Here is a 72089-nt window from a genome sequence, read left to right as displayed (position 1 = left end):
GTTGTTTTATCACTTCATTCCGTATTCTGTCGGCTCTTGATATTCTCATCGATCTTCTGATGGCATCCATTTCCGTGGCTTCGACCTTTTTCTTATATTTTTCGGTTATTCTCCATGTCTCAGCTCCATAAAGTAGGCTAGTTTTAACCATTGTCTCATAGATGTTCCATTTTCTTTTCTTTGATATTTCTTTACTCCATAGAATTCCGTTCAAACATGCTATAGCTCTTCGTGCTTGTACAATTCGATGTTCTATTTCTCGTTCGTCTTTTCCACTACGGTCGAAGATGACGCCCAGGTATTTATATTCGTTGCATGGATTTATTTTTTGATTGTCATCGATATCGAGTTGTTCTGCTTCAGCTCCAATTGAGAGGTATTTTGTCTTTTCTAAATTGATATTTAATCCCCATTTCTGGTATTCTTCAATTAGTTTTCTAAGCATGTATTCCATGTCATCTTTGTCATTTGAGATCACCACCTGATCATCTGCAAACTGTAAAGTATATATGTAATCCTGATCGTTCAATTGTATACCCATTCCTTTGACTTTCCTTTTCCATTGTTTCAGAGCTGCAGAGATATAAATCTTAAATAGAGTCGGAGAGATACAACATCCTTGTCTGAGACCCTTAGTAACTGCAAATTTTTCAGCTAAGAGGTTTCCGAATTTCATTTGGGAGTTTGAACCATAATATAGATCTTTGAGAGCACTAACCAATGTTTGATGTATGTTTGATGTGCCCAGGACTTCCCATAGTTTATTTAGCGGGACTGTGTCATATGCCTTCTCAAGATCTACAAAAGTCATATGTAACTCTCTATTTGTCACAATTTTCTTTTCTATAATTTGTTTAAGACAGAAGATGTTATCTGTACATGAACGACCTGCTCTAAATCCTCCTTGTTCTTCGTCTTCAGACGATTGATAATCTTCCTCTATCAGGTCCCGTAGTATTCGACCGTATAGTCGACTCATTGAACTTGTGACCGATATCCCTCTATAGTTTTTACAATTTCTCCTGTCACCTTTTTTATATATTGGGGTCATATATGCGGTTTTCCATTCATCTGGTGTTGGATGTCCATTAATATATTCGTTAAATATCACCGTGATCATTCTGTGTAATTTCTCTGAGCCATTCTTTATTAATTCCGTAGTTACTCCCTCTGGTCCACTTGCTTTCCCATTCTTCATCCCTGCTATAGCTTTTTGAACTATGTTGATGTCTATGGTAATATGCTCTCCCAGAATTTCGATTCTTGATGAATTCATATCTTCTTTAAATTCGTCTCTGTTCTCATTTAATAGATGTTTGTAATAATGTGTCCAATCCTCGGGATTTATGGGATTTAGAATCACTTTCTCGTTAGTCGGCTTCTTAACAGAGTTTATAAACTTCCACGCCTCCACGCCTTCCTTGATTTTAGGGCTTATATAAAATCGAGGGGAAGATTGATCTCTAAAGTCCAGAAAGACAGTCAATCTAAAGGATGAAAACCTTAAGACAAATTTCCTGGCCCTCCAGGTTGGGGGTTGGATCATTGAGCTAGCTCCTTAATATCTAGAAAAAAACTACTGCTAAAAATCCCAAACCAAGCCTCGGAAATATAGATGGAAAATAATAAATATACTTAATTAAATAATTGATATCATAATTTAACAGATTAAAATAGGAAAAGTGAATAGCAGTGACAAAGGAACAGGAAGTGAAGTAGATACAGATGAAGAAATGAAACTCAAGAGAAGAAACCAGGAAGAATATTTTGAAAGTAGTAAAATGACAAAGTGAACACCTTAAAGTGACACAGAAAGAATGGAATTCGCGATTGAAACTGAATGTAGAGGGCAGGTCGATTGCAGTATCATGGCGGATATAAATGGTATAAACAACTAATGTTTACCATTGCTTTGCATGTTTAGTTTGGTTTAAGACGAGTTATTTTTATCATTTAAAAATGGAAATTAGCCTAATGATATCTTTGAGTATTGTGGTGAAGCAAAGAGACCATTGGTTGAAGGGGAAGCAGTTTTTAAGTGATGAATTCTTAAATTTTAACTTAAATGTTTGGAACTTTCTTGTGTATTGATGAATCCAGAATCCTATTTTGTGTATACCTGGGAACCCAGAGTATAATGTTTTGTGTAATGTTTGTCTTACTGCCTAATATATGCATTATTTGATATTATGCCTTATGTTTTTAATATGTTAATTTTTATTTTATACTATTTTTTGACATGTAAGTATTTTATTGTATATTAACATAAATAAATAACTTGTTGAGTTTATTGTAAGATAGTTCATTTGATTACATGAAATCAACCTTAACTTGGAGAGTCACCTGTCAAAAAAGATCATAGCACATAATTTGTCTTTAACAGATTCCATAATAAATCATGAGGAAAAAACCTCATGAAACTATCCCAACATGGTAAGTATTTGTATTTCTGTTATTCAAGAAAATAAATTATGTATTCTCAGTATGTTATTGACTTAATGATTGTGGTATTTTCTTTTTATCGATATCCTCTTTTTCTTCAAGTTTTCCAGTTTAGGAAAGAGAAATAGAGAAATATCTTTTGTCAATCTTGAATTGCATTGAGGAACAGAACAATATCGATTTGATTTAAAATACTTTAACATAGTCACAGTATATTGCTTTATAAAGAATATTCTTTTTCAATATACTGTGACATAGTCATAATGCTGAAATTTACTAAAAAAATTTAAAAATCCTATTCAAATCAACAGCTGTCTGGTTTGTTTATACCACTTTTAGTAGTTTAAATTTATTCCGCCAGAGGTTAGATACTTTGTTTTCAATCATGAATTCAAAAAGGATGTCATGATTAAAATGATGGAACAATTAATAGACAAAAATGAAGAAATGATGAATAAAATAAAACAAGGAAAGAACAAATGGAAAGTAATAAACAACTATGTTAAAGTAAAGGAGATTAAGGAACACGACAGAAAATTAAAAAACAATGTGATATAATGACAAAACAAAATGTAACAACTGGAGAAAACAAGTTAAAAGAAACGTTTAATTATATCTTGTTTAAAAATATATATAAACGATGATAAGAAACTAAAAGAAAGCATGGAAGCATTCATAGATTCCATTCTACTCCATATAAACAGAAACCTTCACAGATAAAATTGAGATATTTAATACGAAAAGTAAGTTGAAGCACCATAAAGATCGCATTTACATAAATAATGATCTGTCATTAAAAGAAAAGAAAATACAGAAAGAAATAGTTAAAATAGCAAACGAAGAAAAAAGCAAAGGGAAACAGACAAAAATAGGCTACAAGAAATTGATCTTGAATAGGAATGAATTTGGGATTAAGAAAAACAACAACTTAAAGAAAATACCATAGTAAAATTGCCAAGAAACTAGTAGAAGAAAACAACTGAGGAGATATGATATTAAAACGGCAAGGAAAAAGAATACAACTATGGAAACTGGAAAATAAGCACAAATAAGGTGAGAGGTACATAAGTAGATAGATAGGGTTCCTTCTGGAGCGGAAGTGACGTCACACGTCGATTGTCAAGCGTACGTATCCTCATGGGTCAAGGTCACGCCCCCCTCGTGACGTAGGAACGTGCCTAGGGTCTCGAGGCCACGCCCCTCGACCAATGGTGACGTAGGAACGTACCTCGTGTCTCTAGACCACGCCCCTCGGCCAATGGTGGCGTAGGAACGTCCCCCCATGTCTTGCTGACCAATGGTGGACGTCCTCGTGACGTCGGAACGTGTCGTCGACCAATGGCAGGATAGCAGCGTCAGTGGTGGGAATAGCAACACCCCCAGCGACCAATGACAGCTCAGAATTAGAATAAACATCATAGAAATGGCGGTATAGCGATGAGGGACCAATGGTGACATAGTAACGCCCTCCTCGTGACGTCGGAACGTGTCGTCGACCAATGACAGCATAGCAGCGTCAGTGGTGGGAATATCAGGCCAATGGTGGCATAGTAACGCCCTCCTCGTGACGTCGGAATGTGTCGTCGACCAATGACAGCATTGCAGCGTCAGTGGTGGGAATAGCAGGCCAATGGTGGCATAGTAACGCCCTCCTCGTGACGTCGGAACGTGTCGTCGACCAATGACAGCATAGCAGCGTCAGTGGTGGGAATAGCAGGCCAATGGTGGCATAGGAACGTCCCCCAATGTCTTGCTGACCAATGGTGGACGTCCTCGTGACGTCGGAACGTGTCGTTGACCAACGGCAGCATAGCAGCGTCAGTGGTGGGAATAGCAACACCCCCAGCGACCAATGACAGCTTAGAATTTGAATAAACAACATAGAAATGGCGGTATAGCGATGACTATGTTACTATGTCACCATTGGTCCCTCATCGCTATACCGCCATTTCTATGATGTTTATTCTAATTCTGAGCTGTCATTGGTCGCTGGGGGTGTTGCTATTCCCACCACTGACGCTGCTATGCTGCCATTGGTCGACGACACGTTCCGACGTCACGAGGACGTCCACCATTGGTCAGCAAGACATGGGGGGACGTTCCTACGCCACCATTGGCCGAGGGGCGTGGTCTAGAGACACGAGGTACGTTCCTACGTCACCATTGGTCGAGGGGCGTGGCCTCGAGACCCTAGGCACGTTCCTACGTCACGAGGGGGGCGTGACCTTGACCCATGAGGATACGTACGCTTGACAATCGACGTGTGACGTCACTTCCGCTCCAGAAGGAACCCTATCTATCTACTTACATATGAGCAGGAAGCTTTAAGAAACTTAGACCAAACTATGGAAAAGTATACAATAGATATCCTTGCTCACAGTAGGCCATGAGATCTGAGTTAAGTTTGGTGTGATTAGGTTAGATTGTGTCAGGTGATGTAAAGTTAGGCTAGGCAAACAAGGGATTAGGTTAGATGGTTAGGTAATGTTTTTATAGCATCGTTGTTGCAACAATTTAATATAAAAAATGTTGCAATTTCAGATACAAACTCATATTAATATTATAGTGATCCCACTGCAGGATCATTAATCAAACTTACATTTTTACATACATTCAAAATTATTAAAATATATTGGTAATAGGTTACCAGTCGCAATAAAATACGCTGCTCATGACTTATATGTATGCTTTATATGAAATTAAAGCTAGTTTTTTTTCTTCATATGATATAAGGTTGCCTGAGAAAAAATGATCGCAAATTAGGGTCGCCAGCTGTTAAAAATGCGAGATAACAAAGATAAAGTAGAGTTAGCGCGCAACAACACTGGTTTGATAAGTGATAATATATATATATATATATATATATATATATATATATATATATATATATATATATATATATATATATATATATATATATATATATATATATATATATATATATATATAGGTATATATATCTACTGATGCATAATTTAAAACTCACACAACTGGCACTTCAAACCAGTAGCGTTGCACGCTAGCTGTCTTTTGGATTGCTCTTTCTCTCACTAGTAGGTATATTGGTTGCACCTCTATCACTTGTAAGGCAACTGTCAAAGCTGTCTTATATTCACAGACGATTTCACACAGAATAAAAACTCCTGGTGTTTTTTTGTTGTGACCCATTTTTCAGAAGCATACATCACTATTGGCCTTATTCGAGATATATGTTTTCCTCTTAACAACCCGTTGAGAGCATATACAGCGCGGTTGCCAGACATAATTCTTTTCTGTATTTCTTCCTCACAGTTAGGTTCTCTTGTGAAGACATTTCCTAATGTACTCAAATCTTTTAACTTCTTCGAATTTATATACATTCCTTTGGTTGCTATCCTCTCTTTCAGTTTCATGACTGTTTCCATGCTAAACATTTTAGATGATATTGGACCTCAAAGCTTTCTGTTATACTATTGTTTATCTTTACTTTATTCGGTGTCCTTTGAAGAGTTAATGGTGTTGTTGTAATATGTTAATAGCAAAAAAGTCGGAAATTTAAAAAGTAGATAGACAGATAGATTTATTCATGTAAATTTCTACATTGTTACAATGGTCAAACATAAAAAATACAATACAATACATGAGACAGATACTCATCAATAGAATACAAACTGTGGTAGATTAAGAATTCTTTAATACTATGTTTAAAGCCTTAGAAGATAACAGTTTATATCATATGGGTATAGAATAGAATAAAATAGAGATATGCTTTATTGTCACAGAAAATTGTACAATTTTATGAACAGATCTTACAAAAAGTAAGAAAATGAAAATAATTAAAATTTACTGAAATTACAAAAATCGCCAATATCACAAAATAAAAGATAATAAAGTAAACAATTAATTGCATAATTTAAATAAATTGTATAATAAAACACTACGAACTAATAAGTTGAAGTTGCTGCGTATACCCAAATGTATATATAAAAATAGTTATACTGTACACATGTTACGTTATGTTATGTTACTTGTGCACAAAGGTACTGTAATCTCTTAGTTATTCGTTAAGAAACTCTTCTACTGAATATGGTCTTTCATAAGATAGGCTTTTGTCATTTTACGGAACTTGGGCAAAGATGTTGCAGATTTAAGTTGTAAAGGGAGATGGTTGTATAGTTTTTTACCGAATATATAGATTTCTTTATTAACTCAGTAGACGGGATCAATAAATAAACATCAAAGTTTGAATTTCTGGTGGAATAGTCATATGATTAGGTCTTGTCGAAAAACATGTACGTGTTTACGAATTACGAAAACAGTTTCTAATATATATATATATATATATATATATATATATATATATATATATATATATATATATTATATATATATATTATATATATATATATATATATATATATTATATATATATATATATATATATATATATATATATATATATATATATATATATATATATGTATATATATATAGTGTAGTATAGGTGCTTTTTAGCACATAACAGACATTCAAAAATAGCGATGGATCAAAAACTTATAGTTTTACAAAAAACTACTATACTGTATACTATACAGTATAATAAACTTAACAGTAAATAAGCACCACTGGTACTTTTTAAGACAGTATAATGCTTTAACTGAATAAAAAACGCGGTAAATTGATATAATGTCAAAAAAACTCGTTTACTATAATTTCAAATATTGGGTTCGAGTGTTCTTGACTACGTCACACGCCTGGGTCAGCTGTCAAATGTCATGTTTATTATCATACCTTGTGTTCATTGTAAAACGCTAATGCGTAGCCAGTGTCATTATTTGTGTTTAGTCGATAACTCGCTGCGCTGTACAGTACATTACGTTTTTATTCACTGATTAGTGTTGCAGTGTTTAATACTGTAGTTACTGTATTCATCTTGTATCTTACTTAGAATTGTTTCTCACTAGTACTGATTTTTTATTGCACTGATACAGAAGATACTTTTGAATGCGTTTATTAAGCGGCAAAAACTGAACGATGGTCACCGCTGAACGGAAACATACCTTTTGTACATTGAAAGAAAAATTGGAAGTTTTAAAGAGATTGGACAACGGATAAAGTGCAGCAAACATGGCTTTGGAATTGAGAGTAGGTACAGCCACTATAAGTGATTGGAAGAAAAACAGCAAAAATTGAAAAGCTTTCAAGCACTACAAGTGAGAAAACATTAGGAAAACGACGCAATTCTGCTGTTCCAGCTCACGATTTCGTTGACGAAGCAGTTATCCTGTGATTTACTCAGGAGAGGCAAAAGGGAGTTTCATTTACGACAAGTAGTGGTTGATTAAGTCGCTGGAAAATAAGCATGGTGTCCGTCAACTTACAATTACAGGTGAAAAGTTATCCTCAGACGTCGCCGCCGCTAGCACATTTCAAATTGCTTCCTACCAAAAATCTTGCCTTAGAAGAAGAAGCTTGTGCACCTGGCTTAAAATGTCAGTGGTCATTGGCAAATCTAAAAAACCACGAGCTTTGGAAGACGTTAACGTAAACGCTGTGCCTGTTTATTATAAGACCCAAAGGAAAGCATGGATGAATAGTGCACTTTTTAAGGAATGGTTTGAAAAACAATTTTTCTATCCGTTTCAAAATTCAATAAGGAAGTGGGGCTTTCCAACAAAGTCCTACTTTTCTTAGATAATGCTACATCACACCCTGAAGTAAAGGAACTTGTATGTGATGAAATTAAAGCTGTCCTCCTATCACCAAATGTGACCCCATTGTTGCAACCCAAATATATAATTGCTTATAGGGGGTTGAAAGTGGGGACTGAGCAATTACTGGGCTGGAGATAGGGTAAGCAAACAAACCGAATGTTTGCGAACGGCCACTCTTGCTTAGGTTGGAGAGCTTAAGTCGTTGGTAAGTATCTTTATTTGAGGGACTGGAAGGAGTAACTAGAAAGGAAAAAATCATAAAAATATTTACAGAGTTATTACAAAATCAACAGTTATTATAAATAATATTAACCAAATTTATCAACAAATCTTACAGTGGGGCGACAGTTGTAACGATTTTATAACTATTTAAATCATTATTAGAAATGACAAATATCTAAATTTTTCAACGGAGCTTACATAGGGTTTACATTTGAACAAAACAGAATTCAAAATCATGGTTATGTACCAAATGACAGAAAAGGATAATACTGACTGTCATATGTCGAAATGAAATATCAAACCTTTTTGAAATGTTTATTAAATATTAAAGTTAACTTTATTTAAAAGAAATAATGAAAATTAGCTGATCCATAAAACTTATAATTTTATTTATTTATAATTTTTAGTTTGTCATGCAAGCAAATGTTTTTATTAACGAAAAAGTGTTTAGTTTACTTGGAATAATTTTAATAAAAAGTACCTTGTATCACACTGGCTGGTATTTCCTTTAAGAAAATTCTTGTGATTAGAATTGAATCAAAAAACACTGTCCCACACAAACTGCAAATGGTCTGGGACGACCCATGGAACACAAAATGGACAAATCCTGGGTAGGTAGAATACTGAAACGGGCTTCGGATTATCCTGGATGACAACAAAATGCACTCTTCAAAACTCGGCCGCTCAATTCGTGTTTAACCATGTGGACCTCTCAAAATGTTGGAAACGCCGTTTTACAAATTCCTCACATCGGACAGAGCACAACAAATCGGTGATTAACTAGCTCAACAAAGATTGCCAAATAGCATCTTGAGCTCAAATTCACCTCTCGACTCAAAAAAATTGCCGGCTTTTGAAGAACTACACGCAGAAAGCTATTTCTTCCGAATCCAAATTCCCAACTCTAACTAACTGCTACTACACTACACTTGAATTTTCGATGACCAAAACGAATAACAAATTTGAAGAAAATCTGGAATAAACAACGAAACCGACTCCTACCGTGGTTCATTGAAAAGCGACATCATTCTACCAACTCGTTATAAACAAAACATAAACAGAAAAATTCCTGTTTATTTGATCCGCAAAAACTCTAATATTCGGAATAAAGGTCAAACAAATGCAATTTGTTAATATAAACATCCTAAAAATGTTTATATTATCAATCTCAGCGACAAAAAAAGATTGAGAATATTTTTCGGTGTTTTAACATATACAAGGTAAATCGAAATGCTACACAGTTTACAAAACTGTACTATAGAAAAATTTATAAAACTATATTATAGAAAAAAATTGTTGGTGTCTGTATTAGAAATGAGAAAAGTTTCATTACTGACAACCTAAAAAAAGTGACCATAAAAGATTTCACTCATTTGGTGGCTGAGGCCTGGGACAACCGTACTGAGACTTTAATTAGAAAATTATGGAAGAAGTTTTGAAGCCAGATTTACAATTTGAAGAAGCTTCATTTTTCCAAGCTCCATTACTAGATGACCTAGAAATCCTACAATAACTTCCAGGATGTAAAAACAAAAAAAAATGTGCAATTGCATATTGGATTGAAGCTGGCAACAATGGGCACCAAGAATTTTCTAATGAAGATATTGTAGACATGGTTTAACCTCAAGGCAACCCTAATGAAGAAAAAGAAAGTGAGGAAGAAGTTTTCCTGCCAGATCGAGTGTCACACACAGATGCCACGAAAGCTCTGAATGTGGCTACATGTTGCGTGGAGCAGAACTCTGCTCCGGTCGATGTAATGTTTATGCATAAATGGTTCAACATCGTACCGCTGCATCGTATGATGCAGCGTTTTTTTAGGAAATTTTAGGAAATTGCGTTTACAACAATTTCAATTCTTTTCATTTTTGTCGAAAAGTTTAAAATGGTGGAGATATTGATCAAAAACGAATCTCCTTTAAATTCAAGATGACGGCTCAATTCAGTCGCGATTTTAAATTTACGCTACTATTGACCCTACTGAATGACCTAAAGGTTAGAAAATAAAATTTTCTAACTGTTTAACAAAATATAGCTGTTTATCCTACATTTTGGGGAGACGGAAGGATAAAGGATGGGTAGGGAGTCGATGATATTTTCTGATTGTACTCTGAGTTCGGGTCTAATGTTACTGGTCCTGGTCACTGATCATTTGGTGACTGTAAATTGTGCCGCAGACTTGGAAGGTGGAAGTGACGGCCTAAGCGGCTTCAGATTTTCGACACAGTTGCCGAAAACACAGTAATAGGAAATGATTGCTGCGCCTTTCAGCTTCCGGCGGCCACCCGCTGCAACGACGCTATTTGGACTGTTCTTGGTTTCATCGGTCTTACTCCCCTCACATTAGTAGGTACCAAGAGCAATTACTTAGTCTTTCCATCACGTCGAGGTTATTCCACAGCCCAGGAAAGATAATTAATAAACTTAACTGATATGTTACGACTGCAACACCCTTGTATTTATAGATGACTTAAAATGCTTTAACATCAGGGAGTTAAGTATTACTATGTTATAATTCTCTTAGTTTTAATAGTCATATGATCAGCGTAGGACAAAAACCGATGAAAAAGTTGGGTTTCGTAAAGGGAATAACTCGTAACTTTACAAATATAATCTGGATTAAAGTCTAAACTAGATTAGGAGGTTTAAAAAAGTTAAAAATATTTTTCCCTTATATCGCTTTTAAGCTTTATATTTATAGAGATTACATTGTTTGGCTCCGTCCTTTCTCTTGAGAGCTGAAGAAAACAAGGAGACTTTACACTATTTTTAGAACTAATTGAAAAATATGATTCCTTGAAAAAGAATTTCTTCCGTTATATATGATTATTTACACAACACTGTTATTGTTGTTAAACAACACTGTTAACAATAACAGTGTTGTTTAAATAATCATATTTTGTGATCTTAATTGTGTATTTCTGCTCTATTGTAAAAAACGTATTTTTTCTTTTTATAGAATTGGACTTGCCTGTAAATAAGTAAATAATATTTAGATTTAGTATATTTCAGCTATATTTTTTGGCGAAAAAATATATGTTAGTTTTTATTTTAGGCTTTCGCCAAGAGGAGAATACATTGGAAAGTATGAAAACAATACCTGTACATACATATAATAAAGAACACCATTTGAGTCAATCAGTTGAAGAAAATACATTAAAATGTGAAATTTGTGTTAAGCAACTTGCCAATAGACGTACATTAAATCAACACATGAAAATTCACACCGGAGAAAAGCCATACAAGTGTGAAATTTGCTTAAAGCAGTTTTCTCAAATACATAATATGAAACAACATATGATATTGCACAGTGGAGAAAAACCATACAAGTGTGAAATTTGTTTAAAGCAGTTTTCTCAAATAAGTAATATGAAACAACATATGATATCGCACAGTGGAGAAAAACCATACAAGTGTGAAATTTGTTCTAAACAGTTCACACTAAAAGGTAATTTAAAAACACATTTGAGACTGCACACTGGAGAAATGCCTTACAAGTGTGAAATTTGTTTTAGGCAATTTGCCCATAAACGTTTATTAAATCAACACATGAACATTCACACTGGAGAAAAGCCATACAAGTGTGAAATTTGTTTAAAGCAGTTTTCTTACCAAACTACTGTGAAACAACATATGAGATTGCACACTGGAGAAAAACCATACAAGTGTGTAATTTGTTTAAAGCAGTTTTCTCAACTAAGTACTACGAAACAACATATGAGATTGCACTCTGGAGAAAAGCCATACAAGTGCGAAATTTGTTTAAAGCAGTTTTCTCAATTAAGTACTATGAAACAACATATGAGATTGCACACTGGAGAAAATCTATACAATAAAGCAGTTTCCTTATCTAATTAGTATGAAACAACATATGAGATTACACACTGGAGAAAAACCATACAAGTGTGAAATTTGTTCTAAACAGTTCACATTAAAAGGTGATTTAAAAACACATTTGAGACTGCACACTGGAGAAATGCCTTACAAGTGTGAAATTTGTTTTAGGCAATTTGCCCATAAACGTTTATTAAATGAACACATGAACATTCACACTGGAGAAAAGCCATACAAGTGTGTAATTTGTTTAAAGCAGTTTTCTCAACTAAGTACTACGAAACAACATATGAGATTGCACTCTGGAGAAAAGCCATACAAGTGTGAAATTTGTTTAAAGCAGTTTTCTCAATTAAGTACTATGAAACAACATATGAGATTGCACACTGGAGAAAATCTATACAATAAAGCAGTTTCCTTATCTAATTAGTATGAAACAACATATGAGATTACACACTGGAGAAAAACCATACAAGTGTGAAATTTGTTCTAAACAGTTCACATTAAAAGGTGATTTAAAAACACATTTGAGACTGCACACTGGAGAAATGCCTTACAAGTGTGAAATTTGTTTTAGGCAATTTGCCCATAAACGTTTATTAAATCAACACATGAACATTCACACTGGAGAAAAGCCATACAAGTGTGTAATTTGTTTAAAGCAGTTTTCTCAACTAAGTACTACGAAACAACATATGAGATTGCACTCTGGAGAAAAGCCATACAAGTGTGAAATTTGTTTAAAGCAGTTTTCCCAATTAAGTACTATGAAACAACATATGAGATTGCACACTGGAGAAAATCTATACAATAAAGCAGTTTCCTTATCTAATTAGTATGAAACAACATATGAGATTGCACACTGGAGAAAAACCATACAAGTGTGTAATTTGTTTAAAGCAGTTTTCTCAACTAAGTACTACGAAACAACATATGAGATTGCACTCTGGAGAAAAGCCATACAAGTGTGAAATTTGTTTAAAGCAGTTTTCTCAATTAAGTACTATGAAACAACATATGAGATTGCACACTGGAGAAAATCTATACAATAAAGCATTTTCCTTATCTAATTAGTATGAAACAACATATGAGATTACACACTGGAGAAAAACCATACAAGTGTAAAATTTGTTTTAAACAGTTCGCAATAAAAGGTCATTTAAAAACACATTTGAGACTGCACACTGGAGAAATGCCTTACAAGTGTAAAATTCGTTTTAAGCAATTTACTCATTAATGTTCTTTAGATGTACATACACGTATTCACACTGGCGATAAACCTTACAATTGTGAAATTTGTTTTAAGCAGTTTGCAGTAAGAGGTAATTAAAAAAAACATTTTAGACTGCACACTGCAGAAAAACCATACAAGTGTGAAATTTGTTTTAAGCAGTTTCCCAATATGAAAAAAACATATGAGTTTGCACCAAAGGAAGATGAGAAAAAAAGGCAAAAATGGCGGCTGGGACATGGACCATAGCAAATCCCAAGAAAACCAAATCAGCAACACCCGAGGATAAAAAAAGACTTCGGAAGAATACCATCACCCCTCTCGTAAGAGAGTGGTTAAGAAACCAAAGGGCTCTAACGAACAGACTAGGTCATAAAGCACCTGACAAAAGTGTTCAGAATGGTTCCACAGACACCATCCTGACACTCAACTAGATCGGGTTCAAGCAAATTTGATCATTCACAAGGTGGAGCAAGCACTTGAAGAGGCTCCTATTGGAGGTCAAAATGAACTTCTGTAGTTCCGAAAAACATCGTTTAGCGAAGGGACCCTCTGGGTGAATTGTGTTAACGAGTATACAAAAAAATGGACGACCGAAGTGGTAAAGAATATTGGGGCCTGTGGGAGGGAGCAAACTTAAATATAATTGATCCAAATAATATTATCCAGATTATATTTTAGTAAATGTCATAAATTTATACATAAAATTTATTTTATTTTTAATTAATGTCATCAGTTTAGTTTCAATTAAATATAAATCAATTTAAGACTATTTCTAATAATTTCACCAATATTTATTCATTGTGAAAATTATGTTTTACTAGTAGTTGTTATTTTAAAACAAGATTAAATAGTACCCATACAGCTTAAAAATTTTCACATGGACTATTCATTAAAATGTACTGTTAAATATTTTAAAAATAATTCAAGAATGCTTTTTGTTGTTATTAAAAGATTCCGGATGAGATGGAAGTTTGTCAGTTTCGGCGAAATGGAAAATTTCAAAATTTAGTAAAAAATTTCATTGAATACATTTTTGAATTGGACAATTGTTCAATGGAATAATTTCGAAAATAGTCTAAAAAGTTTAATGAAAATTCCTTAGAAAATGAAATTTTTGATTGAATATATTTTGAAATTTTTTTAAAATGTTTCGTTAATTTTTGGGTAGGAATACAATATAGTAAAAAGTTACGTGACGGTTTTTGTAGTGTTGGAACAAACCTTTTTTAAGTTAAAGTTATAAAATTTTATTTACTGTAATAAAAAAATAAATACTTTTAGTTTTAAAATTAAAACTTTAACAATTTAATATATAAAAAAAAGATTTTAAAAAAGACAGTTTGCAAATCAATTGCGTCGAAATTTGATTAAGCATATAAGTTAAATAAATAGCTCCGTTCATACTCCTTTCTCACTTCTCCCTAACTATATCTTTCATAATGGTTTTAAATGCGTCTATATTCTTTGAATATACTTTGTCCACAGCATAATATATGCGTGTCTATATTCTTTGATATACTGAAACAATTTTTAATTATAGGTGATTACTTGCAACATCGCACTTAATAAAGATCTTATTGATAACTTTTCAACGAAATCATATTCTGCTTACCAATTTTGCAGAGACGCACCAAAAAAAAATTAATTATTTATATTCTAAGACCGATATAATTATTAAATTATCATGTGTCTTTTGACAGGTATCTTATAGTTGTCTAACAAATTAAAGTAAAATTTTATTCGTATTAGAGAGTACTTGATATAGAACTTCAAAAAACAGAAAACTTTGGAAAATACTTATTTTTTCATTAGGCTAAACAATGTGAAATTTTAACGTACGATCGCGTCATTACACATCATTCTCTATTTATAGAATTGCTGTGTGCTGTAACCGTTATATTTGTTTTTTTTTAACTTAATTTGAAAGTTTCCTTGTGTTTATTTGTTTATATAAATATAAAAATATATTATGAAGTTCATATAAATTAAAATGAAGTAAGCTAAACTATTATCATGTGATTGCGTGTATATAATAGTGCATTTGTTTATTTCAGTAAATATTCGAAATATGAAATGAAGATGGCACTAACTACTAAAGAGTTAATAGCTTTGTTAGAAGAAGACTCAGATTTTGAAAATGCTGACTAACTTAATGTGGTTTATTTGCCGCCGAGATGAGATTAGAAAGTTTCTGATGTAGAAAACGATGATAATATTATTTGTGAAGAATCAATAAAATCGGATATTGCAGGTACATGAAATACAAGTGATTGAGAATTCTGACGATTATATGATATATGATATTCCTCTGAACCACAGATAAAACGTCCAAAGAAAAAACCAGGCAAAAATAGTAAATGCAAATTTGTCTCAAGTTGTAACAACAGATACTTCTTCTTGCTCGGTAGTAATTCAACATCAGTCTGATTGATATTTAGACAATATAAAAGCCAACCATGGAAGCAAGTCATATTGCAGTATTTTCACTATTTTTTTGATAAAAAAGTAATTGAGAGCATTCTATATTTTACAAATATTAGTGCATCGCATTATGACCGTCACGATTTTGAAATGAATAACATAGATTAAAAAAAAAATATTAGCATATGTATATTATCTGGTTCTCTTCTTCTTCTTCTCGTGCCACTCCTAGCGGAGATTGGAAATCATCATGGCCACTGCGACTTTATTAGCAGCGTGCCTAAAAAGTTCAATCGAACTACACCCGAACCATTCACGTAGATTACGAAGCCACGATATTTTTCTTCTCCCCACACTTCTTTTGCCCTTAATTTTGCCCTGCATGATATTTCTTAAAAGTTCGTACTTTTCACCTCTCACAATGTGCCCCAAGTATTCCATCTTTCTAGTTTTTATCTCATTTAGAATTTCGCATCTTTTGTCTAAAGTTTGGAGTACTTGCGTGTTAGTGACGCGGTCCATCCATGATATTCTGAGAATGCGCCTATAGCACCACATCTCGAAAGCTTCGATGTTTTTTGTGGTCAACTGTTTTAGTGTCCAAGCCTCTACTCCATACAACAGGGTAGAAAAGACATAACACCGCAGCATTCGTATTCGTAACTTTATATTGATATCACGATTGCAAAAGAGTTTGCGCATTCTATTAAAGATCTAGCGATTTCTATTCTACATCTAATCTCTTTTGTTTGATCAGTATCGTCTGTGATCCAAGCACCTAGATATTTATAACAGGACACACGCTCAATCGTTGTATTGTCTATTACAAGATTAGCTCTGATGTTCTTTAATTTCGTGATTACCATAAATTTAGTTTTTTTCAAATTAATTTTCAAGCCGTAACTGTTACAGTATATATTGAGACTTTGAACGAGATGTTGTAGTTCTACTAGCGTTCCCGTTAGGAGAACCGTATCGTCAGCATACCTTATATTGTTGATCGTCTCACCATTTATTATCAGACCAAGATCTTCTTCCTCGAGTGCTTGTTCACAAATAGCTTCACTATACAGATTAAATAAAAGTGGCGACAAGATGCATCCCTGCCGGACTCCTCGACGGATTTGAATTTCTTCTGTTAGCCTACCCTCAACCTTCACATTTGCTGTTTGATTCCAATATAGGTTGCATATAATCGAATATCTCGGCTGTCTATATTTTTCTTTATTAGAATTTGTCTTAGTGGTTCATGTTGTACTTTGTCAAAGGCCTTTTCGAAATCAATAAAGCAGGTGTAAATTTCTTGGTTCATGTCTAAGCATCTCTGTGAGAGAACGTTCATTGCAAACAGAGCCTCCCTTGTACCCAGCCCTTTTCTGAATCCCATCTGAGTGTTACTGATGTCTACGTCTAATTTCCTATAGATCCCATTATGGATTATTTTCAGGAACAGTTTTAGAGCATGACTCATCAAGGCTATCGTACGATATTCGCTGCATTCCCTTGTATTTGCCTTTTTTGGCAGTAGTATAAAGGTCGAACGGAACCATTCCCTAGGTATTATTCCAGTTCTATATATTGTGTTAAATAGATCTAGGAGTATTTTAATAGATTCATCGTCCATAAGTTTGAGCAGTTCTACGGGAATTTCATCAGGACCGGGGGCCTTACCACTTTTCGCTTGTTTGATTGCATAATCTATTTCTTCTCTGATTATATCAGGCCCTGTATCATCTGTATATTCGTTTGAGATTTCTTGTCTATCTTTGTCATCAAAAAGTTGTGATATGTATTCTGTCCATCGATTCATTTTTTGTTGTAAATCTGTTATGAGTAAACCATCTGTATCTTTGATCTGTCCTGTCTGTGTTGTTCTTCTCCTTCCTGTCATTTCTTTAATCTTTTTGTGTACATCTGGTTCTCACTCTGCTTTAATTTGATATGCATTAGTCAAAGGATGACGATAAAGAAATGCACATTATAAGAGAAAGCATGAGTCGACATAGATTTATAATTTATAATAGCGAAGAAACCGCTACTTCAGTGTCAAACTTAGTACATGGACGTCAATCTAAATTTGCTTTACCAGATGAAACCAGATTCGACAATATTGGCCACATTACAAAAAGAGACGATAGTGCAAGAATGTAGGATGAGCAAAAGTAATACTATTTATTTATGTAAAAGGTGTAGCATGCATCTACACCCGAATGTTTCGAAAATTTTCACCTTAATATATAATTTACATTTAAGATACAATATGTTCTTTTAATACAAATTGTACCGTTTTCCTTGAAAATGAGAAAAAAAGCATTTTGTTTGTAAATTAGTCTTAATGTATGTGTTTTTAATCCAATCTAATAAATGAATTGTCAAATTTTTCTTTGTATATTGAGCGGCCGTTAATGGGTTAATACTATATAAAGAATAAACTTGCCTCAAATTTACTTAACTTACCTCACAACTATTTTAAAGTTAATAATAAAGTCTATTTAATAAATATATTCCTAAGAAATAGAACACACTACGTCTATGCACATATAAAATGTGGAACGAATAAACTAAAATATCATATTTCTCTCATTCCCATTCTTTCTAAGAACGTAAATATATATAGACCAGCAAAATGTTGATAAGTTTACTGATCTTTCAAACTATTTAATGAACTTGTCTCACTGTACACTAGTGAATCGCACCAATTTATATTGTTACAGGGGCAAATTTTATGCGAATTATCGTACTTTTTCACTTATTTACATGGGCATAACAATGAAAAAAAGTGTTCTCTAGAGTTTTTACTAAACTTTGACCGCCCTGATAATTTTCCACTCCTAAACCAATTTTATTTGGAAACGTTGCCAATAGCTTAATAATCGAGCCTGCGGAATTAAAAAAATTAAATTTTACAGTGTCCTGCTAGGTTTTTACGAATTTAATACCACTCTAGTAGTTATTCACCACTCAACGGCTCCTTATGGTGTCGCCAATAGCTCAATTCCGGGTTTACGATTGGTCAAATTGCAGCCAATGGTATTGCCCGAAATTGAAGCTCAATTCCGGCTTTACGATTGGTCGAATTGCAACCATAATTGTAGCCAATGGTATTGCCCGAAATTGAGCATTGGCTGTTGTGCAAGCTCCAATGGCAGAGCGCCATAGAGCAGTTGACTTACTTAATTTCATATAAGTATAGGTGCACAACGGCCAAAAATTCGTTCTGGTCTGGACAGGGATCCGCAGAACCAGCTTTCTTGGCATTAGAGACCTTCTGGTAGATTTAGTTCTCAGAAACCCTGGTCTTTTTATTGCACCTAACCGCTATCCTTTTATTTCAGGATTTTTCCAAGTTCTCTAGCGACTTAATATAATTTGTGTTTAAACTGTATTTATTTCAGCATTTTCGACTTAGAATATTTCCCGTGACATATTTTATTTCGAATTAAATCGTATTTTTTGACTTGAATAATTTTTGTAAAATTACTTCTTTCAGATTCTCAGATTCAGGCTCCTGAACGGAACTTAAAAATTTTTATAATATCTTTATATTTATTTCAGCGACTTAAAATAATTTCTGACAAATTATTTCTTTTTCTTTAGGACTCTGAAGTATTTCCAGATAGAAAATAACGTTGCTATTTTATTTCTCTTTAGCGACTTTGAAATAATTTCGGATGCAAAATAACTTAGATATTTTTCTCTTTTAGGGACTTTGAAATATTTCTCATATTTTATTTCTCTGTACTGACTTTGAAAACTTTTTGGTATAAAAATAACTTTAATAAAATAATTTTAACTACATAACTACATTTTTAGTTCTCATCGACTTCGATAACTTGCTTTGTGTCGATATTTCGTTACATGTGTTTGTTGATTTGTCCCGAAGTCACCCCGACGAACACTTCTGTCACATTTTGGACGAAATCGACTTAGTAGAAATTTCACCTTTTTTCGAAATTTTTGGGACTTCATTTTTACTTTTTTTCGCTTAATTAGTCTTAGGTGTGATAAATTTCTTTCTCTTACAGATTCTTGGTTATAAGACTAATTAGCTCTTTTCTTGCAGGTTCTTAGTTTTAATGACCCTTACCTGCTCCGGTCCATTGCAGCTATAGATAGTGCGACTGGACCACCTTTCCTCATTCCCGAAGGTTCAGGCCAGCGACAATGAGAAGTCAGTACTTCTGTTTAGTTAAAATTTAAGGTGAAAAAATATTCTTTTACAATTTCACTGTCCTGTTTTAGCCCTGTACTCACGACTCATACGAGCCAATTTTTAAAACAGTTAATATTTATATTTTTTGTAAAAAAGTATTTTCAATATTTAAACATTTAAAAAATATATATTAATTAGCACAGAGTAATATTTCAGAATGCTTTTCAATTAGCTTGTGGAATGTGTAGCTTGTGGAATGTTTCTCATTAACTCTGGCTTATGTCGTCAAAAATTATGATGGTGGATCAAATTCAGTAAGGCTAATGGATTAAGTCCACAGTCAAAAGAAACCAACAGCACACACACAAAGTCAGTAAAAACTTAGCGAGCAATTTCTACTTTCAGTTACAAGTAGGGTACAGTAAAATTGTAACAATAGATCTTTTATCGCCTTCAATTTCAACCTAGCAAAATTTTTCTTGACAATCCAATACCTGACTCCACTAAAGCATTTTTTAATTATATCTCGAGTGTGCTGTAATGAATTTATTTAACTGCTATGTCTTTATTTAATTTATAATGTCTTTAATAATTTATTATATTGTTCTTATCTTAATTCATTAAAAAGCACAATAATTTATATCAATTTATTTAACGAATAATACATAATTTATATAGGCGAACGTAACAATTAAAATCGCGGGCGCGGGTCTTCAGATATTAACTAACCCACTTCATAACAAAATTCCTCTATAAATATAAAGTCCTGTTATTCGAGAATGGAAACAGCTGTTTCTCGAAACACATCGAATTGACTGCTGTTCTGGCGAAAGGCCTATGATGAGTCATTTCCACGACTCGATACTTCCAAGCGGGACCAAAAAAACCAGTCTGGGGTGTAGATCCCTCGCCGAAATTTCTACAACAAAAACAGAATTAGTCATAATATATTTACAGTTATTTTAGGCCATGATATTTATCGTAACAGTGCTTAAACTCAGGGCATTTATAATCAATGAATGATATAGGTACTTTATTCTGTATTGTAAACCATATTCTGGTACAGTTTTCACCGTTATTTTTTTGGTTTACGATATTTGTTCGTTTGGAATTTATTTGTACTACTCTTACTATGTTGTTAAAAACAATAAAGTAAATAAAAAAGCGTAGCAGAATTATTATCTTCTTGTAGAGGGTAGTTAAAGGGTGAAAAATTACTAGGGTGGTAATGAAAAAGTACAAATCTAGCACAACATTGTAGTATTTCATATTTCCGAAAAGATTTTTTTGTATTCAGCTAGTATAAATGGTGAAATTCGTGTAGTTAGTTAACATTTAGTAAAAACTATAAGCTTATAAAAACTTAATAGCAGTTTCCTATTTTACTTATAAATAGATTACAGTAAAATTATAAAAAAAAATACTTTATCATAAATTTTAACCTATCAGAATTATTGATTTCACACAAGGGGTAGTTAAGGGGTGAAAAATTACTAGGGTGGTAATAAATTCGTAAAAACCTAGCAGAACGCAGTGGTATATCATTTTTTTTTTAATTCTGCTAGCTTGAATATTAAGCTAGCGGAATTGCCCCCATTAGGGGTAGGTTTGGTGGGGAAAAATTATTAGAGTGGTAATAAATTAATGAAAAAATATGCCATAGGCAAATTTTTTTTTGTAATTCTGCTAGCTTGAAACTTAAGCCAGCAGAATCGCTCCCTTAAGAGTGGTTTGATGGTGAAAATGTATTAGGGTGGTAATAAATTAGTGAAAAAATATGGCATAGGTTAAATTGTATCTCGCTCATGTGTCCCAGCTAGCTTAAGGGTAATTTACTTAAATGCAAAGGATATGTGCCATCTTAGAAATGACAGGTAAAACTATAAAAATATAATAACGATTTATTAAAATTTGTGGCCTTCCTCTTCACAAATGAGATGGTCAGAAACACGCAGGCCCGAAGTGGATACAAACTGCCTACAATAGAGAGACGTGAAAATTGTCTCATTTATCTCAATTGCCACCTGAGGAGGTATCCCAGGAAATTTTAACATCTATCTCACCTATTTCTGGAGATTTCAGTCCTCTGCAGTATTCTGAGAATCCCATATCATTTGATGGATATCACAATACTCTTCTTTCTAAAACTGATTCTGCTGTCGGCCCTGATCAGGTTTCATACTCGTATGTTAAAAAATTTACCGCACTCTGGATCATTACTCTTAATTCAATTCTTTATTGAATGTATCTGAAAGGAACAGGTTCCTATCTCGTGGAAACAAACCGTCCTATTACCTATTGTTAAACATGGAAAGGATAAAACTAACCCATTTAATTATAGGCCAATTGTTCTTTCATCGTGCGTTGGTAAAATGCTGGAAACATTCATTAAAAACAGAATTGAGTGGTTGTTAGAACAATCATATTTTAATTCAATTGCAACTTGGTTTTACAAGGATTAGAGGTTGCATGGAATGCATTTCATTACTAAATTCTAAAATACTACAAGGATTGTCATGGAATCAATTGAATTGATTATGATAATGTCAACATCTCTCTTTTATACTCTAAACTAATTAAATATAGCATTCCTATTCAACTAGCAAATGTCATTTATTCTATATTAAATGATCGTAGTATTTATGTAAAGGACAAAACTGGTCGAATTCATGGTCCAAGAAAAACTAATCAGGGGTTCCTTAGAGCTCCCCTCTAAGTCCAATGGTATTTAATCTGTATTCCCTATCTTTATATGAGATTATTCCCAACGATTGTAATCTGATACAGTATGCAGATGATTTAGTTATTTTGGTTAGTGGTGCTGATCTACTTAAGTTAATTAATTCTTTGAACTTTTTAATGGAAAGGATGGATCTCTGGTTATTAGAACACAACTTTAATCTATCTTACAATAAGTCTTCACCAATTATATTTTAAAAAGGGAATTGTAAAGTTAATCCTCTGAACGTAAGAAATAGAGGTCATGTAATTAAATGGGTGGACACAGTGAAATATTTAGGGGTAGTTATTAAAAAAACCTAAACTGGAAATCATATGTGAATTTAATAGAATTAAAAGTAAGTTGTAGCTTGAATGTCATGAGAGCTCTATGTGGAACATATTGGGGTAGTGTTCCTAAAACTCTCCAGATAGTTCATAATGGTTTGATACAGAGTCGTTTAGATTATTTATGTCAGATATCAGATTGTCCTAAGGCGCTAATCAATAGGTTAGATAAATTACAATATAAGAGTATTCGTATCATAACAGGATGTATGAGACCTACCCCTATTCATGTATTGTTAGGTGAAAGTGGTCAAATTCTTCTCAAGTACAGATGGGAATGGCTTAAATCTAAATTCCTCCTAAAAAATCTTATGCTAATTAATAATCCAATAATTTCTGCCTTGAATCAATTACATATATCAATGCAAAAAAATCATAATTACTGGAATAAAAAAGTATTCGCCTCTTAGTTTCCATCATGAATAAATTCCAGCATACCCTAAATTTATTTTCTATATTTATTTCTATAGGTATAGTGAGTTATTTCTGTGCCACAATTTTGAATTTAGAGTGTCAATTACCTTCTATCCCTATTAGGAATGTGCAATCTAATAAAGGTGATGAGCATGCATTAATTCAATTTCAAAGAATCTCACTTGACGATCCACTTTACACGATAATCTTTACAGATGGGTCAGTTGATAGTGTGGGCTCAGCAGGATTTGGTGTTTTTTGTCCTGACTTTGAATACTCATACTCTAGTAAACTCCCTACACAGACTTAAGTTTGCACTGCAGAGATTATTGCAATTAATCATGCGGTTCAATTTATCTTGGATAAGGATATCAAGAGGCCCTTAATCTTGTCTGATTCTAAGAGTGCTATCCAAAAGATAGGGAAAACATCTTACTCGTTGGAAACTGAACATACCTCTATCATGACCAAAAGGGGCATTATAGATGCCAAAGTTAAATTGCATTATTCAAACTACTTATTTCATATTAAAAAGCAAATTTGGACTCGATGGGCACAAGAATGGAATTCAAACAGAACAAAAGGGTAGTTTTATAGCAAAATATTCAATAAATGGAATAAATCACCATGGTTCAGTCAATTTCCTTATAAAGACAGAAGGGGCAAAAGCATTGTACTATGCGGCAAAGCAAAAGTATAGAGAGAGTGTCGGTGAAGTTGGCTACAAACTACAAAAGGACGGTAGGAGTAGTGTCAGGGCCGAACTTACGCTATAGGTGTATTATCTGTGACAAGTTATAGCGGAATTTTATATAAAAAAAGGACTCACATTTTAGATAAAATGGCCTCTGTAACGTATAAGTGTGTTTACGCGGGATGTTTTGAAAGAAACGATGGAACAAATATTAATATATCTTTCTTTAAATTTTCCCTGAAAGACGTAGAGCGCACAAAAATTTGGCTAAAAAACTACGGAAATATTGATATTATATTGATGGATATCAGTGACCTGAAACAGAGGGTAATTTGTCAGCATCATTTTGCAGTGGAACATATTTACCAAAGTGACCAAAGAAAGTTATTCAGGAAAAAATGCTGTTCCTCTAAAGTTTACACAGGTAGCAACTGATTTAGGTGAGTACTCAACTTTGTCAATGGGAATAATACTATTAAAATATATTTTATATAAAATCAGATAATATTGAGTGATTTATATATTTTTTATACAATTAAATCAAAAGGGATTTTTTTAAATATGAATGCGTTGTTAGTATCACTCCAGAAATAATGGAGATGCTTGTTTTGCTTTAATTAAAATTACACATACATATTTCAATGATTACCTATTTTAGGTGATACCCCACCAGTATGCTCTACAGACGTTTATTGCGGTACGAAACGTAAAAGATCTACAAGTGGCGATTGTATGGTTAGGTCAACTCCATCGCCTAAGAGATCAAGTAGTAGTCTCAGTGATATTTCCAGTTTTGAAATTAATTTGCCCACAAAACTTGAAACTGAGGAGAAAGTAAAAAAATTGGAGTAGGTATCAAGTAAATGCTTTAAAGAAGAAGTGCCGTCAGAAAAACAGTCAGCGTTGTAGAAAAACAACAAAAAACAGAAAATCGGCAACCAAATTCATGTCACAGGTACTGTTAGAAAATAAAAGCAAATACGTGCACACTTTTATTAATATACAGTTTTCACACAAAATTCGTTTACAATGGAGTCACAATGAAAAGGATTTAGCTCTGGCCATTTATTATAAGTCTCCTAGTTGTTACAAATTTTTAATTTAAACTCTTAACTTTATATTACCTTCAGTATAAACAATTCAAACTTGGTTGCGTGTCATAAAATTAAGAACTGGTTTAAACACTTCCTTAATTGACAAGTTGAAGAAAAAAGCAGAGACAATGGATGAGTGGGAGAAAATTTATGTGTTGGATGAAATTTCTTTGAAAATACAATTGGAGTACAATAAATTAGATGACATTATAGAAGGGTTTCAAGATTTAGGTGCTTTAGGAAGAACAAAAAAACTTGCCAACACAGGTCTGGTTTTCATGATGCGCGGCTTGCTACATAACTGGAAGATTCCGATTTGTTATTTTGTTACCGGTGGTCCAATACATAGCGACAACTTAAAAAACATTGTAGTTGAAGTTGTTTCAAAATTACAAAATATTGGGTATAGTATAAGCATCTAATAATAGAGCTTTATTTAAGCTGTTAGGTGCATGTAAGGATCAGCCTGCCATAGAAATAGGAAATCAGAGGATTTTCACTGTGTTTGATACACCCCACTTATTAAGAAATAATTTTCTTAACAAAAGTTGACGTTTTTTGCCGATTCTAAACAAATATCGTGGCAAGATATTGAATACACATATAACATCGATAGAACCAATGCGAGAGCACGATGCGTGGTGAAAATAACAGACGTTCATATAAACCCTAATAATTTTCAAAAAATGCGTGTAAAATTAGCAGCACAAATTTTTTCCAACTCAGTTGCCTCAGCAATATCAACACCAATATCTGTAGGGCAGTTACACACCAAAACAGCTCCTCATACTGCCGAATTTTTGAACAGCAAATATTGTAGTAATAGTAATTAAAACAAAGCCAATGACAACTTAAGGCAAATCAACTAAAAACTTAAAAGCAGGAAATTGTGAAATAGCACAAAGTGATAATTTAGATTTAACCCACGAAGTAACCAGCGTCGAAATATCTGACGAGTCCATTGAAACCCAAACAGTTCATGTAGAAAAATCTTTAGACAAGCAAAAGGGAAATAATTACAATCAAATTTTAAGCACGGCAAATTGCAACAAATCTAGCATAACAAATTTAGAAAAGTGTGCTGTTACATATGTCGCTGGTTATATTTACTATAAGATTATAAAGAATTTGAATTGTATGTGGGTAGGTATGGGTGGTTTATAAGCAATGCTAATACATTAACAAAACGATATTCAGGTACCATTTCATCCCCAAAATTATAAGCAGATATTTTAGCTTAAAACACACTGGTACTAACAAAAAAATCAACATTCACTAAACACTGTGAACAATCAAAATGGCTGGAAAGTTTGTTTAGATACAGGCATTGACTCCACCCATCTCGTGACGTCAGACTAATGGAGCGTATAGTCATTAGTTGAATGTATCGTGGTATAGTCATAAAATTGAAATCTGCTGAACATCTGTTGCAATCTGGCAACTAGTGTTTTCAAAGTTTTGACAGTATTGCCAAGTTTATTTGCTAATCTATCAAAGGCCAATTATAAATTTTTGTTTCTAATAAGTAACTGCAACTAACATCAAAAGAAACAAATATTCACTCGTTCGTGTTTTATATAAATTTAAATTTTTTTTAAAACTAGCCGATTCCATAAAATAATACAAAAATGTACTGTTTCAAAGCATATTTGAGCCATAAAACATATACATAATAAGTACATGACAATACAGCAAACGCAAATTTGACGGTTTATTTGTAGCTAACTTCACCGGCACTTTCTCTATACTTTTGCCAAAGAATATAGACGCTTAGAAGCGTCTATATTCTTTGCTTTTGTCGTCGTTGGTTTATAATCATTAACCCTTTTGGTTTTGTTTACTTTTTATGTCTGAAATTATTTTTGATAAACAAAACCTACGTTTATACAAATGGAAGTAAAACAAGAAGATAGTGATGAGACGTGTCAAGCAGATTATCATGCTGTTGATGATGGTCGTTTGGATATTTGTAAAATTGAAATTAAGGAGGAACCTGAAAGAGAAAGTACACAGGATACATTTGATTATGTAGCCTTTACGAAAATTCCCATAAAGATTGAAATAGAACCAGAGGAATATAAACTTACGTCATTAGAAAGACAAACAAATCCAAGGGGTAAGTAAACCACAAGAGTACTAGGTTTAGAGTTCTATGAACCTGAAACATATATCCATGCATTCTGCTTCAGCTAGTGATTTATTTTTATGTGTTTTCTAGTGATGGGCTAAACTGTGCTTCTGCAATCACAGGTATAACTGTGATCGTGATTTTTTACCTGTGATTGTGATTTAACAGAGTAAAGAAATAGTTATATGCATATGTTAAACTTTTCTTTTTTTATTTGGCACTGGTGGCATTTTTAAAATGTATGAGAATACAAATTATTAAATATCGATACAAATACGACGAGTTACACCAACTCAATAAACTGAAGTTCTAATTACTGCCTTCATTTTGTTCAAATATTTGTTTACATACTAATAATGCACCTATCATATTTCTCTAAAGACGATATAATGTTATCTTTGCCTTTACATTCCTCATTAGAAAAAGACTTCACAATACTACCATTGCGCCGACTACCTCTATCTCGTTTCTTGTTATCCTGTTACACATATGTCTCACATTTTAGCGATAAAGAACTACAGACATAGAATAAGTCCGAAATCACAGTCATAGTATATTTTATTGTTATTCACAGGTCGTGATTGTTATTTTCTAATCACAGCTGTTAAATCGCAGAGTTAAAACACCTCTAGTGTTCTCTATTTTTCAATTTTTTTTATCATGAATTATCATGCTCGATACAATTTTTTCATCGTAGCATTGCAAAAAAATATACTCTCTTATATAAAATTAAAGTTTTTACAAAAATTAGAGCAAAATTTTACAAACACTACAAATTACAGCCCTGCAAGTGACAACAGTAGTTTTCACTTAGTAATACACTTCAAATAATTGGGGAATTATGAGTTAGATAATTCAACAGAGTTCCAAAATAAGTGTTTAAAAGTTAGTGGATACACGTGATAGTAGCATATTAAAGAAATAATATCAGACAAGTAAGATTGAACCATTTTAACCATTTCAATTTTTTTAAATTAATAATTAATACTGTGAAATCTATTCAAACTAAAAAAAAATTTCTCTAAAAGATTCCTTTATAAAAGGTATATTAATAGAAAAACCTTATCGAGCTACATCACAGAACATTTTTGCAATCACTATTTCATCATCAGTGCTACTCTACTGGGATTGCTAGTTCTTAGACAAAGTATGTATCTGTGAGGACTTCTTGATAGCAACTGAATAAAATGACATATTAAGACAGAAGTCTGAACAAAGCAGTAGATGTAACCAGAGGTATGTGTCTAAATGTGACTGTAGCCAACATTATGTATAATTAAATGTTTTAAAATTTGATGTATTATAATAGTAGCAACCATCAATATGTTGGAATTTAGAGTGTGATTTACCCTGAAAGTTTGTTCGAAAAAATGTAAACTATGTATTATTGTGGGTGGGTTGAAGATTGATACAAAGAATATAGACGCTTATAAGCATAGACGCTTATAAGCGTCTATATTCTTTGATTGATAGAAGTTAATATTCTAGGTAGGCAACCATCTATACAGATATCTGATTCAATGGTGAAGAGCTAAAAATTTTTATAAAAGACCCTATATGTTTTATCAGCTTTTGATACTTGGAATATGGAAAGCAGATAGAGCAAACAAGAAATCATAAACAAGATTACAATTAAATTAAAATAATAAATATACTTAATTAAATAATTGATATCATAATTTAACAGATTAAAATAGGAAAAGTGAATAGCAGTGACAAAGGAACAGGAAGTGAAGTAGATACAGATGAAGAAATGAAACTCAAGAGAAGAGACCAGGAAGAATATTTTGGAAGTAGTAAAATGACAAAGTAAACACCTTCTTAAAGTGACACAGAAAAAATGGAATTGAAAAAGGATGTCATGATTAAAATGATGCAACAATTAATAGACAAAAATGAAGAAATGATGAATGACATAAAACAAGGAAAGAACAAGTGGAAAGTTAAAGTTAACAGAAAATTAAAAAACAATGTGATATAATTACAAGACAAAATGTAACAACTGGAAAAAACAAGTTCAAAGAAAAGTTTAATTATATCTTGTTTAAAAATATATATTGACGATGATAAGAAACTAAAAGAAAGTATGGAAGCGTTCATAGATTCCATTCTACTCCATATAAACAGAAACCTTCACAGATAAAATTGAGATATTAAATACGAAAAGTAAGTTGAAGCACCATGAAGATCGCATTTACATAAATAATGATCTGTCATTAAAAGAAAAGAAAATAAAGAAAGAAATAGTTAAAATAGCAAATGAAGAAAAAAGCAAAGGGAAACAGACAAAAATAGGCTACAAGAAATTGATCTTGAATAGGAATGAATATGGGATTAAGAAAAACAACAACTTAAAGAAAATACCATAGTAAAATTGCTAAGAAACTAGTAGAAGAAAACAACTAAGGAGGTATGATATTAAAACAAGGCAAGGAAAAGGAATACAACTATGGAAAACTGGAAAATAAGCACAAATAAGGTGAGAGGTACTTATGAGCAGAAAGCTTTAAGAAACTTAGACCAAACTATGGAAAAATATACAATAGATATCCTTGCTCTGCAAGAAACAGTACAGCAGGCCATGAGATCTGAGTTAAGTTTGGTGTGATTAGGTTAGATTGTGTCAGGTGATGTAAAGTTAGGCTAGCCAAACAAGGGATTAGGTTAGATGGTTAGGTAATGTTTTTATAGTATCGTTGTTGCAACAATTTAATATAAAAAATGTTGCAATTTCACATACAAACTCATATTAATATTATAGTACAAGATCCCACTGCAGGATCATTAATCAAACTTACATTTTTACATACATTCAAAATTATTAAAATATATTGGTAATAGGTTACCAGTCGCAATAAAATACGCTGCTCATGACGAATATGCAATCAAATTAAAGCTAGTTTTTTTCTTAATATGATATAAGGTTGCCTGAGAAAAAATGGTCGCAAATTAGGCTGTTTTAAATGCGAGATAACAAAGATAAAGTAATGTAGAGTTAGCGCACAACGACACAAGTGATATATATATATATATATATATATATATATATATATATATATATATATATATATATATATAAATATATATATATATATATATATATATATATATATATATATATATATATATATATATATATATATATATATATATATATATATATATAATAAAACTCACACAACTGACACTTCAAACCAGTAGCGTTGCACGCTAGCTGTCTTTTGGATTGCTCTTTCTCTCACTAGTAGGTATATTGGTTGCACCTCTGCTATCACTTGTAAGGCAACTGTCAAAGCTGTCTTATATGCACAGACGATTTCATCCTTAAAGGGCCAATTTCTCTGAGTTTTCTCCAGTTGTGTTATGCTGGTGCTGCGTATAGTATAGTAGAGTGGACCTCCATAAGAATTCTTCTTTTACCTGGCCCTGGAACATCTACGTTTGGAATGATCTTTGTTAGGAATGATGTTTGTCTAGTTTGTTTGCTGTTCTTTGATCAGCTTTTTCGCAGTATATATTACGAGTTCACCTACGCTTCAGTATTAAACCCAGATATTTGACTTTCGTGACAGGTAGGATACTTTCTACTGTCAAAGTGAAGGAGATATGCTCTCTCGCTCTTGGACCCTTGGAGATTATGGCCTCCCTTTCCTGTAAGGCTAGCATCAGCTTTCTTTCCTCTAGTCATATCCTAATTAATTCAAGGGCTGTATTTGCCCTATCATTATGAGCCCACTCTCTAAGTGCTCCACTAGCATGATCAGGTCGTCTGTGTAAGCAATTGCCTGTATTCTTCTCCTAAAATTATCTCCGGTGTGTCAATATCAATGTGAGTCCATTCCAGAGCCGTGGTTTTATGACCGCGACTCACATAAATATTCCCTCACTAAGTTCTGCAGGTTGGGGATATTTCAATTTCTTCTAATAATCTGATGATTTTACCCCAGTTTGGGTTGTTAAATATGTTCTTGATATCCAGGAAGAGTGTCATTATCCACCATCCTTACATGATTCTTTCTCCCCTACTAGCCTGTTTACGGCGTCTATGACAGATCTGCCCTTTCTGAATTGATACTGACTGTCCCACAGCAATCCTACGACAAATTTGGCCCATGTGGGGGTCAATGTAACGAATGCATTAAATAATAATATAGAAAATTCAAGGATGAGTACTAATATTCAGAAAAGTACTAAAATAAATATTAAATCTGTAACCCCAGTTAATAGTAACAATAGGAATGATAATACTGTTCACTCTATTTACTATGACACAAATAAATGAAACTTCCTTATTTAAAATCTCTCCACCTTTTAAAATTGGTTGACAATTCCCGTCTAGTAGCGCTGATGAACTATATACAAGTGAAAATAGGGAAGCATCTTAAAGACACACCCCCTATGGTAGTTTATTTATAAATTTTCAATTAAAATAGGGAAGTATCCTGAAGGGCACCCTTGTACGATATTTATTCAATAATAAACAGACAAACAAAATGTAAATTACAAAGGAAAACACCTTAAAAGACTTTAAAATAAGAGAAGAACCCCGCAAATCCAAACTGATTTTGGCACAGCCTATTCTGATTCCAAAAAGTTTAAATTATTAAAAAATCCGAAATTTAGCCTAACTAATAATTCAAAGCTTTTAGTACAAGATTCCACTGCAGGACCACTATGTTCATAACCTAGTTCATTAACCTCACATTTTTACGTACATTTAAAACTAGAATATGTATATAAGGTTGCCTGAGAGAAAATGGTCGATAATTAGGGTTTCCAGCTGTTAAAAACGCGAGGATTCGAAGATAAAGTAAACTAGAGTTAGGGCGCAACGACACTGGTTTGACAAGTGTTAATATGTATATTATTATATATCTATCGACGAATGCTCTAAAAACTCACATAACTGACACTTCAAACCAGTAGCGTTGCGCGATAGCTGTTGTTTATTTTATCTTTGATACCTCTCGTTTTGAAAAACCGGCAACCAGATGATTTTTTTCAGACAAACTTATATCATCATATTGAGAAACATGCATATATGTCATGAGCAGGGTATTTCATTTAAAAAATAAATTAACGAAATAAAATTTTTGTTAAAAATTAATTAAGTTTTTTTTTTAAATAATTTGGCCAATTTAATTATAGTAATTATAAAGAGATGATAAAATTGTGTTATTATAATATTTAATCATAAATAATATTTTGAAGTTAATTTAATTTTATTGATTTTTGGTAGTTATATTGTTAACATAGCTATCCTTTATAAAACAAGTTTTAATTATCTTTTATTACACTTAGGTACAAGTTGATCAAATTATACTTCAATTCGATATTTCAGTTTTTTAGAAAGATACAAAAAAGTGGTATCTACATAAAAATGGCCCGAGTACAGCTAAACATTTTAAAATTATTTTCAAATATACAAGGCATTGCCACTCCTTAATTTGTTAATGATTACTTTGTAATGTAGGTACACAAAATTTGTACGTATACAGTGATGAGTGTCTTACCACCCGGCAAAATAGCGGAAAGGATAGAAGACAGATTAAGTTGTGAGATAGTACGAGATAAGGCTAGTATTAGACGTGTCTGTTTGACTTCAGTCATAATTATACGGATGACCTCGAAAATATTTTATTTTAATAATTTCTGATGTTAGAATAAATGATTAAATATATTAAGATATATTATAGTAAAAAACATTAATTAGTAGCGATTTTAAATTATAAATCTTTAAGTTTATTTAATAATAAAAATAACTCAACTGAAATATTTGACTAAACTAAAGGTAGGTATGTTTTGTCCGAAAACAATTATTGTATGTAAAATTGGAGTAATAGTTAGAGACGTTGTCTATTGACAAGAAGACTGGGGTTCAATTCACACCAAGGGTAAAATTTTTGTTTTACTCAATCAATAATAATAGAAAATATGATACATATTAGGTAACAAGTTTTCGAAAAACTCATTATTTACAATTTATTCTTATTCCAATGTTATAAAATAGAAATACAAAATATTTCAAATTCAATTCCAGTTTTACAGTCTTCAGTTGTGAATGGAAAATAATCCATTGAAGACTGTTTAATGTCAAGTCCATCACTAAATTCTCAGTGTTAATATCAATTCCTCTGTACAGGTAATGATTTTCAAAACAATTGACGACATTGGAATGAATGCGCGCGATAGCTACCTGCTTTATAGCTAACCAAATCATCAAGCCTTCAAGTTATCAAATAATAACACACCGAGAAGTGTTATTTACGGTAAACAGAAACTTTTTATTGAAAAAACAATTCGTGAAAAGGATTTTCGGAAAAGGTCGAGGAAAAAGTGCAAATTGTTGTCTGGCATGTGAATGGATTATCAGACAACATGATTAGACAACAATTTGTAAATATGTTTCCAAATAGGCCGGCTCCATCACGATCAACAATTCAGTCTATTATACGTAATTTTTTTACTTATGGATCCGTGTTCGCTCCAAGAGGAGTTTGCAGACGAAGGGAGGTAAATCCAGATTTGGAACTAAGGGACACTTTGATTTGTGCAAGTATTGAGCAAAATCCTACCCAATCAACATCTCGTCTCGGAGAACAATATGGAATTCCAAGATTTAGAGTAGGTGAAATTTTTTAAAGACATCGATACCGTCCCTATAAACTTCATAAATCCAACGAACAATTCCCTGGGGATCAATATAGACATTTAGAATTTTGTCAAACTGCAATGGAAATGTCACATCAAGATGAACATTTTTTAGAGAACGTTTTGTTCACCGATGAATGTACGTTTTCATTGCATGGCCGTCACAATTCAATCAATGCTAGGTATTGGTATCGAGGAAATCCTCGTCAGATTTATGTCGCTCGTACCCAGTGTCTTCGAAAAGTAAATGTTTGGGGAGGCATAATAGGGAATCATGTCATTGGTCCATTTTTTATAGACGGTATGTTGACTGGGCGGAAATACTTGGAACTTCTGCAAAATGAAATTGTCCCAGCCCTTCGTAATTTACCAATAACTTTCGATTCCATATGGTTTCAACACTATGGTTGTCCTGCACATAATTCTCGCATCGTCAGTGAATATCGTGAATATCTCAGTGCGACTTTTCCTAATCGATTGATTAGTGGCCACGGAGATATTTTTTGGCCTGCGATCTTGCACCTTGTGATTTTTTTATTTGGGGATATATCAAGTCCAAACTGTATGAGAGATATAACGATGAGAACATCGTGCCTTGAACTCTGATCCATCAGACTTTTATAATTCTTTAGTGACAGTTTGGGTTATTGTTCTGCTGCTAATGAAGGCTTATTTGAACATATTGTAAATACGTTTATTTACAATATTTTTTTATTTTTGTAGAATTTTTACTTAAACATTCTTTAAAAGTTCTTTTAATTTTGAAGGATTTTTACTTTATTTTCGAAAGTACGACGATACTGTTTTGTCAATAAGATTTTTTGTTTTAACTTTAAACACTTCTAATACTAGTAACGACTGACATAAATGTTTAATGATTCAAAGCAAAGCGATCTTTGCATAATTTCAAATTATTAAAAAAAAAAAAAGAAAATCACATGTGGGTTTTGAACTCTAATCGTCTGCGATGTCTGTGTCGCAATGTCGAATTCTTAGCACTAATCCACGAAGGATTTATAATTATTCTGTCACAAGAGTGTATGAAACTCCTCAAATCATAGTAGAAATTATTCTTGGTTAATAATTTAAAACTTTAGATTAAATAATCACTATTAATTAAATTATTTTATTCACATTTTTGCTTTATTGTGGTCAATCAGTTTTTACTTTATGCGAAATTAAAAAATGGAAATACGTCACACATTCGACGTTACTCATAATAATTATGACCGAGGTGATTTAGTTCGAAGCTAACGTCTAAAGGTGTGAGACTATCGCTAGTGATAATGTAATGTAATATAAATTATAGGTTTCTCCGATTATTTCTCACCTCTACGAGTTTCATCTCTTTTTATTTCACAAGGTAACTGTGTTTTCTATCTCTTACGTTAAAAAGCCGGGTGGTAAGACACTCATCACTGTATACTGAACTAAACACAAAATCAATATAAGTAATGATAAAGTCAACTTTATTTAGATTGGATGATCTAGCTGGCTATCGAATATTAGTGTAGTGAGGTCACACAATATTGCACAATGTTTTAAATGACATTTTTTGTAATTTTCACACATAAAATTATCTTGGTATTGTTTAATAATGATAATAATATGTAAGCACTACGAGCCTATTAGTAGTGATGTACTATTCTTTAGCACTCCCTTTTCTTTCCCAGTTCGTTACGTTAAGTCTTCTCATTTCTTCTTTAACTTCATTGCTTCATCTTGAACTCGGTCTTTCTCTTCACCTTTTGCCTGACAATGCACTAGGTAGTACCATTCTGGGAATTCTAGATGGAATAATTCTCTGCACATGGCCTAAACATCTAAGTCTTTGAACCTTAATTACCGCTAATATGTTGCCACTAGATTTTGCGCTCCCAAACTAATAAAAACTCCTGGTGTTTTTTTGTTGTGACCCATTTTTCAGAAGCATACATCACTAGTGGCCTTATTCGAGATATATGTTTGCCTCTTAACAACCCATTGAGAGCATATACAGCGCGGTTGCCAGACATAATTCTTTTCTGTATTTCTTCCTCACAGTTAGGTTCTCTTGTGAAGACATTTCCTAATGTACTCAAATCTTTTAACTTCTTCGAATTTATATTGTGTTACCTTTGCTGTTATCACTTATGTACTGCTTCCGAATGAATTTCTTAATTGTGCATTCCATATACTTCGTTTTTGCTTCATTTATATACATTCCTTTGGTTGCTATCCTCTCTTTCAGTTTCATGACTGTTTCCATGCTAAACATTTTATATGATAATGGACCTCAAAGCTTTCTGTTATACTATTGTTTATCTTGACTTTATTCGGTGTCCTTTGAAGAGTTAATGGTGTTGTTGTAATATGTTAATAGGAAAAAAGCGGGGGACTTACAAAGTATAAGATAGATAGATTTATTTATGTAAATATCTACATTATTACATTCGTCAAACATAAAAAATACAATACAATACATGAGACAGATACTTATCAATAGAATAAAAACTGTGGTAAATCAACAATTCTTTAACACTATGTTTAAAGCCTTAGAAGATAAAATAGAAATATGCTTTATTGTCAAAGAAAATTGTACAATTTTATGAACAGATCTTACAAAAAGTAAGAAAATGAAAATAATTAAAATTTACTGAAATTACAAAAATCGCCAATATCACAAAATAAAAGATAATAAAGTAAACAATTAATTGCATAATTTAAATTAATTGCAAATTGCATAATAAAACATTACGAACTAATAAGTTGAAGTTGCTGCGTATACCCAAATGAATATATAAAAATAGTTATACTGTACATATGTTACGTTGTTATGTTACTTGTACACAAAGGTACTGTAATTTCTTAGTTATTCGTTAAGAAACTCTTCTACTGAATATGGTTTTGCAGATAGATAGGGTTTTGTCATTTTACGGAACTTGGACAAAGATGTTGCAGATTTAAGTTGTGAAGGGAGATGGTTGTATAGTGTTTTTTACCGAATATATAGATTTCTTTATTAACTCAGTAGACGGGATCAGTAAATAAACATCGTAAATAGTAAATCAGTAAATAAACAACAAATTCGTAAACATGTAGGTGTTTACGAATTAAGAAAACGTTGTTCTTGTCATATTTGTGAGAACGAATTCTGGATTGAAGCATTTGACTGGTTTGCCCAATATAGACACCTTTACAGTTAATACATGGTATCTCGTAAACAACATGTAATTTTTTGAGTTTTGGAATTTGTGTTTTTAGTTTAGTGAAATATTTATTTAAAAGTTTGTTGCCTTTGTGAGCCACTGTTATGTTATGTTTGGCTAAAAGATTTGTTAATTGTTCGGATAAACCTTTTATATATGGAAGAGTTGTATAAGTAGTTTTGATACTGTTGGGTTTATTGTTATTTGTATTATTGCAAAATTTATTAAGTCTTGATTTGAAAATAGTGTCGATTAGATGTTTGGGATATGCATTATTTAGAAGGGCATTGTTTGCTTTTTTTATTGCAGTTGGTCTGTATTCTGGGTCTGTTAGTTTTATAGATTTATCACCAAGACTTATAATTACAGACTCCTTATGTGAGAATGGATGATGAAATTTGTAGTTGAGATATCGTGAGGACCATGTTTCTTTTGTAAACCACATGGTTTTAACTGTATTATTAATGCGATGTAAGATGATATCCAGAAAATTTATTTTATTATTTTGTTCAATTTAACGTTGAGTTTCCCAAAAAAAATCTTTATTTCCAAATTAAAAGTCACAATTTTGAGAAATACTACAAACTACTACATTTAATGATTTAAACTTGACTATTGAAACATAATAATTTCAATAATAATAAAAATATTGATTTCTTCCTATTTATAACGTCGGATATCGAAATCTGCTGATTCTTAATAGTAGGGGAGCTTATGGCTACATTTCTCCTCCCTCCATTGGTTGGGACTTCGTCTTCGAAGTTTTAGTTACTTCGGCTATCAGCTCGTCTAATATCTGGATCTGGGCAGGATGCAATTTTTGTCCAAATAGGATTTTGGAAATTCGTTTTCTTTTCCTAATTAGGAAGATTATTAGGAAAGCTAAAATAGTTAAAAATATTATAACAGAAGTGGTGCTCAGTTCTATTGATTATCGGGGTAGTACTTCTATGGTATCTATTGGTTGAATTTGACCATGTGTCTCTGGGATTATTAATTTTTCGATTTTCATCTCATGGTTTGGTATTAATTTTTTTGGAACAATTTTTGGAATGGAAATGTCTTGGGACGTCTTTTTATTAAATTGGATACCTTCAATCATTATTGGTACTTCTGTCGTCAAGAGGCTGGTTGAATTAATTTCTATCTGCTGGATTCTCATCGGGTGAACTATTCCTAGCAATATGACTTTGCTGGTTTCTTGGAAAAAGTTCTCTGTGATTAATGTTTTTGTGCAATTATTTACATTGGGTATGCTACATTTGGATTGTACATAGTTGGAACAAACTATGTTATCGCCTTGTCCTATACAAGTGTCGAACCATTTATTATTTGTATAGTAGCTTGTAGGTGGCAGAATCATAACATGATCTTTGTTTGGAATGGGATAGATTTTATAGGTAGTGTAAGGAATTTCATGGAATATAGGGATTTTAATTATTATGAGCATTGTATTTGAAGTTACACAAACTAAAGTTTTTGTTGACTCTATAAGTTCATAAGGGTGTTCATTACTATTGGGAATTGAATTTCTGCGATAAATTTTGAGAAGGTTTTCTTTAAGGTCTGTTATTTCCTTTAAAGTGAATAATTCTATATTAGAGATATTAAGTTCAGATAAAGTAATGGTTCTTATAAGTTTCATTAGAAATCCGTTTATATCTTGGAGATTTATCTCATGGTGTAGAATGATAGGTATAGCTGTCAAAATCAGCTGATAATTTGTTGAGTGCAGATATGAGAATTGAATTATCAGAATTTAGTTTTTCTAAAAGTTTATCGAATCTCGTGTTAAAAGAGTTTCCATAAGATATTTGGTTATTAAATTTTTTAATAATTTCGTTTTGTTTATTTTCTAAAGAGATTATGTGTGATTTTAATAAGTCTAAGTTAGAGTCGTCTGAATTATAACCATTATTCGGAATCTGAATACTGAGTGGATGGACCAGGGCGAGGATTGTCCTGTGAAAAATTTGGTTCTTAAGTAGGTTTGTCTACATGTTTTCGTATTCGTTTTACATATTTAAGGTGAGTGCTTGTTAAATTTTGTTTATCTGTTTTACCGATTATTTTTGTTTTGTCTTGTTTTTCTGGATGAATAGTGGAGAAATTGGCTTGTAATTTGGACTTATGTTTTTTCTTAGAAACATATAGGGATTTTGTGAGATCTATTTCCGGAATATCTTCAGCATTTTCGTTTTGTCTATCTAAAAGTTGTTGCCTTTTTTGTTTTTGCTTATTATATAGTTCTTCAATAAAGGGTTGGAGTTCTTCTTTATGTCTTTGATTATATGTTTCGTATATCGGAAGATCAAAGTCGAAATGTATTTCTTCTGCATAGGGTCCGTACAGAATCTGTACGGGGTCCGTACAGAATCTGTCCGTACAGATCTGTGGAACTGTGGATTGATTGGTTGTAAATGAGAATGACATGTGTTAGAATGTCATCTAACGAATCATTTGGATTTTGGGCTTGTAAGGTCCTAAGTTTTTCAATAAGAGTTGAATGAAAGCGCTCTACTGGAGAGTTTAAGGAAGAATTGTTTATTGTTGTAAAATGTATTTCGATTTTGTGGATATTTAGGAATTCTTTAATGACTGCGGAATTGAATTCGGTGCCGCTGTCGCATACAATCTTTTTTGGATAATTGTGGTGCGAAAAGTAGTGTCTTAATTTATTTAGTATGGAAATGGAAGTTTTGTCGGTTAGCTTATAGCATTGACCGTATTTGGAAAAAGAATCTATTATTGTGAGATACAGGTTTTTATTGCAGTGGAATAGATCGATATGTAATATATCAAAAGGTTTTTGACCTAACAACGGTCCTAATTGGGGAAGTTTATAAGGGCGTCATTCGTATTTATTTTTTAATCAAATTTCGCATTTATTGATAAAATTAGAAATAGTTGTCTGTATTGAGGGTCAATAAAATTTTTGTTTTAAGTGTTTGTAAGTTTCAATTATTCCGTTGTGATTTTCTACGTGATATTTCTTTATGCATTCTATTTGTTGGTTTTCTTCTTCTATGTCTTGAAGTAGTATATTGTAAAATATTGCTTTGACTGTGGAATTTATTTTTTCTTTAAAATAGTTACAGATAAAAGGTCTAAACTCGCGAGGGATTGTTATTGCAAATTTTTGATTTGGTCTAAGGATATTTTGGAAGGTATTTGCTATATCTGTTTTCCAGTTATTTGTCAAAGTGACAGTGTAACGGTGTTTGTTAAAAATTCTTTTGTATTTAATTTCAAAATTATTTGACTCTGGTTTGAAAATAATTTGGTTTGAGGATAAATTAATTGGGTCAATGTCGAAATTGTCGGGTGGTTCAGCACATTCTGAACTCGGTGGTTCAGCACATTCTGAACTCGAGCTTAGGGCATTTATTTGGACCTGGCTAAGAGGATCAGCAACTTGATTCTCTTTGCCTTTTTTATATTTAACTTCAAAATCATATTCTTCTAGTTTAAGTCTCCATCGGGCTAATCTAGAAGTTGGGTCTTTAATTTTGTAGATCCATACGAGAGGATTGTGATCTCCACAAGGAAACCAAGTTCCTGTAGTTTAGATTGTGATCTGATTCTACAGTGAATTTTTGGTTGTATAAATACATACGGAAGTGTTTACAAGAATCTAGTATGGCTTAAAGTTCTTTTTTAATAGTGGAGTAGTTTTGTTCTGCGGAATTTAGAGTTCGAGAATAGTAGGCAATAGTGTGATAGTTTTGAGATAATACTGATCCTATAGCTATATTAGAGGCGTCTGTAGTCAGTACAAAAGGCTTTTCGAAGTCTGGGTATTGTAAAACTGGGGAATTAGTTAACAATTGTTTGCATTTTGCAAAACATTCTAAATAATTTGGATTAGTAGGGTCAATAGTTGCTCCTTTTCGAGTACATCTCGAAAATGGGGATGTTATTTTTGCAAAGTTGGGTATAAATCTTCGGTAGTAACCGATTAAACCAAGAAATGATTTAATTTCTTTTACTGTTTTTGGTAGAGGATATTTTTGTATAGCTTCGATTTTTGCTGGGTTAGGTTTGATTCCTTCGGTTGTCACTACGTGACCTAAGAAAGAAACTTCTTTCGTGAGAAACTCGGATTTGTCTAACTGAATTTTTAAATTATTTTTCCTGAAAGTGTCAAAAATAGTAGCAATATGAACTAAGTGTTCTTGCAGTGACTTGGAAAAAATAATGACATCGTCCATGTAGACGAAGCAAAACTTATGAATAAAGGGCCTAAGAATATTGTCCATTAACCTATCGAATGTTGCTGGGCTATTCTTTAAACCAAAGGGCATACGTAAAAATTCAAAGTGACCATGCGGAACTGAAAAGGCTGTTTTTCCGAATATAATCCGGATAAACTTCAATCTGATGGTAACCTTGAGCTAAATCTAATGTTGTGAAATAACTGGCTTTTCCTAAGTTATCCAGTATCTCATCTATCTGAGGAAGTGAGTAGCGATCACTTTCAGTATGATCATTGAGCTTCCTGTAATCAATTATTAATCTAAATTTTTTCTCACCTGAGGCATCAGCTTTTTTTGGTACTATCCAAACTGGAGCTGAGTACGATGAAATTGACGGTCGAATTATCTTATTATCTAATAAATTATTTATTTGTTTTTTTATTTCTTCCTGCATTGCTTTGGGATGCCGAAATCCCTTTACATAAATCGGATTTTCATCCTTCGTTTTAATTTCGTGTCTAACAGCTGACGTGAAAGTTAAATTTTTGTTTTCATCGTAAAATACATCTTTATATTTCTTGCAAAGATTTATAATTTTATACTTTTCTTCGTTATTTAAGTGCGAAGTACGAATTTTATTTGCATTAAAATGCGTCGTCGGAATTTCTACTATATTATAATTACAGAAATTCTCAACTTCAATTCTCTTATTAAATTTCATAGGCATAGGTAAGTCGATAGTGTCTATAAAACCGTTTTTTGTAACGTGAATAGAATGGGGAATTTTGATATCTTGAAAGTGTCTTTCGCGCAATAAAATGTCACCGTGATCTACGTTTACATGAATTTTCTGATATAAAGTTTCAAATGGAATGCTAACATGAGGATTCTCAAAGGTAAAAATATGAGTTGCGTAGTTAATGGTGGCTCGAAATCTTTTTAGATCGTAACTTCCAAGGAGGATATCAAAGTGCTGACTAAAGTCGGCGATTTTTACGTCGAATGTTTGTGGAATTCCATATTCTAGGAATAGTGGCGTCTTAATATTTAAGTCGTGCTTGGAAGTAATTTTCATTGACGTTAGCGAAAAAGGTTTTCGATAAATATGATTTTTATCAAATAGTTTGAGAGCTCGCTGATTTAAAATTGAATGGGAACCGCCGGTATCGATTAAAACGCGTAGATGTGTTTTGGGTGTAACGAAGCAGGGTAACCCAGGGGAACTTTCGATATTATGTAGGTTTATACAGGGGGTGGATGATCGTCTAACGGGATGGCTTGAAAATCCTGATGATTTTCATCATGCAAATCGGGCTCTTGTTCGGATTCGTAATTTTCGAAATCATTTTCGAAATATTGGGTATCATTTGAGTCTATGTGAAAATTGTGGTTTCTATTAGTTGTAATTGTCATGGGTTGATGGTTTCTGGTTGTGGTAGTTTGAACACCGCTCATTGGAGTGGCAAAATTTATTTGGGGTCGAGGAGCTTTATATTTATTTAATCTTTGTTGGTTGTTTTTCGGAACATTGTTGGAAGGATTGATTTTGTTCGTGAGAACTGAAATTTTGTCTCCGAGGAAAATTATAGTTCTGTTGTGGAGTGAAGTTAAAATTGGGCTCTGTGTTGTGAGTTGAAGGTCTCACATAATTTGAATGCGTGGGTTGGAAGTTTAAGTGTGTGGGTTGGAAGTTTTTGGATCTTTGATTGTTCGAAGATTGATAGGGTTTATTTTTGATTGGGGGCTTTTTGTTTTGTTGGCTCTTAAGGAAGTTCATGTATTGTTGTTGATTTTTGTAGTTATCGTAGGCAATACACTTTTGAAGGGCTTCTTTTAGGGAATTTAATTCAAAATGCGATAAGTATTCGCAATAAGGCTCGTTGATTCCGGTACAGAAGGTTTTGAGGGCAATGTTTTTGAAGTATGGAGTTTTAAAAGTTACTGTCGCGGGATTATCGTTTAGGGTGATGTGTTGGAGTAAATCGTTTAGATTTGTAGTTATCCTCTGATGATAACTGTCGTAGGATTCACTATGTTTTTGGACGGTGGTGGATAGTTGTGTTACTAATATGTCTTCGGAACGTCTGTCTCCGTATTTAGTTAATAACGCTGGACGAATTTCTGTCCAATTGGTTTTATTTGAATAGTTTAAGAAATTTCTAGGTTCTCCTTTAATTCGAGATACGATATGGGAATTTAAGATAAACTCTTGGGACGGATTTAAATCTTGGGTGCCTAAGAAAACTATTAAATTATCTACTGCTTTGATAAAGGTGGAGAGGTTGTCTCCAGAAGAGAATTCGGGCAGAGTTGAGCAAAGGCTAGCAATATCGCTATTGGTCATCGGCATTTTGGAATGTAATTTAGAGGCTTGGATTTAGAGGTTTGTAGATTTCTTTTTATTTTTAAATTCAAATTATCGAATAGTAAACTTAAATTTTCGATACTATTTTGGGAAATATCATTCAATGTACTCATAAAATATATGCAAACATGTAAAAATATAAATGCAAATATATATAAAAAAATTCGTTGAAGTAAAAATGTTATAAATAATATAAATTCAATAAACAATAAATATTAAATTCAATGTAAATGTTTAAGAATTCGATAAAAATAATAAATGCTCATAAACAATGGTAAAGAAAGGAAAAACTTGCGCAAGGATGATCGTGTTTGATTTCCAATACATTTTTCTTTTTTACCAGGTTCTTCAGGATTTCATCAAACTAATGTAGACCAGGAAACGACTATGTTTCTGTATGAAATATCCTGTGGTTCGCAGCGCCAGAAATGTTCCTTCAACGTTGAGTTTCCCAAAAAAAATCTTTATTTCCAAATTAAAAGTTACAATTTTGAGAAATACTACAAACTACTACATTTAATGATTTAAACTTGACTATTGAAACATAATAATTACAATAATAATAAAAATATTGATTTCTTCCTATTTATAACGTCGGATATCGGAATCTGCTGATTCTTAATAGTAGGGGAGCTTATGGCTACATTTCTATATATACACATAACAGACATTCAGAAATAGCGATGGATCAAAAACTTATACTTTTACAAAAAACTATTATACAGTATAATAAACTTAACAGTAAATAAATACCACAGGTACTTTTTAAGATACTACAATACTTTAACTGAAGAAAAAACGCGGTAAATTGTTACAATGCCAAGAAAACTCGTTAACTATGATTACAAATATTGGGCGCGTTCAGCAGGCGGAGCTGCTCCACAACTGTTGAGTAAATGTCTGCAAAATGAAACCGCTACCGCTCCGCTACTTCCGGAGCGGCCTGTCAAATTTGGTAGCGTAAAAATGTATCGCTACCTCCATCCAACATGTTGAGAGAAATGTCATTCATGACATTTCTGTACTAAAATTGAGGGTTAGGTGTTTGTTTGTTTTGCTTTTACGTTTTTACTTCCAGCCATATATTACTTTATTATATGGACATATCCATTGAATTTATTTAACTTGTTTAGAGGTATTTCTTGATTGGATTTCTAATTCCTTTCCAGCTGTTTCCTAATAACAAAAAGGTGATCCATTATTTATCTTTACAATTTAATGACTGTTTGGTTCCATTCCTTCATGTTTTGTTCATACTTTCTTTTCACTTCATATATTAGCTATTAAAAATGTTTACGTCGAAATTGATCATTACTTATAGTTAATGTTATCTAAAAAGAAAACTCTGAAAACTTTTGTTTTCTACATCTCTATAACTTTTATTATAATTTCTTCCCACTACAGCTATTTCAGCATTTTGTCTTTCTCAATTGACAAACAAATGTCTGTTTTACACTTTATAGTCTCTGAACAAATAAAGGAGGGGAAAGCTGTATGTCTCAAATTGGTCATTCAGAATTATATCTGTATATTTTAATACATCTCACTGCCATGAGAAGCATAATGTGATACACGGGTAATACGATTTTACAGCCGCGAGAATCAAATATCGAATACACACGCATTTGTAATGCTCACACATCACAAATTATGAAAGCTCTGAGAAGCAATTGTGGTCTCTCATATCAAAGTATCATTAATGCAGTTTAAACGTAGACGGCTGTAAGCAACAGAAACTATATTTGGCCTCTGAAATATGTGAACCAATGTTTGATTCTCACAGCCTGAAAAGTGGGTTACTGATAAAAACTACTTAAGTCAACTATTATATATTTATTTTTTAACGAAAACTATTATTTAAATACATTGTTATTTTAATAAGAAATTAACAAAAACTTTATATATTAAAAAAATATTGTTTTCATTACACTATTTAGTTTCTCTTGTTTTTTTTTTAACTCATTTTCACAGTATAAAGAATTGCACAGAGTACACAGTGAAATCAACAAACACCTACGGGCTAACAGTTGGAAATAAATAATATTCATTTAGAGCAAAATTGTATTTTTCTGTAAAATGGCCTATATTGTGGAAATGGACATATAATTGTAATAAACGATATTACATTGATAAACACGGTCGCATGAATCATATGGACTTGTTTTTGTGTGAATCGGCATTTGATGCACACTGCTGTAATATACGATATCAGTCAACAAGGCTGCGTGAATCATATAGTGATTCTCACCTCTAACTAACACAAATTAAGGTTTTTTTTTTTTAAAGAAATGTGTAGATATATACTTAGATTTTAATTTTGTGTGTATATAGAGTTAAAAAGATATACAGCCAGAAGGGTCCTTTTTTTTCACTATGGTGCAGTGTGAGGGTTCATAAATTTCTTAATATAAGGATTTGAAATTGTTCACTAAATGAATTATTATGATATAAAAGGTGAAGTGTGCATGTAGACTCTGTTTTTTGTTGTTGAAAGCTCTTTTGTGTTCTGGTATACATTTGTTTAAGGTTCTACCAGTTTAACAGATGTAATATTGTATGTTGGGTTTTTGATTAAGTTTGTTATACCCCACTGTATAAATGTTTTTTATGTTGGCTCTGGTGCTTATTATATTTGCTTAAGTAATTGTTTGTTCTGAAAGCTGGTGTTATTCCTCTCTGTTTCTGGTTTTTTAGTTCTGTTGTTATCATGCCTATAGATGTAATTATTGTTTCAATTCGTTGATGGTTTTATTACTTACATATCAAAGTCTTTCTTTCAGGCACTATATAGCTTTCCTTATTTAGATGATAATTGTGTGTAATGTTTAATCTAATTGTCAACTATCTAATATGTTGTTTCCAAGTAAGTGAAAATTTACTATATATTTACTGACGATTTAAAATGCTTTAAAATAAACAAATGCCAGGCCGAAGTCTGCAAAAGGATATTGATCGCCTCTAAGTGGAGCACACAAAATGGTATTTGGATGCGTCAAAATGTCATAGTTTTCATTTGCACCTTCCTCATCCCCCAATAATATTCGAATATAGTAAACACAATTTAACCATATATTCTACTTTTGAAACCAAGGATCTAGGTGTGAACCTTGACTCTAACTATAAATCACACATTTCCACAACAATACAGAAATCTATGAAGCTACTTGGATTTGTGAAGAGAACCATCAAAGATTTTTCTTACATCTCTGCTATTTGATCTCCTTCTCCATGGTTAGATCCCTTTTCATTTACTGGTCTACAGTTTTGTCCCCCTATTACATTGCATCTAAACTGAAACTTAAGACTGTCCAATTTTTTGCCATGCCATTGTATGGATGCATGTATACTGTGAATATGTTGCATTAGAATGTATACTGAACTTCTCTTGAGGTATATAGAAATCAAAGAGACTTAATAGTTCTATTTAAAATTATCAACAGCCTGTGCACCTGCTTCAAACTTCTCTCCAAAATATTTGTTTATTATTCTCCAATATTGCAACTAGGTATGTGCAGACTTTTTATATTCTTTTCATAGATTCAATTACTCTTATAACAGCTTTACTCCCAGAACTCTTCTATTAGCTAACTCTTCAAAGAAGCTCCAAATTTTTAATGTATCAGTTTTCCCCTTCAAAAGTGATAATTCTGATCCAACTTTGTAATACTTTCGACTTCAGCTTTTGTATTGTGTTTAGTGTTACATTATCTGCATGCATTAGATACCATTATACCTTGTGACTTTTTCTGAATTGATTTGTTATCTTATTTTGTGACTGTATATGTTATTTTTTTTTTGTAATCATACTATTCATATATTCTTCTTCCAAATCAGTTTATTGTATTAACTACATTTATAGCACTGTAAATAAAACTTGTAAAATGTTGTAAATAAAATGATATATTTTTAGTAGCTTTTGTTTTATTAAAATTAATTATTTTACAGAGGAAAGTGTGTTTATAAGCCAAATAAGAAAAGTTTGTAAATATAACATAAATATTAATGAACCAAAATATATACAAGTATCATCATTCTATTTGCCTTTTCGCCACATTAATAGATGTTCCACTTTTTATCTAAAGGAATTGTAGGGTATTGAATTGAAATGGGTATAACTCCTAAATTTCCTAGTTGCTGAGTAATTACCTAAAATATTTATATGTAGTTTTCAAAGAACTAATAATCTTTACTAAAACCTACTTCATCACATTCCCTACTCATGCGAAAATGCTTTACAAAAAGATCTCCCATATATTATTGGTGAATGGTTTCCTCATAAAAATTTTGATTAGGAGGCACTTGAGCTCTCTCAACATTATTTAGCTCTAATTCTTCATTTTGTGTCAACTGATCCACAACATTTCCAATTAGCTGGATATTATTTTCCTCGTTCGCAAGTTCTTCCACTAATACTCTAATTATGTCATTCCTTTCTATATTCCTATTATATGAATGTGACGTAAAGTTAAATAATATTTAAAAGTCAAGCTAAATTGGTAATCTACTGACAAACGTAAACAAAGAACAAAAATATTTAATTTTTAAAATGACAAATTATTTGACATTGACAGATAAGGTAGCGGTAGCGGAATCCAGCAGGTTTTGACTTATGACATTTGGTCCAGCGCTAACCGATGGATTCGGAAGTAGCGGAGCGGTAGCTGCTCCGTCCGCTGAACGCGCCCAATGGGTTCGAGCGTTCTGGGTCAGCTGTCAAATGTCATGTGCATTATCATACCTTGTGTTCATTGTAAAACGCTAATGCGCAGCCAGTGTCATTGTTTGTGTTTAGTCGATAACTCGCTGCGCTGTACAGTTTATTACGTTTTTATTCACTGATTAGTGTTGAAGTGTTTAATACTGTAGTTACTGTGTTCATCTTGTATCTTACTTAAAATTGTTTCTCACTGGTACTGATTTTTTATTGCACTGATATAAAAGATACTTTTGGTTACCGCTGAACGGAAACATACCTTTTGTACATTGAAAGAAAAATTGGACGTTTTAAAGAGATTGAACAACGGATAAAGTGCAGCAAACATAGCTTGGGAATTGGGAGTAGGTACAGCCACTATAAGTGATTGGAAGAAAAACAGCAAAAATTTAAAAGTTTTCAAACTCTACAAGTGAGATCTACAATACAATCTACACCTGGCTTTAAATGCCAATGGTCATTGGCAAATCTAAAAAACCACGAGCTTTGAAAGACGTTAACATAAACGTTGTGCCTGTTTATTAAAGGGCCCAAAGGAAAGCATGGATGAATAGTGCACTGTTTAAGGAATGGTTTGAAAAACAATTTGTTCGATCCGTTTCAAAATTCAATAAGGAAGTGGGGCTTCCCAACAGAGTGCTTCTTTTCTTAGATAATGCTTCATCACACCCTGAGGTAAAGGAACTTGTATGTGATGAAATTAAAGCTGTTTTCCTATCACTAAATGTGACCTCATTTGTTGTAACCCAAATATATAATTGCTTATAGGGGGTTGAAAGTGGGGACTGAGCAATTACTGGGCTGGAGATAGGGTAAGCAAACAAACCGAAACGTTTTCGAACGGCCACTCTTGCTTTGGTTGGAGAACTTAAGTCGTTGGTAAGTATCTTTATTTGACGGACTGGAAGGAGTAACTAGAAAGGAAAAAATCATAAAAATATTTACAGAGATTTCCTGGGCAACGAACAAAAGAATACTCTTGCTGGATAAAAAGAAAGGTTCTTTCCTCAAAAATTTTAAATGGTGAAAATCCTTTTAAAGGAAATAATTTTAAACTCCTGGTTTAAAAAGAAACATTACATATTTATTATTATTTCACATAAACAGTTATTACAAATAATATTAACCAAATTTATCAACAAATCTTACAGTGGGGCGACAGTTGTAACGATTTTATAACTAGTTGTATCTTTTTAAATCATTATTAGAAACGACAAATATCTAAATTTTTCAACGGAGCTTACATAGGGTTTACATTTGAACAAAACAGAATTCAAAATCATGGTTATGTACCAAATGACAGAAAAGGATAATACTGACTGTCATATGTCGAAATGAAATATCAAACCTTTTTGAAATATTTATTAAATATTAGTTAAATAAAGTTAACTTTATTTATAATTTTTAGTTTGTCATGAAAGCAAATGTTTTTATTAACGAAAAAATGTTTAGTTTTCTTGGAATAATTTTAATAAAAAGTACCTTGTATCACACTGGCTGGTATTTCCTTTAAGAAAATTCTTGTGATTGGAATTAAATCAAAAAACACTACTGTCCCAGACAAACTGCAAATGGTCTGGGACGACCCATGGAACGCAAAATGGACAAATCCTGGGTAGGTAGAACACTGGAACGGGCTTCGGATTATCCTGGATGACAACAAAATGCACTCTTCAAAAGTCGGCCGCTCAATTCGTGCTTAACCATGTGGACTTCTCAAATTGTTGGAAACGCAGTTTTACAAATTCCTCACATAGGACAGAGCACAACAAATCGGTGATTAGCTAGCTCAACAAAGACTGGCAAACAGCATCTTGAGCTCAAATTAACCTCTTAACTCAAAAAAATTGCCGGCTTTTGAAGAACTACACACCGAAAGCTATTTCTTCCGAATCCAAATTCCCAACTATAACTAACTGCTACTACACTACACTTGAATTTCCGATGACCAAATCGAATAACAAATTTGAAAAAAATCTGGAATAAACAACGAAACCGACTCCTATCGTGGTTCATTGAAAAGCGACATCATTCTACCAACTCGGTATAAACAGAACATAAACAGAAAAAGTCCTGTTTATTTGATTCGTAAAAATCTAATATTCGGAATAAAGATCAAACAAATGCAATTTGTGTTAATATAAACATCCTAAAAATGTTTATATTATCAATCTCAGCGACGCAAAGAGATTGAGAATATTTTTCGGTGTTTTAACATATACAAGGTGCATCGAAATGCTACACGGTTTATAAAACTGTACTATAGAAAAATTTATAAAACTGTAGTATAGAAAAAATTTGTTGCGGACTGTATTAGAAGATGAGAAAAGTTCCATTACTGACAACCTGAAATAAATCACCATAAAAGATGTCATTCATTTGGTGGCTGAGGCCTGGGACAACCGCCCTGAGACTTTAATTAAAAAATCATGGAAGAAGTTGTGGCCAGATTTACAATTTGAAGAAGCTCCATTACTAGATGACCTAGAAGTCCTACATTAACTTCCAGGATGTAAATCCCCGCAAGGTCTTAGGCTCGCGCCTTTACCGCTTACGTACCTACGACGTTAAGTATTGATTTTAACAAAAAAATTAAAGATCAAAATTTTATAAAATATTTCACTCCATTTGTGTTTATGTACATTTATGTTGTAAAGTTAATAATAAACGAGATAATTAAAATATTGTGCATTGTCACTATTTCTCCCCTTAACTCCGAAAATATCGACCACACGAAAGCATTTGCAAAGAAGAAATTTTAGGAAATTGCGTTTACAACAATTTCAGTTCTTTTCATTTTTGTCGAAAAGTTTAAAATGGCGGAGATATTGATCAAAAACGATTCTCCTTTAAATTCAAGATGGCGGCTAACGTGGCGGCTCAATTCAGTCGCGATTTTAAATTTACACTACTATTGACCCTACTGACTGACCTAAAGGTTAGAAAATAAAATTTTCGGTAGTTCGTCATGCAAGGTTCAATGGCATCCCGACTGAACTAGTGGCAGCAACGATCATATATCGCCTGGTGTTCGTCAGTATAGCCGTTTATCCTACACTTTGGGGATATGGAAGGATAAAGGATGTCTAATGTTACTGGTCCTGGTCACTGACCAATTGATGACTGTATTCAGTCCCTTCCCTTCACATTAGTAGGGGACCAAGAGCTATTACTCAGTCTTTCCATCACGTTGAGTTTATTCCACAGCCCAGGAAAGATAATTAATAAGCTTAATTGATATGTTACGACTGCAACACCCTTGTATTTATAGATGACTTAAAATGCTTCAACATCAGAGATTTAAGTATTACTATGTTATAATTCTCTTAGTTTTAATATCATATGATCAGCGTAGGACAAAAACCGACGAAAAAGTTGGGTTTCGTAAAGGGAATAACTCGTAACTTTACAAATATAATCTGGATTAAAGGCTAAACTAGATTAGGAGGTTTAAAAAAGTTAAAAATATTTTCCCTTATATCGCTTTTAAGCTTTATATTTATAGAGATTATATTGTTTGGCACAGTCCTTTCTCTTGAGAGCTGAAGAAAACAAGGAGACTACACTATTTTTGGAACTAATTGAAAAATATAATTCCTTGAAAAAGAATTTCTTCCGTTATATATGATTATTTACAGAACACTATTTTTGTTATTAAACACTGTTAACAATAACAGTGTTGTTTAAATAATCATATTTTGTGATTTTAATTGTGTATTTCTGCTCTATTGTAAAAAATGTATTTTTCTTTTTATAGAATTTGACTTGCCTGTAAATAAGTAAATAATATTTAGATTTAGTGTATTTCAGCTATATTTTTTGACGAAAAAATATATGTTAGTTTTTATTTTAGGCTTTCGCCAAGAGGAGAATACATTGGAAAGTATGAAAACAATACCTGTACATACATATAATAGAGAACACCATTTGAGTCAATCAGTTGAAGAAAATACATTAAAATGTGAAATTTGTGTTAAGCAACTTGCCAATAGACGTTCATTCAATCAACACATGAACATTCACACCGGAGAAAAGCCATACAAGTGTGAAATTTGTTTAAAGCAGTTTTCTCAAATAAGTGGTATGAAACAACATATGATATTACACAGTGGAGAAAAACCATACAAGTGTGAAATTTGTTCTAAACAGTTCACACTAAAAGGTAATTTAAAAAAACATTTGAGACTGCACACTGGAGAAATGCCTTACAAGTGTGAAATTTGTTTTAGGCAATTTGCCCATAAACGTTTATTAAATCAACACATGAACATTCACACTGGAGAAAAGCCATACAAGTGTGAAATTTGTTTAAAGCAGTTTTCTCACCAAAGTACTGTGAAACAACATATGAGATTGCACACTGGAGAAAAACCATACAAGTGTGAAATTTGTTTAAAGCAGTTTTCTCAACTAAGTACTACGAAACAACATATGAGATTGCACACAGGAGAAAAACCATACAAATGTGAAATTTGTTTTAAGCATTTTAGCGAAAAGACAATTTTAAAAAAGCATTTGAGAGTGCACTCTGGAGAAAAACCATACAAGTGTGAAATTTGTTTAAAGCAGTTTTCTCAACTAAGTGGTATGAAACAACATATGAGATTGCACAGTGGAGAAAAACCATACAAATGTGAAATTTGTTTAAAGCAGTTTTCTCAATTAAGTACTATGAAACAACATATGAGATTGCACACTGGAGAAAATCTATACAAATGTGAAATTTGTTTAAAGCAGTTTCCTTATCTAATTAGTATCAAACAACATATGAGATTACACACTGGAGAAAAACCATTCAAGTGTGAAATTTGTTTTAAGCATTTCGCAATAAAAGGTCATTTAAAAACACATATGCGACTGCACACTGGAGAAATGCCTTACAAGTGTAAAATTTGTTTTAAGCAATTTACTCATAAATGTTCTTTAGATGTACATACACGTATTCACACTGGCGATAAACCTTACAATTGTGAAATTTGTTTTAAGCAGTTTGCAGTAAAAGGTAATTTAAAAAAACATTTTAGACTTCACACTGCAGAAATGCCTACAAGTGTGAAATTTGTTTAAAGCTCTTTTCTCAACAAAGTAGTATGATACAATATATGAGATTGCACACTGAAGAAAAACCATACAAGTGTGAAATTTATTTTAAACAGTTCGCAATAAAAGGTAATTTAAAAACGCATCTGAGACTGCACACTGAAGAAATGTCTTACAATTGTGAAATTTGTTTAAAGCAATTTTCTTAACTAAGTATTATGAAAAAAACATTGTTTGTATGAGTTTGCACATTGAAGAAAAATCATAAATTGAGAAATTTTTATTAATTCGTTTTTAAATTACGTAATATGTAACATTTGTTTTAAGTAGTTTTCCCAAAAAGATTAAAAAAACTGCACACACATTTTTTTTGAAAGGTTTTTCTTTAATTTCCCTAAGATTGTTAAATGTGCTGTGTTGTTTTAGGACCTGGTGATTAGAACAAAAAATTGAGAATCTTTAATGGAAAATTTGTATTATAAAAAAAATTAAACAGTAAAGGCATTTTATTAGATGTGTCTAAAGTAAGATGATAATATCAAAGAATATAGATCGATATAGAAGAATCTTTCACTGTCATTTTATAGCGTCGGCAAAGGTTATACACAAAACAATCAGAAGTTGATCATGATTTTAGTTCCTTATTTGTACCACTAAGGAACAGTCATGTCAGCGCTGTTACTGCTTCTTAAATAAGAAAGAGTGGGGCAACAAATGCAACTTTAGATATTTTTAATAGTATTAAATTTTTGCGTTAAAATGAACCTAGCTGATAGTCCACAATGTACTTGTGGTCAAATGGGTAACCTACAACATAAAATTTTGGACTGCTCTCTTATATCTAATAAGATTAATAATTTTTTAAATTCGCTGTATTCTTTGACCGATGTCCACCATCCCATTAATTTAAATTATTTATTAACATTAGAAAACAATGAGTTTTTATATAGATTATTGTATAAACATGTTTGAGATATTAAACTCAAATTGTAGTTGTAAATATAGAGTAAGTGTTTCTTTGTAATTTGTTAGAATATAAAAAATTTAATAATAAAAAAGAAAATTTTTCTCAAACAGTTTTCTCAAATAAGTAATATGAAACAACATATGATATTGCACAGTGGAGAAAAACCATACAAGTGTGAAATTTGTTCTAAACAGTTCACACTAAAAGGTAATTTAAAAAAACATTTGAGACTGCACACTGGAGAAATGCCTTATAAGTGTGAAATTTGTTTTAAGCAATTTGCCCATAAACGTTTATTAAATCAACACATGAACATTCACACTGGAGAAAAGCCATACAAGTGTGAAATTTGTTTAAAGCAGTTTTCTCACCAAAGTACTATGAAACAACATATGAGATTCTGGCTAATTGGCTTAGTTCCAGTGCCATAAAACAAAACACACACACACAAACACACACACACACACACACACACAACATATGAGATTGCACACTGGGAAAAAACCATACAAGTGTGAAATTTGTTTAAAGCAGTTTTCTCAACTAAGTACTACGAAACAACATATGAGATTGCACACTGGAGAAAAACCATACAAATGTGAAATTTGTTTAAAGCAGTTTTCTCAACTAAGTACTATGAAACAACATATGAGATTGCACACTGGAGAAAATCTATACAAATGTGAAATCTGTTTAAAGCAGTTTCCTTATCTAATTAGTATGAAACAACATATGAGATTACACACTGGAGAAAAACCATACAAGTGTGAAATTTGTTTTAAACAGTTCGCAATAAAAGGTCATTTAAAAACACATTTGAGACTGCACACTGGAGAAATGCCATACAAGTGTAAAATTTGTTTTAAGTAATTTACTCATTAATGTTCTTTAGATGTACTCGTACATAGACGTATTCACACTGGCGATAAACCTTACAATTGTGAAATTTGTTTTAAGCAGTTTGTAGTAAGAGTTAATTTAAAAAAAACATTTTAGACTGCACACTGCAGAAATGCCTACAAGTGTGAAATTTGTTTTAAGCAGTTTCCCAATATGAAAAAAAAACACATGAGTTTGCAGCAAAGGAAGATGAGAAAAAAAGGCAAAAATGGCGGCAGGGACATGGACCATAGCAAATCCCAAGAAAAACAAATCAGCAACACCCGAGGATAAAAAAAGACTTCGGGAGAATACCATCACCCCTCTCGTAAGAGAGTGGTTAAGAAACCAAAGGGCTCTAACGAACAGACTAGGTCATAAAGCACCTGACAAAAGTGTTCCCAATGGTGCCACAGACACCATCCTGACACTCAACTAGATCGGGTTCAAGCCAATTTGATCATTCACAAGGTGGAGCAAGCACTTGATGAGGCTCCTATTGGAGGTCAAAATGAACTTCTGCAGTTCCATAAAACATCGTTTAGCGAAGGGACCCTGTGGGTGAATTGTGTTAACGAGTATACAAAAAAATTGACGACTAAAGTGGTAAAGCCTATTGGCGCCTGTGGGTGGGAGCAAACTTAAATATAATTGATCCAAATAATATTATCCAAATTATATTTTAGTAAATGTCATAAATTTATACATAAAATTTATTTTCTTTTTATTTAATGTCATCAGTTTAGTTTCAATTAAATATAAATCAATTTAAGACTATTTCTAATATTTATTCATTGTGAAAATTAAGTTTTACGTGTAGTTATTTTAAAACAAGATTAAGTAGTACCCATACAGCGTAAAAATTTTCACATGGACTATTCATTAAAATTTACTGTTAAAAATTTCAAAAATAATTCAAGAATGCTTTTTGTTGTTATTAAAAGATTACGGATGATATGGAAGTTTGTCAGTTTCGGCGAAATGGAAAATTTCAAAATTTAGTAAAAAATTTCATTGAATACTTTTTTGAACAGGACAATTGTTCAATGAATTAATTTCGAAAATATTCTAAAAAGTTTAATGCAAATTCCTGAGAAAATGAAATTTTTGATTGAATATATTTTGAAATTTTTTTAAAATGTTTTGTTAATTTTTGAGTAGGAATACAATATAGTAAAAAGTTATGTGACGGTTTTTGTGGTGTTGGAACAAACCATTTTTTAATTTAAAGTTATAAAATTTTATTTACTGTAATAAAAACATAGATACTTTTAGTTTTAAAATTAAAACTTTAACAATTTAATATATAAAAAAAGATTTAAAAAAAAGACTGTTTGCAAATCAATTGCGTCGAAATTTGATTAAGCATATAAGTTAAATAAATAGCTCCGTTCATACGCCTTTCTCACTTCTCCCTAACTATATCTATCATAATGGTTTTAAATGCGTCTATATTCTTTGAATATACTTTGTCCACAGCATAATATACGCGTCTATATTATTTGATATACTAAAAAATTTTTAATTGTGGGTGATTACTTGCAACATCGCACTTAATAAAGCTCTTAACGATAAGTTTTCAACGAAATCATATTCTACTTATCAATTTTGCAGATTCGCATCAAAAAAAATTTAATTATTTATTTAAACACATAAGTAATTACGTAAAAATTAAATCTAAGATCTATATAATTATTAAATTATCATGTGTCTTTTGACAGGTATCTTATAGTTATCTAACAAATTAAAGTAAAATTGTATTCTTATTAAAGAGTACCTAATACAGAACTTCAAAAAAACAGAAAACTTTGGAAAATACTTATTTTTTCATTAGGCTAAACAATCTGAAATTTCAACATACGATCGCGTCATTACACATCATTCTCTATTTATAGAATTGCTGTGTGCTGTAAACATTATATTTGTTTTTTTTTTAACTTAATTTGAAAGTTTCCTTGTGTTTATTTGTTTATATAAATATAAACATATAATATGAAGTTCATATAAATTAAAATGAAGTAAGCTAAACTATTATCATGTGATTGCGTGTATATAGTAGTGCATTTGTTTATTTCAGTAAATTATCGAAATATGAAATGAATATGGCACTAACTACTAAAGAGTTAATAGCTTTGTTAGAAGAAGACTCAGATTGTGAAAATGCTGACTCACTTAATGTGGTTTATTTGCTGCCGAGATTAGATTAGAAAGTTTCTGATGTACATATGAAATACAAGTGATTGAGAATTCTGACGATTCTAATTATGATATAACTCTGAACCACAGATAAAACGTCCAAAGAAAAAACCAGGCAAAAATAGTAAATCCAAATTTGTCTCAAGTTGTAACAACAGATACTTCTTCTGGCTCAGTAGTAATTCAACATCAGTCTGATTGATATTTAGACAACATAAAAGCCAAGTCATATATTGAAGTTTTTTCACTCTTTTTTGATAAAAAAGTAATTGAGGGCATTCTATATTTTACAAATATGTATGCATCGCAGAATAACCGTCACGATTTTGAAATGAATAACATAGATAAAAAAAATATTAGCATATGTATATTATCTGGTTTACACTCTGCTTTAATTTGATATGCATTGGTCAAATGATGAGGATACAGAAGTGCACATTATAAGAGAAAGCATGAGCCGACATAGATTTATATTTATAATTTATAATAGTGAAGAAACCGCTACATCAGTATCAACTTTAGTACATGGACGTCAATCTAAATTTGCTTTACCAGATGAAACCAGATTCGACAATATTGGCCACATTACAAAAAGAGGCGATAGTGCAAGAATGTAGGATGTGCAAAAGTAATACTATTTATTTATGTAAAAGCTGTAGAATGCATCTACACCCCGAATGTTTCGAAAATTTTCACCTTAAAATATAATTTACATTTAAGATACAATATGTTCCTTTATTAAAAATTGTACTGCTTTCCTTGAAAATGAGAAAAAAAATTGGTTGTAAATTAGTCTTAATTTATGTGTTATCCAATCTAATAAATTAATTGTCAAATTTCTCTTTGTATATTGAGCGGCCGTTAATGGGTTAATACTATATAAAGAACAAACTTGCCTCAAATTTACTTAACTTACCTCAAAACTATTTTAAAGTTAATAATAAAGTCTATTTAATAAATATATTCCTAAGAAATAGAACACACTGCGCCTATGCACATATAAAATGTGGAACAAATAAACTAAAATATCATATTTCTCTCATTTCCAGTCTTTCTAAGAACGTAAATATATATAGACCAGCAAAATATAGATAAGTTTACCGATCTTTCAAACTATTTAATGAACTTGTCTCATTATACACTAGTGAATCGCACCAATTTATATTGTTACGGGGCCAAATTTTATGCAAATTATCGTACTTTTTCACTTATTTACATGTGCATAACTGAATTAAAAAAAGTGTTCTGTTAAGTTTTTACTAAACTTTGACCGCCCTGATAATTTTCCACTCCTAAACCAATTTTATTTGGAAACGTTGCCAATAGCTTCATAATCGAGCCTGCGGAATTAAAAAAAGTAAATTGTAAATTTTACAGTGTCCTGCTAGGTTTTTAGAAATTTAATACCACTCTAGTAATTATTTACCACTCAACCCCTTATGGTGTCGCCAATAGCACAATTCCGTCTTTACGATTGGTCAAATTGTAGCCAATGGTGTTGCCCGAAATTGAGCATTGGCTGTTGGTGCAAGCTCCAATGGCAGAGCGCCATGGAGCAGTTGACCTACTTAATTTCATATAAGTATAGGTGCAAAACGGCCAAAAATTCGTTCTGGTCTGGACAGGGATCCGCAGAACCAGCCTTCTTGGCATTAGAGACCTTTTGGTAGATTTAGTTCCCAGAAACCCTGCTCTTTTTATTGCACCTAACCGCTATCCTTTTATTTCAGGATTTTTCTAAGTTCTCTAGCGAGACTTAATATAATTTGTGTTTAAACTGTATTTATTTCAGCATTTTCGACTTAGAATATTTCCCGTGACATATTTTATTTCGAACTAAATCGTATTTTTTGACTTAATACGGTTTCATATTTTTCTTCTATTTTCAGGGTCTTTTTAGACTTAGAAGAAACTTTAGTAATATATTTATTTCCGATTTAATAACTTAGAATAATTTGCATTATCTGGTTATTTCTTTCAAGATTTTTATAAGTTCTTAAACAAACTTAGAATAGTTTTCTTATATGATTTATTTGGTATTTTCAGGGAATTTTAACTTAGCATAATTTCGTAAATTATTGTTATTTTATTTTCTCTTTCAGATTTTTCTAAGTTCATAAATGAACTTAGAGTAATTTTTCATATTTATTTATTTGGTTTTTATCGACGAATTTAGACTTAGAATAATTTTTGTAAAATTATTTCTCTTTCAGATTCTCAGATTCAGGTTCCTGAACGGAACTTAAGAATTTTTATATTTTTATATTTCTTTCAGCGACAAATTATTTCTTTTCCTTTAGGACTCTGAAGTATTTTCAGATAGAAAATGACTTTGCTAATATTTTATTTCTCTTTAGGGACTTTGAAATAATTTCGGATGCAAAATAATTTAGAATATTTTCTAATATTTATTTTCTTTTAGGGACTTTGAAATATTTCTCATATTTTATTTCTCTGTATTGACTTTGAAATATTTTTGGTATAAAAATAACTTTTTTTTAAATTCTTTTTAAGAATATTTTTCTATATTTTTAGGTCTCATCGACTTCGATAACTTGCTTTGTGTCGATATTTCGTTACATGTGTTTGTTGATTCGTCCCGAATTCATCCCGATGAACACTTCTATCACATTTTGGACGAAATCAACTTAGTAGAAATTTCACCTTTTTTCGAAATTTTTGAGACTTTAAGACTTCATTTTTACTTTTTTTCGCTTAATTAGTCTTAGGTGTGATAAATTTCTTTCTATTACAGTTTCTTAGTTATAAGACTAGTTTTAATTAACATTTGTATTTATTTTAATTTATTTATTTATTTAAAATGGTATTTTCTCTAGCTCTAGCCTCTAGCTTGTGGGCATATACGACCTATATGTCCACGGACCTTGACCCTTACCTGCTCCGGTCCATTTCAGCTATGGATATTGCGACTGGACCACCTTCCCCCATTCCCGAGGGTTCCGGCCAGCGACAATGAGAAGTCAATACTTTTGTTTAGTTAAAATTTAAGGTGAAAAAATATTTTTTTACAATTTCACTGTCCTGTACTTATAACTGAAATAAAAAAAAGTATTCTGTTAAGATTTTACTAAATTTTGACCACCCTTAGCTTAATATTTGAGCCAGTGGAATTACAAAAAAATATATTTTTGAAATACCACAGTGTTCTGCTAGGTTTTTACGAATTTATTACCACACTAGTAATTTGTCACCCGTTAACTAACCCATTTACCTAATACCCTAATATCCTGTTAGTTTTTACTTACATCCAACTGACAACAGCGGCGGCTCGTGGCCTAAAAAACTGACAATGAATGTAATATCGACATATAGTTAAAATATAAATATTTTTAATTTTTGAAATGCTGCTAATATGTGTATTATTTTACTACGCAAATAATCAAAACCAGCTGTTCTGACCAACCTGTAATTTCCGTCACATTTGAATATTCTTAAAATATTTATCTCCTAAAATGTTTTCCAAGTAATATAAATTCTTTACGCTATACGACTAATCTAATCAATATGTTTTAATTAATGTTTAATATCATTCTTATTTGAATAATATTAAAATATTTAATACCTTTTTCAAAATTTCAGGTACCTAATAAATACAAATCTTTTAATATTTTAACAATAGGTGCGGAGGGTGTCTCGACTCGCCTTTATAATTAGCTAATTAATGTAATAGACATAATATAATTATTGCAATTTGAATATTTCTTGTCTGGTAATTATTCTGTGAAATATAACAATCACATGTATTTACTAAAACATTAATAAAACATTGATTTCAGTTATTTTACATTCATAAAAGGGACTCACGATTCAATTTAGTCTAGCCCTGTACTCACGACTCATACGAGTTAATTTTTAAAACAGTTAAAATTTATATTTTTTGTAAAAAATATTTTCAATATTTAAACATTTAAAAAATATATATTAATTAGCTCAGAGTAATATTTCAGAATGCTTAGGGTAGTTGAGGAAAGAAATGACTAGTCTGGTAAAAATATAGCAAAAATCTAGCCGTGCACTTTTATATTTCCAAAAAGATTTTGCATTCAGCTAGCGTGAATGTTTAGCTTGTGGAATGTTTCTCATTAACTGTGGCTTATGTCGTCAAAAATTATGATGGTGGATCAAATTCAGTAAGGCTAATGCATTAAATCCACAGTCAAAAGAAACCAACAGCACACACACAAATTCAGTAAAAACTTAGCGAGCAATTTCTACTTTCAGTTACAAGTAGGGTACAGTAAAATTGTAACAATAGATCTTTTATCACCTTTAATTTCAACCTAGCAAAATTTTTCTTGACAATCCAATACCTGACTCCACTAAAGCATTTTTTAATTATATCTCGAGTGTGCTTAAACTCGGGGCATTTATAATCAATGAATGATATAGGTACTTTATTCTGTATTGTAAACCTTATTCTGGTACAGTTTTCACCGTTATTTTTTTGGTTTACGATATTAATTTGTACGTTTGGTATTTAATTGTACTACTCTTACTATGTTATTAAAAGCAATAAAGTAAATAAAAAATAAAAAAGCATAGCAGAATTATTATCTTCTTATAGAGGGTAGTTAAAGGGTGAAAAATTACTAGGGTGGTAATGAAAAAGTACAAATCTAGCACAGTATTTCGTATTTCCGAAAAGATTTTTTTGTATTCAGCTAATATAAATGGTGAAATTCGTGTAGTTGGTTAACATTTAGTAAAAACTATAAGCTTATTTAAACTTTATAGCAGTTTCCTATTTTACTTATAAATAGATTAGAGTAAAATTATAAAAAAACACTTTATCTTAAATTGTAACCTATCAGAATTATTGATTTCCCACAAGGGGTAGTTAAGGTTTGAAAAATTACTAGGGTGGTAATAAATTCGTAAAAACCTTGCAGAACACTGTGGTATATCAATTTTTTTTTTAATTCTGCTAGCTTGAATATTAAGCTAGCGGAATTACTCCCATTAGGGGTAGGTTTGGTTGGGAAAAATTATTAGGGTGGTAATAAATTAGTGAAAAAATATGCCATAGGCAAAAATTTTTATTTTTAAATTCTGCTAGCTTGAACCTTAAGCCAGCAGAATCGCTCCCCTTAAGAGTGGTTTGATGGTGAAAAATTATTAGGGTGGTAATAAATTAGTGAAAAAATATAGCGTAGGTTAAATTGTATTTCGCTCATGTGTCCCAGCTAGCTTAAGGGTAATTTACTTAAATGCAAAGGATCTGTGCCATCTTAGAAAAGACAGGTAAAACTATAAAAATATAATAACGATTTATTAAAATATATATATATATATATATATATATATATATATATATATATATATATATATATATATATATATATATATATATATATATATATAAATATATGTATATTATCTCATTTGTGGCCTTCCTCTTCACAAATGAGATGGTCAGATGACTTGAAGAAACACGCAGGCCCGAAGTGGATACAAACTGCCTACAATAGAGAGACGTGGAAGAAGGAAGAGGAGGCCTATTTCCAAAATTGGACAGCAAGGGCTGTATATATATATATATATATATATATATATATATATATATATATATATATATATATATATAGATCTAGCGGTTAATGAGAGCTCCGTACTAAAACGGTATTATACTAACTCCAGGCGAATATACACCGTGTATATTATTATCTGGGTAGCGCTTTATGTGGACTCCGACCAACACGTCGGATTAAGTGGACTCTGTAATACGTTAAAACACTTTTGGGATCCGTATACATTTCTTTGCGTACCCAACTAAACTCCTCCGATGTTGCCAATAATTTGATTAGTCGTAGATTTTTAAATTTTACAGCAGGTACGTTTTGGAACTTCAAATTTATTTAAATATCAATCAATTTAGTCATCGAGAAATTTCACAAATACGTACTTGGTTAATGTAGTTAAATATTTTAATAATTATAATTTATATTACTTGCTTTAATTATAGATAAACTGAAATTAGTGTCTATTATAAACTTTGAATAGGCAAGTGTCCATGTTTATGTACTAGAATTTTTTTTAATACATTGGCACTGAAATATTTATTATATTATAAATGTACTTTCCGATGTTTCGATTGCTATAGTGTATGACTTACAATATTTGTTTCATCAAGCAGTAAAATTTAAATTATAATAATTTATAAATCAATCTTAAAATTATAATTTTTTACTGTCTAATTTAAATATTTCGATTTTTTAATGTAGGGAATTCAATATACTACTATACTTTAGATACACATAAACACATAGATATAATATTTCGGTGTCTTATGGTATAATTTTAGCCAACATATCTATTACAATTACATATAATATGTTCGGCCTTATCGTTTTAAATACTTTGTCGCTTGTGCAAGCTATCATTGTTTTCAATGTTAAATCATTGTTTTTTGTATCTTGCGTTGTCAGGCATATAATTTTTAATTTAGAAGTACATGTATGTATAATATTCTTTTTTCTGTCACTTGGTTTAAATATAGTACACTTACATTCTTCTTGCTTATTTATTTTTATTCGTAATACTTATAAAGTATGTAATAACGTACCCGTTGTTGCAAAAATCAACAACGGGTACGAAAGATATCAGGTATTAGGGGTAGTATTTGTCAATCGAAATGCCGCTTACGACATATTAAATTAGAGAAAATTTCTCCAAAAATTCTATGACGTCCCCTTAGATAAAAACATCACTTGTTTTATTCACAATCTAGATTGAATTGCTCTCTTCTGTTGATTCGCTTGTATTTGTTTTTCATTTTGTTGATTTTAAGTAAAACATTTTTCGTGTTCTCTTCACTTTGTTGAAGATGTCGCAGACGGGAGAGAGTTTCTTATGAGATCAATATCATTACCATATGCTACAAGTGCTTGGTACTTTGGGCCATTAATGGATTGCATTTTAAATAGGCGATTTCTATTTTAGTAAGCTGTTCTTTAATTTTTTGAATATTTGAATTGAGAATCTGTATATTATTCGACTGTTTTATAACAGTGTTTCTTGTGTTATAGAATATAGTGCTGTTTATATAGTGCTGTTTAATAATAATAAAGTTCAAGCAACAATTCATATATGCAATAACTTGGTACTGATATCTCTGCTCCTCCATACCAGGTAGCAGTCCCGAAAACATTAAAACTGCTACACTCATGCTTCCTATTATCCAACGATTAGCCAGTCCAGGACTATACCCTTATTATGGTACTAATATTGCTGCTGTCCCTTATAAGTGAATAAAATATGCAAGGAAGGTTTTGGCAATTTAATAGGATTTTTTATGTTAGAATATTATTACTCCGAGAAAGTGAAAAATATCTATTTGTTATACGGATTTAATCTATAGATGAAATATTAGAATGCTATTAGCAGCAAATAATATGGCAGATAATATGCTGGAATTAGCAGTAGCATGTACTAACAGTGGCCATACCTAGTCCACTGTTAGTACATGCTTTTAGAAAAGAGAAAGCCAACTTATCCAATTTAAAAGCAGACAAAATCAATTCCAAATATGGATCGTAAGCCAATCCCTTATGTAAAGACTCTAAAATAATAATTAGTGAAACTGTAAGCCAACAGCATAAAGTGCTGGTACTAGATATACAAGTAAAATATGAAATAAAACCAAAATATCGAGAAGAGTCACAAAAACAATTAATTGACGTTAACAAGCGACAAAGTAGTTCAATTTAGAACAGAAATAAAAAAAGAATGTGTTGGAATATGGAAAAAGGTCATAATGAAATTTGGAGAAATGTGTCAAAAATTATTAAAGAGGGTGTAACTAAAATACTTGAAAAAATCTCAGAAAATTGACTTAAAAATTGGTAAATATAGATAGTCAGACGATGTTTAAGACAATATAAAAGACAAGAGAAGATTATATAAGGAGGGACAAGAAAAAATATCAGAATAAGATTATCAAAAGTATCAAATAGATAAAGAGGAAGCAAATGTGCGGTAGCACAATCTAAGGTAGCAGCGCATGAAACGCTGTACAATGAACTGAGTACTAAGAAAAAAACATATACAAAATTGCTAAAAGTGGAGCAAAGAAAACCAAAGATTTTAATCAGATTAAATGTATACGAAATAAATACATTAAACTATTTATGCAAGGAAAGGATGTAAAAAATAGCTACAAGGAGTTCTTTAACGACCAATTAAACTAAGAGTTTGAGAAAGCATCTATAGAGGCAACAGAGACAGTAATAGCAATGGTGCCGAAAATGACGACCGCGGAAGTAATTTAAGAGCTACATAAGATGAAAAAAGAAAAGGCATAGGTCCTGATGGCATCCCTGGATATATATGATCAGCATTAGGAAAATCAGGAACAAGTTGGCTAACAGGACTATTTAATAGAATTTTGAAAGTAAGGCGAATACCGGATGAATGGAGAAGTAGCATTCTAGTACCTGTATACAAAAACAAAGTAGATGGTAAACTCTGTACAAACTATAGAGCCCTAAAACTACTCTGTAACACCATGAAACTATGGGAGAGAATAATTGATAGTAGGATACAGGAAGAAACAGAAATATTCATTTTAAATTCATGCAAGGCAAATCAACAACGGATGCAATTTTTATCATAAGGCAAGTAATGGAAAACTAATGTTAGAACAAGTGAGGGTAAGACTGATAAATTTCATTTGAGAATAGTATTGCATCAGTGGTCAGTGCTAATCCCTTATCTCTTCTAATTAGTGTTGGAAAAATTAACGAAAACATGTCAAGGAGATATTCCTTGGTGCCTGATGTATGCTAACGATGTGGTGTTAGTAAGAGATAAGGAGAGATAATTGAATTAATGATTGAGACAATGGAGATGGGCGCTTGAGCAAAAGGTCTAAAAATAAGGCAAACAAAAACAGAGTATTAAAGTGTGCATTTAAAAACCAACTTCAGCTTTACTTTAAATCAGGTTATATTTATTTATATAAGTTAATGAAACCAATAATAAAAAAAGGAGCTGATTCCAAACCGATAATTTTTATTCAGAGATAAAAAGTATCTCATGATTAATTGAATATACAGAATTATCGATATAACTAAGTGAGAAACTTGTTGAGAAATACGTTTTAGAAAAAAAAATTGTGCTAGTCTTTTTTGACATTGCTTAGGCCTTTGCTAAAGTATAGCATGGGAGTTTAACCTACAAATAGTATACCTATTAGAGCCTAAACTAAACGAGTCCAAATTAATTCACGTCAAGTTTATACATCTGAAAATCTAAAACATTCAATTTACAAAAAACGATGTCTAAATACCTTATGCATCTTTCACAATTACCTGTACCAATGAGACCTGTACTTGAGACTTCTATAGTATATTAAAAAAAAAGGGAGGAACTAAATTATCAGAAAATGTATCCGCAACTCCTATAGTCATTAACTTGGTACTGATATCTCTGCTCCCCGATTTCAGTAAGCAGTCACCAAACCATTAAAACTGCTACATCCATGTTTCCTATTATCCAACGATTAGCCAGTCCAGGACTATATGCATTATTATGGTAGGTACTGATATTGCTGCTGCCCCTCATAAATAAATAGAATATGCAAGGAAGTTTTTGGCAATTTAATACGGTTTTTGTGTGTTACACTATAAATTCTCCGAGAAAGTAAAGAATATCACTATCCGCTATCCGAATTTAATCCATAGATTAAATATTAAAATACTATAGAATAATGCTATTACCAGCAAAAAAACGGTATAATAGTAACGATAAAACCAAATAAATATTTATTAACAGACAAAAGAGATGATGTAGAATAGAGCATATAACGCAACAATAGACCCATAAAATTTTGAAAAATTGGGGCGTTTTAGATATTGCAGATAACGTTGTCACATAAGAGATAAAAGGGAAAATTCAGGTAGCAAACTGATATATGTATCACCTCATAACACTTTTAAATCCAGATATGTAATGCGAACTACTAAAATCAGGATATATAAAATAATGTAAGTAAAACTCAGGTATTACTGAGATCAGGATTGCTAGAAAAGCCCTCAGAAGTGTTTTACGACCGGGAACTAATGCTAAGGTCAAACAGGTATATAAAAATGGCACCGTCGTACAAGAAATTAAATCTCAACGCTAAAGTTATTGTTTTGCACTTTGTCTTGATTTGTGATCTTATTCATAACATAATTATCTATTTCTTTCTACGACGCTCAATCGGCTCTTATTTTATTTTTTCATTGTTTGTGTTTTACTTACGTACGTAGATTCTTATTTTTTTTACTGCGGGATGTATTTTTGGATTTAATTTTTTTGCTTAAAACGTAGCAATTGCCAGCTTGTATTCTGTTGTTATTCTCTTTTGTAGTGTTTTTGTTAAAAGTGCTTTTAAATTCCAAATATTTAGACCGATGAAACATTTCAAAGTGATAGCCATATATTTTTTTATTATCGTTGATTTGGAGGACCCTTTTTTGCGCTTTTTTCTATTTAATGTATTAATGCTTTTTGCTTACCAATAATTATTTTCGCTACTATATTAAACTTATCGTCGAAGGTCCGTATAATATGAGGACCTTAATTATTAAACTGTGAGATTTTCTGTATTTGCTTTCCGGGAGATGCTCTCCAAAACGATGGTAAACACGAGTGGAGACAGGGCATCTTCCTGTTTGAGGTCACTGGACATTTGAAAGTAAGTTGGCAGTTACTTTTCTTATGTATGCCTAGTTCTTCCATAGCATTTTAGTTACAATCTTATAATTATATCATATGTTTGTTGAAAATCTATAAATAACTAGCTTAATGTTTTTTTTTATTCCCAACATTTTTCATTAAGTATATAATAGTGAATATTTGATCAACGGTTCATTGAATTTTCCTAATTTCGCATTAATCTTTCCTAATTTCACATTTGTGGTTGCTGGATGTCAAAGAAGACACCATTTTCCATAGCGGGTACTATGATTCCAATGGGGTAAAGTACAACCTACATATTTGTTGCCAAAATTACTTTGCTGCTGTATCGAGTACCGTTTACTGGTATATGAATTTTGTTACGAATTTATACTGTGTGCTGAACTTTATTAAATCTTTTACCGCGAATTGAAAAGCATGTTTTAACCTTTATTTGTAACATTTTTCGTTACCGTTTAGTGAAACATACGTTTATCTAAATAAGTATTTTTGCTTTACATTGATATTTATGTGGCAATTAGCTGTAAAGTCATTAGTCTTTCCTGTCGTGTCATATTTTCTTGATTTTTTTGTAGACAAGCGGTTTAGTTTGTGTAATATAATATCCCCAATTCGTTTCATAATATATTGTTTTCAAAACAGCTGTTAGGCGAGTTCATTCACTTTTTAAAGCACTTTGATTTTTAATATTTTGACCACGCATATTTAGGTTTTCCAATATTTGCGATTTGTATAATCTTTATGTATATAATTATCTGTTTATTGATTTTACTTTTTAAATAGAGTTTGGAATGGAATCTTCCTGTTTGAAATCAATGTACTTTTAAAAATAAGTCGACAGTATTCTTTTCTGTAATGGTATTTCATAGTTTTATTCTTATGATTATATCAGTCTTTGTTTAAAATCTATAAATAACTAGTTTAATGATTTTTTTTGTATGTATTCCTAACATTTCTCATTAACTGCCTAATAGTGAATAATTGATCAACGATTTATTAAGTTTTTCTAATTCCACACTAATATTCACCTACTTTATAGTTCACCTATTTACTCAATCGTTCCAGGTGTATTAGAAAAAATACTGTATATCCTAATTATTAATAGAGATATAGCTTATATATAGCTTATAGCGCTATAGTTTGTGCAGTACATTTTATTATTCCTTTTGTGTATGGGTATACTTTTCAGCAAGTTGGTACTTGCTCTTACTTCTAAATTGACAGATCAGCTGTTTAACTGCCTGTACTAAACTTTCTTTTTCATTTTGCAAATATATATAAAATTCATAAAAATCACTCTGACATACCGATGATTGAAATATTGGATACCATATACTATTTAATCAACGGAAATACTAAGATCACACGGAAAGAATATTATGGGTTATTTCTGGTTTCGTCAAAATTTAAACTGAAATTACTAACAAGAAAGTGCTCTCACTTCCACATGTTGAAATTGATATATAGTACCAACAGATGCTAGTCATATACCATCAACACTAATAAAATGGAAACTATCAAATTAATGTCAATTTCATTTAATCAAATGTACTAACCTTAAAAATGATCATTTAACTAAACACACCTCAAAAATATTTACAATAAATTAAAAATAGCTTAAGCGTTATAAAAGTAACAGAGCAGCAAAGCTCACAGCATAAGAATAATAGTGCCTCGTACTTTTATATAGAAATTTGTTGACAGACAAATATTTATTTTTTTATATACTATAGGTTTTAAAAAAAATGTACTCAAAACAAATAAATATTATCTAACAAGTGTTTTATTCCAGTTTCATATGAAAGCACCAGATCTTAGATATTATAAATTTCGTCATAGGTGCAAATTTGAATTGAAAACCAACTCATAGAGCATATAGTGAAATATAAATATCTTAGCCCTCTATTGCCCCTACTTTTTTGTAAACTTGTTTGTTTATAAAATGTTTTAATTTGTATATGTGCTCAAATATCCATTTACAACAACTAGTAATTTTTTTAGATTTTTTAAATTTCGTTTGGGAAGTGTTTTGGGAGTGTTTAGCAAAAACTAACGAAACAAGTTATATACTTATTTATTATGCCATTCAAAAAAACAAATATTTGTAGTTGTAAAACATAAAGCAACTTTACATTTATCGCACATTACTTTAGAAGTATTACAGCATCCTGGTTTTTTGCATCTTCCCTTTTTTTCAGAAATTACTGGCCTTTGGTCAAGCCTAACTTCCTTTGGTAGTACAATAGCAGTAGATCCTCTCCTCTGTTTTTTTACAATTTCGTTCTCAATTTCACTGAGCCTGGGACTTCCTTTGTTTTTGATCTGGTCAGTTCTTACTAACAGTACGCTACATAAGTGGGACTTAAACTGTAACAAAGGCAACTGGTTTTTCTTTTTAATTTCAAAGTAATCGCAATCACGAGGATGCAACAACCAGCTGTTAACAACAGCTAAATCCAGAAGGTGAAAAAATATTTTTAGATACCACTTTTTAGATCTTATGTCTGTTCGGTAAAGAGCAATTAGTGAATCCATAAGATCGACACCTCCAATAAATGTATTATAAAATTGCACTGAATTTGGACAGCATACAATAATTCTTGATTTTTGTTTTTTATCCCACCTCTTGACTAACGAAGTAGGCTCAGAACCAACAAATGTACTAAGCAAATTAACCGGTTTATTATCGTACCACTTTAACGCTGTTTGTCTTATGCCATTTACTGTAGCGTGCTTTTCTTCTACAGTACCTCTGCCCTGTTTCTTCATATTCTTGTCATCAGAAAAATGGCAATAAGGCAATCTGTTTGGAAGAACAGTTCCCAAACATTGCAGTCCACGTTTTTCCATTTCAATCTGCAACTAAATGCTATTGAACCAGTTGTCAAAATATACTTTATAGTATTTGTTTGGTTTGACTATCTCACACATTCTTATTACTACATTACCGCTGGTGTCTACATTAGGTAAATGAAGAGGATGTTTAACAGTTCCTGTATATAATTCCCAGTTATAAACAATACCATTGCTATCACACAAAACAAATGCCTTGTATCCCCATTTTTTGGGTTTGTTCTTCATATATTGTTTTAAAGAATGTGCCTCTGTGAATGGTATCATTGGTTCATCAATACACAATTTTTCACTCATTGGAATACTTTAAAAATTTTAAACTAAACCGTTGATGAACGATTTAATTTTGTATAACTTATCATTATTGTTGACCATATTTTCGTTATTACTGAAATGCATTTTAGTTTTTATTTCTTCCCAGCGATTCCTAGATATAGTATCGACTATTTGAGCAACACGTGCCTTCTGCCAAAATGATCTTGTCCTTGGCATGCCATATATTGACATCAGTAGAACAGATCCAATAAATTGGTTTAATTCTGTTAGTGTCATATTCAATGGTTTATTTATATTCTTTTGCAGTGCATACAAATTACTTTGTTCTATTATGTTTTCCAGCATATTGGTAGATATCATCTTTTTAAAATAATGTAGAGGGGATTCCGGTTCTAATAATTTGCATGTTGGTAAATTACCTTTCCATTCTGGAATTGGAAATACTGTTCGGGAACCACTCTTCCACTGAATGTTTTTTACGATCATTTTTGACCTTTTGAGCACATTTTGTTCAGTGTGTTTTTCTGTTTTATCGGTATCGCCCTCATCTTCATCTTGGTCTAAATCTAAATGGGTATCCTGGTCTAAATTTGCTTCGTACAAATCGTCTTCATTTTCCATTTTATTTGATCCTGGATCGATTGATATCTGAGTACCTGGAAAATTCA

General features: G+C 31.7%; 2 protein-coding genes across 4 annotated transcripts in view; both read left to right on the top strand.

Annotated features, from left to right (window-relative positions):
• The window catches only part of LOC140436787 (uncharacterized), a 22873-nt gene extending 2236 nt beyond the window's left edge, over positions 1 to 20637 (top strand). The window contains exon 2 of one of the 2 annotated variants that reach the window (XM_072525875.1): positions 19910 to 20637. In XM_072525875.1, coding sequence (XP_072381976.1) covers positions 19910 to 19917 — 8 coding nt within the window. In that variant the 3' untranslated portion in view covers positions 19918 to 20637. Of the gene's footprint in view, positions 1 to 11412; positions 12259 to 19909 lie in introns of those variants that run through there. The other variant, XM_072525874.1, reaches the window with a different exon arrangement.
• Positions 20638 to 27010: 6373 nt separating this feature from the next.
• LOC140436785 (uncharacterized) lies at positions 27011 to 56919 on the top strand. 2 transcript variants are annotated; one of them, XM_072525872.1, is made up of 3 exons: positions 27011 to 27383; positions 52363 to 52671; positions 52739 to 56919. In XM_072525872.1, exons 1-3 carry the CDS (start codon positions 27158 to 27160, stop codon positions 52762 to 52764), a joined length of 561 nt encoding a protein of 186 aa, XP_072381973.1. In that variant the 5' UTR covers positions 27011 to 27157; the 3' UTR covers positions 52765 to 56919. The 2 variants fall into 2 exon arrangements, with proteins under 2 accessions (XP_072381973.1, XP_072381972.1); XM_072525871.1 differs by having other exon boundaries at positions 52363 to 56919.
• Positions 56920 to 72089: the final 15170 nt, after the last annotated feature.

This window comes from Diabrotica undecimpunctata, chromosome 3 (genome assembly GCF_040954645.1).
Source record: "Diabrotica undecimpunctata isolate CICGRU chromosome 3, icDiaUnde3, whole genome shotgun sequence".
Classification (NCBI taxonomy): Eukaryota; Metazoa; Arthropoda; class Insecta; order Coleoptera; family Chrysomelidae; genus Diabrotica; species Diabrotica undecimpunctata.
Note: the sequence above shows the minus strand (reverse complement) of the source record. Positions and strands in the feature narration are given on the sequence as shown.

What these genes read in the sequence shown, in the direction of transcription:
- LOC140436785 (XM_072525871.1), top strand. Translation starts at nt 27,158, where the DNA reads ATGGAAGTAAAACAAGAAGATAGTGATGAGACGTGTCAAGCAGATTAT. An exon ending in AAGACAAACAAATCCAAGGG is followed by an intron (nt 27,384 to 52,362) that starts GTAAGTAAACCA and finishes TTTTTATTTTAG; the next exon opens with GCTTTCGCCAAGAGGAGAAT.